Below are 72,089 nucleotides of genomic sequence, written 5' to 3'. Positions count from 1 at the left end.
GCTTATCCCAAAGACTGTAGTAAGAGATGAAGAGGGACACTATATCATACTTAAAGGACCTATCCAACAAGAGGACCTAACAACCATGAATATTTATGCTCCTAATGTGGGAGCTGCCAATATATCAATCAATTAATAACCAAAGTAAAGACATACTTAGATAATAATATACTAATAAGAGACTTCAAAATGGCACTTTCTGCAAATGACAAATCCTCTAAGCACAACATTTCCAAAGAAACAAGAGCTTTAAATGAAACACTGGACCAGATGGATTTCACAGATATTTACAGAACTTTACATCCAAACATAACTGAATACACATTCTTCTCAAGTGCATGTGGAACTTTCTCCAGAATAGACCACATACTGGGTCACAAATCAGGTCTCAACCGATACCAAAAGATTGGGATTTTCCCCTCCATATTTTCAGACCATAATGCTTTGAAACTTGAACTCAATCACAAGAAGAAATTTGGAAGAAACTCAAACATGTGGAGGTTAAAGACCATCCTACTAAAAGATGAAAGGGTCAACCAGGAAATTAGAGAAGAATTAAAAAGATTCATGGAAACTAATGAGAAAGAAGATACAACCATTCAAAATCTTTGAAATACAGCAAAAGCAGTCCTAAGAGGGAAATACATCTCAATACAAGCATCCCTCAAAAAATTGGAAAGAATTCAAATACACAAGCTAACCTTGCACCTAAAGGAACTGGAGAAAGAACTGGAGAAAGAATAAAACCTATACCAAGAAGAAGAAGAGAGTTAATAAAGATTCGAGCAGAACTCAATGAAATAGAGACCAGAAAAACTGTAGAACAGATCAACAAAACCAGGAGTTGGTTCTTTGAAGGAATTAATAAGACAGATAAACCATTAGTTAGCCTTATTAAAAACAAAAGAGAAAAGACTAAAATTAATAAAATCATGAATGAAAAAGGAGAGATCAGACCAATCCCAAGGAAATACAAACAATTTAAAAAACATTATGAGCAGCTATACACCAATAAATTAGGCAATCTAGAAGAAATGGACGCATTTCTGGAAAACCACAAACTACCAAAACTGTAACTGGAAGAAACAGAAAACCTGAACAGGCCAATAACCAGGGAGGAAATTGAAGCAGTTATCAAAAACCTCCCAAGACACAAAAGTACAGGGCCTGATGGCTTCCCAGGGGAATTCTATCAAACGTTTAAAGAAGAAACCATACCTATTCTACTAAAGCTGTTCAGAAAGATAGAAAGAGATGGAATACTTCCAAACTCGTTCTATGAGGCCAGCATCACCTTAATTCCAAAACCAAAGACCCCACCAAAAAGGAGAATTATAGACCAATATCCCTGATGAACACAGATGCAAAAATTCTCAACAAGATATTAGCCAATAGGATCCAACAGTACAGTAAGAAGATTATTCACCATGACCAAGTGGGATTTATCCCTGGGATGCAAGGGTGGTTCAGCACTCATAAAGCAATCAATGTGATAGATCATATCAACAAGAGAAAAAACAAGAACCATATGATCCTCTCAATAGATGCAGAGAAAGCATTTGACAAAATATAGCATCCATTCCTGATAAAAACTCTTGAGAGTGTAGGGATAGAGGGAAGATTCCTCAGCATCTTCAAAGCCATGTATGAAAAGCCCATAGCAAATATCATTCTCAATGGGGAAATACTGGGAGCCTTTCCCCTAAGAACAGGAACAAGACAGGGATGTCCACTCTCACCACTGCTATTCAGCATAGTACTAGAAGTCCTAGCCTCAGCAATCAGGCAACAAAAAGAAATAAAAGGCATTCAAATTGGCAAAGAAGAAGTCCTTCTTTGTAGATGACATGATACTGTACTTAGAAAACCCAAGACTCCACCCCAAGATTGCTAGAACTCATACAGCAATTCGGCAGCGTGGCAGGATACAAAATCAATGCCCAGAAATCAGTAGCATTTCTATACACTAACAATGAGACTGAAGAAAGAGAAGTTACGGAGTCAATCCCATTTACAATTGCACCCAAAAGCATAAGATACCTAGGAATAAACCTAACCAAAGAGGTAAAGGATCTATACCCTAAAAACTACAGAACACTTCTGAAAGAAATTGAGGAAGACACAAAGAGATGAAAAACATTCCATGCTCATGGATTGGAAGCATTAATATTGTGAAAATAACAATGCTACCCAGGACAATTTACACATTCAGTGGAATCCCTATAAAAATACCATGGACTTTCTTCAGAGAGTTGGAACAAATCATCTTAAGATTTGTGTGGAATCAGAAAAGACCCTGAACAGCGAGGGGAATATTGAAAAAGAAAAAGAGAGCCAGGGGCATCACAATGCTGGATTTCAGGTTGTACTACAAAGCTGTGGTCATCAAGACAGTGTGGTACTGGCACAAAAACAAACACAGAGATCAATGGAACAGAATAGAGAACCCAGAAATGGGCCCTCAACTCTATGTTAACTAATATTCGACAAAGCAGGAAGTACTATCTACTGGGAAAAGGACAGTTTCTTCAATAAACGGTGCTAGGAAAATTGGACAGCCACGTGCAGAAGAATGAAACTAGACCATTCTGTTACACCATACACAAAAATAAACTCAAAATGGATGAAAGATCTAAATGTGAGACAAGAATCCATCAAAATCCTAAAGAACACAGGCAACACCCTTTTTGAACTTGGCCACAGCAACTTCTTACAAAATACATCTATGAAGGCAAGGGAAACAAAAGCAAAAATGAATTATTGGGACTTAATCAAGTTAAAAAGCTTCTGCACAGCACAAGAAACAGTCAACAAAACTCAAAGACAACCTACAGATTGGGAGAAGATATTTGCAAATGACCTATCAGATAAAGGGCTAGTATCCAAGATCTATAAAGAACTTATTAAACTCAACAGCAAAGAAACAAACAATCCAATCATGAAATGGGCAAAAGACATGAACAGAAATCTCACAGAGGAAGACATAGACATGGCCAACAAGCACATGAGAAAATGCTCCGCATCACTGGCCATCAAGGAAATACAAATCAAAACCACAATGAGATACCACCTCACACCAGTGAGAATGGGGAAAATTAACAAGGCAGGAAACAACAAACGTTGGAGAGGATGTGGAGAAAGGGGAACCCTCTTGCACTGTTGGTGGGAGTGGGAACTGGTACAGCCACTCTGGAAAACTGTGTGGAGGTTTCTCAAATAGTTAAAAATAGATCTGCCCTACAACCCAGCAATTGCACTGCTGGGGATTTACCCCAAAGATACAGATGCAGTCAAAAGCCAATACATCTGCACCCCGATGTTTCTAGCAGCAATGTCCACAATAACCAAACCTTGCAAGGAGCCTCGGTGTCCATCAAAAGATGAATGGATAAAGAAGCTGTATCTATGTATACAGTGGAATATTACTCAGCCATTAGAAACTATGAATACCCACCATTTGCTTTGACGTGAATGGAACTGGAGAGTATTACGCTGAGTGAAGTAAGTCAATAGGAGAAGGACAAACATTATATGGTTTCACTCATATGGGGAATATAAAAAATAGTGAAACAATCAAGTCCCACGTCGGGCTCCCTGCATGGAGCCTGCTTCTCCCTCTGCCTGTGTCTCTGCCTCTCTCTCTCTCTCTCTCTCTCTCTCTCTCTCTCTCTCTGTGTGTGTGTCTCATGAATAAATAAATAAAATCTTTTTTAAAAAATAGTGAAAGGGATTATAGGGAAGGGAGAGAAAATGAGTGGGAAAAATCAGAGAGGGTGACAGACATGAGAGACTCCTAACTCTGGGAAACGAATGAAGGGTAGTGGAAGGGAGGTGGGTGGGGGGACAGTGTGACTGGGTGATGTGCACTGAGGTGGGCACTTGGCAGGATGAGCACAGGGTGTTATACTATATGTTGGCAAATCGAACTCCAATAAAAAATATACATATAAAAAGAAGAATTTTTGATGTTGTTTTGTTTTGTTTTGTTTTCATAGATTTCTTGGGATTTTCTGCATAGACAATCATGTCATCTGAAAATAAAATTGTTTTATTTCTTCCTTTCCAAACTGTTTACCTTCATTCCTTTTTTGTTGTTGTTTTGTATTGTTTTTTTGTCTTATCGCACTCGCTAGGATTTCTAGTACAGTTTTGAATAAGACTGGTCAGATAGGATATTCTTAGTTTGGTCCTGACCTTAGACAGAAAGCATCTAGCTTCTTACTATAAAATATGTTAGCAATAGGCTGAAATCTTCGAGATGAGGATGTTTCCCTTTATTTCCAGTTTACTACACATTTTTACCATGAATGAATATTAGATATTGCCAAATGCTTTTCCTGCATCAAATGAGAAAAATGCATGATTGCTCTTCTCTGTTGGTGTGGTAGCTTGCATTGATTTACTTTCAAATGGTAAACCAGTGTTGCATATCTGGAATAAATCCCAATTTATTTATTTCTTTGTATATGTTGCACAATTTTATTTGCTAATTTTTTTTGAGGATTTCTGTATCTCTGTTCAAGGGAGATACTAGTCTGTAATTTTACATTCTTTTTTTTTAAGATTTTTTATTTATTTACTCATGAGAGACACAGAGAGAAAGGCAAAGACACAGGCAGAGGGAGATGTAGGCTCCCTAAAGGGAACCTGATGCAGGACTCTATCCTGGGACCCCGGGACTCCAGGGTCATCCCTTGAGCTGAAGGCAGAAGCTCAACTACTGAGCCTCCCAGGCATCCCTATAATTTTGCATTCTTATAATGTTTTTGGTTTAGTTATTAGGGAAATGCTGGCCTCATCGAATGAGTTCATTTTCTGGAATAGATTGTAGAGATTTGGTATCATTTCTTCCTTCAATGTCTGGCAAAATTCATCAATAAAACCATTTAGGCCTGGAGCTCTCTTTTTTAGTAGGTTATGAATGTTCTAATCAATGTCTTTAATGAACATAGGCCTATTCATGTTATTTATTTTCCCTTAGTGCATTTTAGTACTTTGTGTCTTTCAAGGAATTAGTCCATTTTATCTAAATTTTCAATATGTAGGAATAGAGTTATTCATGGTATTTATTATTCTTTCAATCTCCATGGGATTAATAGTGATGACCTCTCATTTCTAAAAGTGGTTATTTGTGTGTTTTCTTATTTTTCTGGGTTAGCCTGAAGAGAGGTTTATCAATGCATTTATTGATCTTTTCAAAGAACCATTTTTTTGTCCTTCTGATGTCCTCTATTGTTTTCCGGTTTTCAGTTGCATTGATTTCTGCCCTAATTTTTATTATTGATTTTCTTCTGCCTGCTTTAGTCTAAAATTGTTCCTTTTCTTTCTAGTTTCCTGTGACTGATTTTATCTCTTTATTCTTGTCAAATATATACAAATGCTATAAATTTCCCTCTAAACACTGCTTTTACTACATCCCACAAACTATGATAAATTATGTTTTTATTTTCACTTATTCAAAATATTTTTAATTTTCTCTTGAAATTTCTCTTTGATCTGTCTGATATTTAGAATTGTGTTATCTAATCTCCAAATTTTGGGGTTTTTTTTTCCAGCTATCTACCTGTTACTGCTTTCTTGTTTAATTCCATTATGGTCTGAGAACATTCTTTGTATGACTTTTATTCTTTTAAATTTGTTAAAGTGTATGTTATAGCTCAGAGTCAATGTATGTTGATGAACATTCAACACAAGCTTATGAAGAATGAGAATTCTGTTGTTGGATGGAATATTCTACAAAATTTTAATTAAATCAAGCTAGTTGCTAGTACTGCTTAAGTCAAATATATCCGTAATGATTTTTCTGCTTGTTTGTTTTGTCATTTGCTGAAATGGTTATATTGATATTTATTGCTTTTTTTTATTCATAGCTTTTATTATTTGTTCTCCTCCCCTTTTTCTGCCTTCTCTAGTTTTAAATGAGCATTTTCTTTGATTCTATGTTTCTCCTTTCTCTGCATATCGATTGTACTTATTTTTTAATGTAGTAATTTCTATAGAGTTTTCAATATACATTTCAAAATAATCCAAATCTGCCTCACTGTGTAGGGCAGGTACTTTAAAACAAAATAGCCCCAATTACCCCCTCCTGTCCATTATGACATTTCTGTCATTTGTTTCACTTATCCATATATAATCATCCCCCGACACATTCTTATTCCTCTCATGTTTTATATAGTTAAGATTAGTATAATAAAAAAAGATTAGTATAAAACAATTAATGTTGGGGTACTTGGTTAGCTCAGTTGGTCAAGCCTCTGACTTCAGCTCAGGTCACAATCTTGGGGTCCTGGGATCAAGCCCTGCATCTGCCTACATGCTCAGCAGGTAGTCTGCTTCTCCCTCTTCCTCATCCCTCTCCCTGCTTGTGCTGACACATGCTCTCTCTCTCTCCCACTCCCTCTGTCAAAATAAATAAATAAAATATTTTTAAAATTAATGATATTTTATCTTCATTTATTTCTTCTCTTACACTCTTCCTTGTTTATAGAGATCCAAGTTTATGCTCTATATTTTTCCCTCTCACCAAAGAACTATTATCATTTCTTTTGGGGCAGGAGGGTTGACAATAAATTCCCTTAGGCTTTGTTTGTATGAAAAAAAATCCTCATTTCTTCACTTCTGAAGGATAATTTTGCTGGTTATAGAATTCTAGATTAGTGAAGGCTTTATTCCAAAGTCTTAGACAATTTACTCCACTCTCTTCTTCTTTTCATAATTTTGTAACAAAGTTTGCTTCTTGCTTATCCTTGTTTCTCTATATACATTTTTTTCATTCTTTGGCTTCTTTCAAGATTTCATCTTTGTTTTGGGTTTTCAGTAGTTTGAATATGATATTGCCCAGGTATAGATTTTTGAGTATTTATCCTTCTTGACATTCTCTAACCTTCTTAAATCTATTATTGAGTATCTGTCATCAATTTTGGAAAATTCTCAATATTACTTAAATATTTATATCTCTTCCATTATCTCTTCACTTCTCATATTCCAAATATACTTATGTGACACCTCTGAAAATTCTCTCAGATTTTTGGATGTTCTGTTGTTTGTATGGTTTTGGTAGAGCTGTTTTATTGTTTTTGTTTTTCTCTTTACATTTCAGTTTGCAAACTTTTTGTTTTCAAGCTCAGTAATTCTTACCTCAGCCTTATCCACTCTACTGATTGGCTCATTTAAGGCATTCTCCATTTCTGTTATAGAAATTTTTACTTCCAGCATTTCTTTTTGATTTGTCTTAAAGTTTCCATTTCTCTGCTTTATACTATTGACCTCTTAATTGTTGTTTACTTTTTCCACTACAGCCCTTAATATGCCCAAGAGTCACATTTATTTATTTGTTTGTTTAGTTTTTAGAGAGGGGGATAGAGAAAGAGAAGGGCAGAGGGGCAGAGAAAGAGGAGAAAGAGAGTATCTTAACAAGGTTCTATGCCCAGCACAGAGCCTGACACAGGGCTTGATCTCACTACCCTAAGATCATGACCCAAGCCGAAATCAAGAGTTGGACATATAACCAACTGAGCCACCCAGGCACCCCTCTAACAGTCACTTTAAATCCCCTTTCTGATAATTCTAATATATGTGTCATATCTGAGTCTCATTTTGATTCTTGCATTGTGCCTTCAAATTGTTTTTTCATGCTTTTAGCATATTTTGTAATTTTGTTCTTGTCATTAAAAGCCAAACATGACATATCAGTTAATAGAAATTGAAGCAAGCAGGCCTTTAATGTGAAGTTTGGTCTTGATCTGGTTAGGGTTTAGGCTGTGTTCAATGTTTGCTGTAACCATTAGTGCTAGAGACTTCCAATTCCTCTAGTGTCTTTCTTTTGGTTCCTTTATCTTCTATGAGCTTCCCTACAAACTCTTCCTTAGGTAAAGTCTTTTTAAGCTGTAATTCACTCTTATTATCTTGAAGGAATGTTGCTGTGGTGGAAAGGGATTGTAGAGAAGAAGAATTACTCCATAATTTTTGATTCTACACACATCACTCTTTTAGTGGAACTATGTCATAAGTGCTTCTTAGCTTTCTCCGCCCATACTTAAAACAGGCAGGCTAAAGGGTCTGGGGTTGGAGAAAGTCCTCCCCCTAGGTGGGATGTGGTTCCAGTAAAGTAATTTCCCTTGAAGAATAGGATGTTTGGAGAACAGTGTAGGCATATTTCACAGTGGTTATTTTTCCTCTCCCTGTGCCAGAGCCAAAAGGGGGGCCTTTCAAAGTTCTTTACCATGAGAAACAGCTGGGGTTACAGGAAGTAAAGCTCCCTAACAATGCAACCCCCATGAATTTCTCATTCTCTTAACAGTCCACAGCCTTCAGGATTCCCTTGTAACTACCATTTAAGTTTCCCCACTAATGTATGACTCTAGCGGCTTCTGCTCCAAGGAGGCAGATCTCAGCTGTGACTCTGGATTCTCTAACCCCCATTCAAAAAAAAAAAAAAAATGAAACTAAGACTTGAGAGAAAAGCAAAGGAAAGAAGAGGCATATTATAAAAGAGCCAAATTTTATAGTAATATAGTCTGGACCTGGATGGGGAAAAAAATCTCATGAGTAGAATCAACCACTCTGGAAAGATGCAGGTAGATGAAAATTTGTTTCTACAATGGATCCTTTTATCAAATCCAGAACTCAATGACTTAGGAGTATATTAAATAACAAAGAGATCAACTAATAAAGAGAAAATTTAAAAAAATAATTCCAATATATGCATACTAAAGGAAAGAAGATACTAAAATATCAGATTAGAGTATTACAAACTCAGATGGTCTTTCATGAAAGGGACATGAAACAGTAGCAAAATTAATGTCTCTTACAGAAAATAAGAAATATTATTACTCAAAATCAAGAATATTGAGATTCTAAGACATGATGGTTAATATTATGTGTCCATTTGCCTGGACTAAGGGATGCTGAGAAAGCTGGTAAAGCATATTTCTGGATGTGCCTATGAGGCTGTTTCTGGAAATGATTATCATTTGAATTGGGAAACTGAATAAAGGTCACTCTCACCAATGCAGGTGGCACTGTCCACACATTTGAGGGACTGAATAAAACAAAAAGGTAAAGGAAGGGCAAATTTGTTCCTTGCTTGGAACAACCATTTCCTCCTGCCCTTGGACATCAGTGCTTTTGGGTCTTAGGCCTTTAGATTGAAACTGGGACTTACACCATCACACCTCTTCCCCCCCATTCTTGAACCTTTAGATTTCTACTGGAACTTATAACATCAATTCTCCTTTCCTCAGACCTTTGGACTTAGACTGAATTATACTATGGGCTTTCCTAGTTCTCCAGCTTGCAGATGACATATTATGGGACTTTTTGGTCTCCATAATTGCCTGAGCCAATTCCTATGATAAATCTCATATATATCCTTTGGATATCCTTTTGCTTGTGTTTCTCTGGAGAATCCTAACCTAAGGAAAGACTGTCTTCGGAGCCTAAATCAAAGAAACAGGGCCACATTAGCTCTCTTGGAGCATAACCTTCGGTATTACATGAAAAAAATCTTCTATTCAAAAATGCACTGAAGGAAATTTCACAGATGAAACAAATGTGGGATGAAGGAGTCTAAGAAATCCATTACATATAGCTATGAAGTGTTTCTGCTAATAGTGAACTAGATTATTTCAACTAACCCTTTGCTTTAAAAAAGGTTAAGTATCTCTTTACCTCCTTAATATCACCAAAGTGACCAGTTAGTAAGGAAATGACAAGCCAAAATCTAAAGAGAAGTGTCTCACCAGAGCTATATGATAAACACCAATGCTGATTTGCCCTGAGGACATTTGTCACAGTGAACAAATGTGAACATTAGTTTGATGGCCTTGTGAGTCAAGAGGAACTGCAATCAAAGCTCAGACATGCCGTGGTGGGAAGTCCAAAAGGAAAGTCCTCCCAAATTAAACTAGGACTTCATAGGGGTATTTGCTCAGAGTCGATGTAAGAGAGAAAGGAAAAAAACAAAACAAAACAGAAGAGCAGAGGGGGAATGTCCTTAATAGGTTGTGACCATCAGCCTGGATGTTTGAAAAAACAAAAAAACAAAAAAACAAAACTCAAATCACTCTAGAAATGTCCCAGTGACTCTATAAACCTGATAGAATCAAAGACAAATTCTCTGTAACTAAGCACACCTTCTTCTTTAAACTTTAGGCTTTAAACTTGCCTACATGATGAGATGACCACAGGTGTTATACTATATGTTGGCAAACTGAATTTAAATAAAATAAGCAAATAAATAAATAAATAAATTTGCCTACAAATAATGTTTCAATGACAATGAGCAGCACACAATAAAAAAACAAATTAAGCACATTTCATGAATCTAACACTGAGGGAAAGAAAGCCAGACCCAAATAAGTATATATTGTGCCGTGTCATTTATATGAAGACAAAACATTACTGATCATTGTTGTTAGAAGTTAGTGACTAGAAAAAAGCTGACTTGTGGGGTGCTAGTAAAATTCAATGTCTTGATTTGGGTGCTAATTATGTGGTTGTTTTGAGTTTTATCAAGGTTTACCCTTATGTATATCATTTCTGTATGTATTATACTTTAATAAAAAGGGTTTTTTTTTAAGTATGAAAAAGAACCATCAGAAAATAGCAATACTAGAAAAAAGATCTATGGAAATTTCACATACCTAAATGAGCAAAGAGGCAAAATAATTATTTTTGCTATATTCCAATAAATTTTTAAATGTTTGAAAATATCTCAATATGGTAAGCAGCCTTTAAATTGATCTTTTTTTTTCTTTAAATTGATCTTCAATGATGCCCACCCACTTGTGTTCCTGCCCTTGTACAATCCCTCCCCTTGTGTATGGACTAGACCTAATGAATATAATATGGAAAAGTGATGAGATGTCATGATTTAGCTGTAAAAATATTTTGACTTATATCTAACCCTCTATTGGTCTGTCACTCTCTCTCAAAGTGCTTGCTCTAGAAAAAGTAAATTTCCATGTCATAAGTAACCCTAGGGAGAGGTGCACGTGGCAAGAAACTGATCTTTCTATATACTGGGCACCACCTTTCATTTGCAGTCACTCAAAGTTCTTCATTTGCTTTAAAAATCTGATCTCTAGCACACAGCCCTATACCTATGGCACATTTACCACACCAACCAGAAGCTCAAGATCAGTTTCACCCAGTTGTAACTGGGTGTTATAGCCTAGAGATCTTTTTCAGTCTAGATCAGGAGTCACCAAACTGACTGGCAGGCCAAATCTAGCCCACTACCTGTACGTGTAAATAAAATGTTACTGGGACATGGCTACTTTTATTCATTATGCATTATCTATGGCAATTTTCACACTACCACAGCAGGGTTGAATCATTGTGACAGAGACTCAAAGCCCACAAAGCATATTTATTATCTGGCCTTTCACAGAAAGTTTGCTCACTATTAGTTTAGACGAGATTGATTCCATATTCTCAGTGCTCTAAGTGATCAGTATAATTCTTTCTCTCATATGGTCATAGGCTGTATCTCTTACATTCGTGAACTTGTATCAAGTTGATGGCAATAATGATAGGTGGAACTCTACTTCCTCACCTTTTTTTTCAACTATTATTTATTTATGATAGTCACACAGAAAGAGAGAGAGAGGCAGAGACATAGGCAGAGGGAGAAGCAGGCTCCATGCACCGGGAGCCCGACGTGGGACTCGATCCTGGGTCTCCAGGATCGTGCCCTGGGCCAACGGCAGGCGCCAAACCACTGCGCCACCCAGGGATCCCTACTTCCTCAGTTCTAATCAAATGTCTTTCAATCAGATTCCTCAGCCAGCAATTCTATCAGTCTGCAACTACCAATATTCCAGTGACAGCATTTTTAAGGAATATATATAAATGCTTTCAGTTATTTATATTTAAAACTAAATTTAGAGTCAATGACTGATATTTTCTCATATACTAAAAAGTACCCAGGTAATTGAAATGAAAGACATGTTATGACTGAACTAATAATATGTAGTATTATTGATTACACAACATAAACTCTCTGGATAATGGCTAAATCCTCCATTTCAATCTAAACTACAGGACACCCAGCATGAGGCCACTAATAGTTGAGACATGGTTTACTAGTTTTCAAAAGCCTTCGCTGGATAATGTTCAAGAGGAGAGAAACTAACATTTGTTGATAACCTAATGTGCTTTTTACTAAGATAGGTACCTTATAGAGATTACCATATTTAATCATCACAATAGCCTATGAGGTATTATTACTGTCTCTGTACAGATTAACATACTCAATAGAGAGAGAGACAAATATGTCCCAAATGTCAGTCAGAATTTGCGACTTCCTTGTGAAGGACAATTCAACAACTCTCAAGGTGTCCCTGAAATAAATAAACTCAAAATTTGCAAGATACATTTTATCCAGATCGTTATTCTAAAAAGTACATCATCAACACCTGCCAAAACCAGACCCCGCTGTGCTGGTCATCACCTCTTTAGCTGCTGGCTTGTGAGGAATTTACTTCTGGGAAAAGAGTCTGGGATGATGGAAAGGGCAATCAGAGAACTCAAGAAAGCATACATTTACCAACTGGTATGAAAGCATTTCAATATTGTAACAACTGGTACAACTGTACCAGAGCCAATTTGCTGAAAAATAAATCTGTGGAATTCTTTACAACTCCAAATCTGCAATTCTGCAGAAGCATAACCAAGATGAATTACAGAAGCTATGCAATTGAGTAAGCAATCTGGGAGTGATATGCCCATTTTAGTTCTCAATGATTGGCTATGACTATTCGAATGTTAATTCAGTTCAACAGAAGATGGTAAATCAGTGCTTCTTAAATTTTTAACCCATTCTCCCGACAATGTGTTATCACGCTTCTCTATCACATACACACTGTCTGATGAACCATTTCATGCCAATAACTGGGATAGCTGTAGTCTCAGTGATCTAATTCTGAGTGTATTTGATAAGCAACAACTGAAAAATGCCCTGCTTTATTCAATGGATATATATTGAGCTACTCATCAGCACTGCAGAGTTCAGCATGTGGAAAGGGTACCATAAAAATCAGATTTTAATGACTGAATATGTTTAGTCCTTCTACTTAATAAATGATTTAAACAAAAGGTGCACCATAATTTTACAATCTAAAACTATACAAAATATAAAGAAAATATCTTTCATTTTAATGATAAAACTTCATGTTATGTAAGCAGGCTATTCTTGGAAAATATTTAAGAATTGCATAGAGAAAAAAATAAAATGCTAATTATTAAATATATGATAAAACACACATTTGAAGCAGCATCAGGGCACAGTTTTAACCACAATTATAATATTATGTGTACTTGATTAACTTCTCAACCTTAGATTTAAAAAGCCTCTTTTTACAAATACAGATTTTGCAAAAACAATCCAAGCATCTCTCATGGTATAATTTTCACTCCTTTTTTGATTTATAATGAAAAATTTATTTCATACATAATCACAAACTGATATTAGTAAAGTGGTATTATAATAAAAAGAAGCTATGAATAATTATATGTAGAGCAGAGCAATAAGAATATCTCGTCATATATACATATATAATTCCTTTAGGTACTCTGACACAATTGTGCTTTTCTAAATGGAAACATATTGATACACACCAAATAGTTTTAAAAACAGCAGATCATAGGCAGTAATTTTGTTTTCCCTTGACATTAATAAAAATGTATTTCATTCCTCCCTCAATAGGCTCCTTCCAATCTTAACAGGTTGAAAATATTTCCACTGTTTAAAAGGCCACATCTTGCTACCCAAAGGAAAACAAATTCTCAAAATGTCAATAGCCTTAGTTATTCCACAAACAACTAACATTTTAGTAACAGGAAATTATGTTAGAATAATCAGAAAATAAAATTTAGACTTGACATTTAATTGCAAGACTACTCACCACTCCTGGCTTACAGTTGTAATAGCGATGCTTGGAAGTGTCATCAAAGGCAGCGTAGTGGGTCTGGAAATGCCATCTCCCTCAGGAGTCCTTGCTCTCTCACTCTGTCTTTGGGCCAGTGGTGGTAGCTGTAAGTTTCCTGAGCAACACCTTCTCCCTCTCCAGAGGTCAATCCCAAGTGTGTTACTAGAAGAACTATAGGATTTACTCAAGCTACATTCCAAATAATCTTTAACATTCTGGAGGGACCACAGAGAAAGAAAAAAGAAGAAAAAGAAAATGAAATTCAAATGTTTAAAATGACGTACAGTGGAGTGAAATAAGAATCCAAATGATCAAGTCATCAGTCATAAAGTCCTTGATCTCACAATCAGAATCTAACACTGACAAAACCTTGAGAGAAAACAAGAAGTGGGCAGGGTGGCTAAGTCTCAACTTTTGGATTAAACATATCAGTTGCATATTCTTGGTTAGTTTTAGGATCCCAGTTATAGGCTACTAATGATAGCAAGTGAGTTAGAGAATTTTCTATCTTCTTTATCTTTCTTTCTTCTCTTCCTTTTTTTTTAACTTGCTAAAATGAAAGCTTATAATTGAACATATATTTTGGAAATCATTGTTACCATTCTGCAACATGGGGAAAAACTGTATTAGCTAAGGCATATACTCTCTTGTTCAGTGTTTTAAAACAAAAATATTTTCTATCTTAGGACAGAAAGATGTTGATAATTATGGGTAACTGACTATCTGTTCCCATAAAAGACCTCCTCAGAGTTGAAGAGTTGAAGTTTCTTTCCCTCTCTCTCTCTCTCTTTGTTGTTGGTAAAATTCTATAAGAGCTCAGAAAAAGAAGAGCACACTTTATCCAACCCTGAACTGAACTGCATGTGTTCAGTACATACCCTAATGCTGACATGAATGAACTACTTGTTAGAAGATAAAGACATTGTTTTATAACCACTGATAAGAGTTATTCATTCTTCCTGTATCTCTTAGTGACTGTGGTTACTGGAACTGCTGGGAGAGGGAGCCCCAAATGAGCCACTGCCTATGTACCATTCATACCAGCTCAAAGACAGAAAATGTCATAGCACAGCAAATACCCATGGATAGCAACTTGGAGTTAAAAAAATTTAACTGTCACCCTCTACTCTTATCTTAATATGGAATAATGGAAGTCCTGTCACCAGGCCAAGGTGCCTCACCTGTGGCCCTAAAAAGACAGGGCCTTCCTGCTAGCCTTTCAGAATAGATTTAGAAGAACCTGGGAATAGACCTCCAAAGGTTTAAACAACAGAAGTTCTCTATCGCCCACTCCACGCATTCCTATCCTAGTTTATACAAGAACAATTCAAGTTTCAAGGTCTACCTGGGTTCATGCAACAAATATTTGTTGCTCATCTATTATAGTTTTGCACTGTGCTATTTAAGAAGGATACAACAGCAAAAGAAAGCATAGTATCTATGCTCAAAGAAACCTCTATTCTAGTGATTATGCTTCTCTGATCCACACAAGACATTTTGATGAAGGAAATTTGGGTATGAATAGGCCTGACCATTTTCAGGGGCCCCACTCTTTTTACATGAAATGGGATACCATCACATTAATAAAACAGAATACACAAAGTCTTGCTGAAGAGATTCAAAAACAATTAGAAGCCAGAATTCATGACTATAAGTCAGACTGTTCTAAATATTCATATAAAGAAAGTACTGGTTATCTGGAAAGCAAGTCATGAGTATATACTTTACCTATGCAAGAGACTTTGTACCAGAGAACAGAAATAAGGATATCATTTAGCTAAACCACCAACCAGTATACTCCTTAATAAAGTTATTGGATATTTTTCTCTTTTAGAAAAATGAAGTATTATCAACTAGGTTTAATTGTCATAAATGAACTAAATGGGTACTTATTCGACATTTGCTGTTTGAAAAGTAACAAAGTCCCACCTACCACAAAATATCTCCCACACTAATTTGTCAACAGGCTTAAATTACAAATCCGAAGTCATTCTTTGAGTTAAAAGAACTTGTTTTAAAGATCCCAGTAGGGACGCCTGGGTAGCTAAGCCATTTGGTGCCTTCCTTTGGCCCCGGGGCGTGATCCTGGAGTCCCAGGATCCAGTCCCAGAATAGAGTCCCACACTCCCTGCATGGAGCCTACTTCTCCCTCTGCCTGTGTCTGTCTCTCTCTCTGTGTCTCTCATGAATAAATAAATTTTAAAAAAGATCCCAGTTAATGTGAAAGTGCATTGTCACAAAAGAACATAATGGTGTGGCTTTTTAGAAATTAAGTTAAATGCTGGAAACATTAATATTATATTACAAATACTCATTAACCCATGTGGAGCTTTTCATAATTATCTCAAACTCTCTCATACTCATATCTATACAGCATTCCCCCCAAATCACTAGCATCCTCAAGGGAACAACCTAATTCAGTCAATTCTCAATTACTGAATTTGAGATCTTAGACTTATAGTCCTATTTTAACTAGCCTGATTCTGGCTGACTACCCACTCATCAGATTAAAGATCTGGGGAAAATGAACATTAATTTGAATGTTACTTCTAGAAATTGCAAATTTTAAAATGTATTATACTGCCCCAAATTCACCCAACATCTCTATAATCCCAAGGGAAATAACCCAGTTCGGGATTATCCTCATGCTCCTGGATAGCTATTTAAAAAAACAATATTTTTGCCAATATAACTCCAAAAGGTTATCACAAAAGAGAAGCTAGTGTGAAACCCTGCACCTAAGTGGGAAAACTCTGCAGGGAGGAAGGGAAGGGGATACCAGGGGTACTCTGTCCTAGCTCCAAATTAAAACTAATCCAAGTAGAACCACTTAAATGCACAGTTGAGGCATAGCAGTGCCTATGTAGTTATGACTTTGTTGCCACTGCTGTTGTTTTATGTTGCCTTAGTTAAGTATATCCCAGCCCTTTTTCGAGCTTGCTCCAACTATTGAATTCTGACTAAACTCCTGGTAAGGAAATGTGTTTGGATATTTCCAAGGACATCTAGTGTGCTTGGGTACAATTCAATCTGGACCATAAACCAGAGCTTTTCAAGCCTTATAAAACTGGAAATGGAAATTATGGAAAGCATCAACTGACACTAGGGTTCCTAGGAAGACTAAATATGTCATGAGGTCCCATGAGACAATAATAAAAGTAATGTTGCCTTTGAAAAACATAGTTTTATCATAGGCAATCGACATCTATTATGAGCAGTTTGCCCAGAGGTGAGTAATATATTTTACATATAAAATCGGTCCCTCTCTGTGTGTGTGTGTCTCCCATACACATATTTCCTGGTTCTTCTTTCTGACTCTCTTTAGCCATTTTCCCCTTTTCAACTCCTCCCCAAACCAGCAAGTCCCGCCTCTTTAAGTTATCCTGTAATCCCTAGAGTTATGGGACACCTCGGTGGCTCAGTGGATGAGCATCTGCCTTTGGTTCAGGGTGTGATCCTGGAGTTCTGGGATGGAGTCCCACATCAGGCTCTCTGCATGGAGCCTGCTTCTTCCTCTGCCTATGTCTCTGCCTCTCTCTTTTTGTGTCTCTCATGAATGGATAAATAAAATTTTTAATAAACAAATAAATAATAAATCCCTAGAGTTATAATTAATTGCTGTGTTCAGTACCTGAATAGTATAATTTACTCCTGACTTCAGGGACTTAGCTCCCAGATGCAAAGCTTAATACATACTGTTCCAATGTCATTCATCATATTAATTCTCCCATTAAAGGTATTTGTGTACAACAAATAACTGTATATAAACACAGTAGTCACAGTTATTCATAAGTCACAGCTTATTCTGACAGAGCTGAACACAGTGTCTTACATGCAGTAAAAGTCTTTGCAGAAGTCCTTCCCCTACCAGAAATATTCTTCTAGAAAGAAAAAAGAAAGAAAGAAAGAAAGAAAGAAAGAAAGAAAGAAAGAAAGAAAGAAAGAAAGAAAGACTCTTTATTCTGATTTTCAGAGGGCTCACTTCCTCACTGCCCATACGTCCTGTCTATATGTCATTTCCTCACATTATCCCTCCATAAACACTCTATATTCTTACCATTCAAGCATTCTTTGTCCACTGACCAACTTCATCTTTCCGTATATATTTCATCATAGTTGTGGTTATTTTATAATTTTCTATTGATTTTTCCACCTCTTCTCTGAGGGACATGAACACTGTGCTATTGAATTTCTAGAACCTAACCAGCATTTGGAAGAACACAGGTGCTAAATTAATACTAAGTGAATATTTAAATCACTTAATAAATGCTGAATTAAAATAAAGGGATATATGATCAAATCTTCCTGACTTAAGGGTGAAATCTTACTTCAAGAGGGTAGCATATAAAATGTAAAATCTGCTAAATTGCTCTTGTTGTGAGGAAATAGGTATTGTGTGTAACAATAAGTATGAGCTTTCACACTGTACTCAAAGAGTGGAGGTGCATTGTGAAAAGTTCCAGGTCGCCACTGTCCACTAGAAATAAAGTGCAAGCCACAAATGGGAGCCATATGTATTAAATTAAATTTTAAATTTTCTAGTAGCCTCATTAAAAAAGTAAAAAAGAAATAGGTGAAATCACTTTTTTTTAGTATAGTTGATGTGTTATATTATTTTAAGGTATAGGGTAAAATTACTTTTAATAGTATATTGTAAACTAGCACATCCAAAATATTGTCATTTCAAAATGTAATCTATATCAAAAACTACTAATGGCACACTTTACATTCTTTTCTATTTGTACTATTATATATTCACAATCCAAGATCTATTTTTACATATCTCCATTCACACTGGTGCTTAAGAGTCACATGAAGCTAGTACTACCATGTTGAACAGTACAAATCTAGGTAACGATCACCCACTCTGATTGGCTTAATATTCTTTGAATGTGCTCTTCTTTCTTGGATTTTCTTTCTTGTATGCAAAACCCCCATCTTTTGTATTTTGACTGTGGCAACCAATTGCCTCAAGGGAGGATTCGGATTATTACGGTAAGGATGCAATGAAAAAGACAGAATGGTTGTCCATCTTTTATAGACAGAATGCATTGCTTAGTTTTATTCTCCCAAAAAAAATTTTTTGGAGCATGCACTCTACAGATAGTATTAAGAGACAATCCCAAGCTTCTTTTATCTTAAGAAAAATTATTTATAAATTCCAGAAGTTTTCCTTTAGATGTCTGGAGCATAGCATGGAAATCTGAACATCGCTTTTTATCGTGTGTACTAAGAACTTAGAATATGAGTTAAGGGAATTTCCCTTGTGGTCAGGTAACAGAGAAGGGGGAAATAAAGAAAGGAAATATTGTCATAGGTGATGATACTAGAACACTAATCTAGAGTAGAAATGACAAAGGGGTGCATTTTGCAGGGCAAGAGCCTCATAGCATAGCTAAGGCTTGTTCTGGACTTGTGGCTTCAAGATCTCACAAGCACTTACAGGGATACAGTAAGAAGCTGAGAATTAGCCTCAGCTTGTTTGCTAAAAGATTTGCTTCAGCATGAGGCAAAGTGAACAGAAGTCTGTGGGGTGAGCAGACTGAGGGTAAGGGCTAGGGAGAAAGCAAAGCTTTTAAACAACCAGAGCCCCCCTGAGAGGTTAGGTGGAGTCCATGTAGTGGAGAAGAAGGTCGAACTCACAGTATACTAAGAAGGTATGCTGCTCACGGGGAGAGCAATCATTACCTGGTGCTCCTGTCACATGCCTAAGCAACACGACCAAGGACAGAGACTTGACAATCAAAGACCTGGGGGAATGATCTGTTCCTCAACTCAGTAACAGGAGATGTGCATGGAAAAGAGGCAATACAGGATAAGGACAATACCACACATCTGTTACCACAATGTTAATAATTAGTGTTAAATCCCTTTGTCCAATGCCATGCAATTCAAGGGGAGGAGTTAGAACTGGGAGGAATCCCAAAAGACGGAGCATTTATTTACCCAAAAGACAGAATTTTATATAAACTGGCAAGTTCAAGTTCCTCCCAGCCCCTCCCCCATCTGTTGAACTAGGAGTTTAACAACAAGATAAGTTATTACAGAAATGAAAATTACTTCTTTTTCCGACCTCCCTCCTTCCTTCTGCACATCAGATTAGTGGCATATGATTTTTGGCTCAATTACAAACAGAAACAGTAAAAACTGGACAATTAAACACACACTAATAGGGGACTGGACAATTGAAAACAAAGGAGAGAATTAATCTCAGTTGCTCAAGATGCAAAGTTATGAGATGAGGAGTTTACAGACCTTCAGATGACCTGGCACAGGGTTTCTAAAAGAATACATATATCTAAACACCCTGGGATCTTGCTAAAATATAGTCTGATTTGTTGGTCTAAGACATAGCTTAAGATTCTGTGTTTCTAATAAACACTTAGGGAATGCTGCTGCTCTGAGGATCACACTTGAGTAGCCAAGACCTACAGGATGTGTACATCAACAAGCTTCTTAGGAGCAGTCGTCAAAGACCCCACCCTAAGACGTGACTCTCAAGGATTAGCTGTCCCTGGGTAAAGACAGGGAAGAGAGTCATCAGGGAACTGATAAGGCAAGTAATGCAGAAAGAGGAGCTTCTAAGAGCCAGAATGTAGGCATCCATCAGAGATTGGATGTTTTGTGAATGACACCATAAAACTCAACCTGAGACCATCTCCAAGCTGCAGAGAGGGCAGTGTTCCTGCTGTCTAAATTCCAGAATTCTGGATCCAGGTGCTGGTGATGCCTGGGTCACAGGAACAACTAGTGACAAAGTGATGGTGTTCAACAACCTTGCCTGCCCTTTGGATAAAATTATGGAGCAACTTCTTCACTGAGGAGACGAAACATGGGTGGAATCGAGCAACTCTGACTTTTGGAACTTACATCATCAGCTGTCACTGCCATCACACTCCTGCTTTTCTTCATTATAGAGGTGAAAGTATCCCCCTCTTAGGATGTCTGTTGTTCAGCACGTTTTGCTGACAATTTTTAAGACCTATGGGGGAGAAAAAAGAGACACATACACAAAAAAGAGTTCAGTTTCCTTAGTTGAATACAAACACATGGTTTATCTGTATTCTTCAGACTAATATTTGAATGGATACAATGTACATGTATAAGTAAATATGACAATTTCTCATGCCAATTTTTCAATCTTATATGTGAGAAAAGAGGTTCACAAAATACAAAAATCCCAAGACATCAGTGCAAAGCTTCTCAGGGGGAGAGAACAGAATAGAGGGCGACACTTAGGCTCCCAAGTAACGAATGATCATTAAGAATATTGAAATAATACATATTTGTGAAGAGCTTTATACTTTCTCATTCAATATTACATTTAATCCCCATAACAGTCTGTGAGATTATTTCAATTTTTTTCCTAATGAGGAAATAAATGATCAGAAAAATAATTGGACCAGGATAACACAGTTAAAATATGGCAGATTTAGAATCTTTTTCTTTTTAGTGGATTTAGAATTTAAGGAACTCATAGCTTTGATATTATGGTCAAAAAAGAAAACAAAGGAAAAACAAACCAATACAGAAAATATATATGGCCACAAAAATCTTAATTTCAATTTGCCATCAGTTTAAATCTCCTATACATATGTGCATACATATATATCTATATGTATGCACATATGAAATATTTATCACAGAAAATTTTAGTTAGAGAGAGCTAGAATTACCTGGTCTAAATCACAAACCTGGCCATTTTGAAAAAGAAGTGCTGCAATTCATGAAATTTGTTTTGTGTAGATCATTGGAAGCCACTTCAGAAATAAAGAACCTCAATAATGTTAATAACCTGGTCGTGCAACTCCAGAGAAAAACTAATCTCTTGTTTTTAAAACCCAGGGGTCCAAATTTAAAGTTTAGGCATCCAATAGTGTCTACAAGAGAATATAAAGAATTCTGTTTGCAGAATTGAACTGGAAAAGATATACTACCGAAATCACCGAATCCAAGAAGCATTAGTCCATATGGTGGTTTCTCACAATCTTGGTAAAAAAAAGGGTCCTGCATCATGGCTGAGCTCAAGAAGCTTCTATGTTTCCTCACTCTGCACATTTAAATTCTCAATACATGCCTGATTTGAAATGTCTGCTTCTCGAACATGAAGATATATATAGATTAAGAGCGTGATGGAATTGTAGCTATGTGACTAGGAATACTAAGTAGTGGCATTGTACCATCACCCAGGAAACCAGGGTTGAATTTCGAACACATAATTTGACTATATTATGCAAAAGTTGGCAGCAGAACTGACAGGGTGGATAAGAGAGTGGGGTAGGGAGAAACTTTGCCTTTGTAAGTGTTCTAGGGAAAGAATCCATCCCATAGGCTTTTCAGGGAGTTGATTTAATATACCAAGGAAAAGAATTTTTTCAGTATACACCAAGGAATGATTGAACTTTACTAAGGCTGACCAAACCGGAGTAGCCAGAATTTTAGAGCTTTTATTCAAAGGTTTCTTGACATCTAACAAAAGTAGGCAAATAACATTTTCTCACAAAGTGATCTCCAACCTTGAGTCCTTCCATAAGGTAGACTCTGAAAAAAAAGTTTATGCTCCTAAATTAAAAAAAAAAGATTCAAAATTTAAGTTTTACATTCAAGATAAAGGATTAGATATTTCCAGTGATTATAATTTTGTAAAAATAAAAGTATGGAAAAATACAAAAAAAGCTGTGTAAAATGGTAACAGTGAACATCATGTAAACGTTCTATGAGAGGCTTTTCTTTTTCTCTATGTTTTCTAAATTTTTTGTGATGTATTATTTAATGAACCAAAAGCTGATCTTATATATATCTTATTATATATTATAATTATTATATATATGTTAATTTATGTTTTAGTATACATTATTTTATACTATATTATGTATAATATATTAATGTGTATATATACATACAATAAGGACCCACAAAATGCATAAGAATATTAACTTATTTTAAAGTTATTTTAGGGGATCCCTGGGTGGCGCAGCGGTTTGGCGCCTGCCTTTGGCCCAGGGCACAATCCTGGAGACCGGGGATCGAATCCCACATCAGGCTCCCGGTGCATGGAGCCTGCTTCTCCCTCTGCCTGTGTCTCTGTCTCTCTCTCTCTCTCTCTGTGTGACTATCATAAATAAATAAAAATTAAAAAAATAAATAAAAATCTTTAAAAAAATAAATAAATAAAGTTATTTTATTTCTACAAAACTTAGTCTGCCATATATTTGGGGGACTATCTTTTTGTGAAGTAAATGATACCTACTTATCTTGGATGAAGAAACTAAGAACAGTGACAGGGTAGGATTTAAATCTTAGGCCACAGCTAGATGATAAATTATACGGTCTCTTAAATAACTTTTAGGAAAGTTCCAAATGAATTTGAACAGTTAATAAAATATATGCAGCATTATGTCATACAATGGTGCAAACACATGTAAGTGGTAAGTTCGGCATCAGTACTATCAAGATGTGGGGTGCCTGGTTGACTCAATCGGTAAAGCATCCAACTATTGATTTTGACTCAGATCATGGTCTCAGCATTGTGAGACTGAGCCCCTCATCAGGCTCCATGCTCAGCATGAGATTCTCTCTTCCCCCTCCCTCAGTCCTCACCACCCCCCTCTTTCTCTCAAAAATAAATAAATAAATAAATAAAGGATTATCAAGATGCAAATGTTATGTGCAGTCAATTAAAAAAAAACAATAATTAGTAGAGTGTGGGTCTGGAAAGAAAATAAGAACACCAAAGTGATCTCTAACAAATGGCTTCTATACTAAATTAGTGGGAAAAATCTATGAGGAAAAAGTTTACTTTTTATCTTACATTCATTTTGCTTGGTAAGAACTATACTTAAAAACAGGATAAAACACTGCAACTAGAGTAGAAATTTCTAAGCCATCTTCAGCAGGGAGGGACAACAATCAAGTTTTCCCAGCAGAAATAAAGACCTTAACAATACCTTCTCAGGCTTACACAAAGTATGATGGGATCCAGATGAAGCTCAATGTATACTTAGGTTGCTTTCATATCTTGGCTATTACACATAATGCTGCCATAAATATGGGGTCCACTCAAAGACAAATGGATAAGGAAGATGTGGTATGCATAGACAATAGAAAAAGGGTGGATCTCGCCATTTGTGACAACATGGGTAGACTTGGAGGGTATTATGCTAAGTGAGATAAGTCAGACTGAGAAAGACAAATGCCATATGATTTCACTCATATGTGAAATCTAAAAAACAAGACAAATGAATAAGAAAACAAGTGAAAAGCAAATTCAGATCTATAAACACTGAGAACAAACTAATGGTTGCCAGAGGGAAGGAGGGTACAGGAATGGACGACACGGGTGAATGGGAATGGGAGATATAAGATTTCAGTTATGGAATGAATAAGTTATGGGAATAAAAGGCACAGCATAGAGAAAATAGTCAATGATATTATAAAAGCATTATATGGTGACAGATGGTAGCTATACTTGTGATGAGACAGCATACATACACAGAAGCTGAATCACTATACTGTACACCTGAAAATAATATCACATTGTGTGTCAACTACATTCAAATACAAAAAAGTATTTTAAAAAATGCTCAAAGCAAATCTGGCCCCCAAGAACTTTAGGTCTAGTTTGGAAGGAAAAACTTACACATATTAAATATTTACTTGGTAGATTGTAGCTGCTCAAAAATATTTGTAAAATTAGTATATCAAAGAAAATAATTAAATGCTAACATCCTATGTGTAGGTTCAACACTTCTTTGAAATGAAGTTGTTGGTGCTGGGTTTCAGGGAAGGCTTTAAGAAGGAAATGAGGTTTCTTTTTTAGCCTTAAATAATAAGTAGGATTTGTTTAGTGGAGATTATGAAGAACAACACGGTGTGCAAAAATATGGAATGGAATTTGATATACCAAGAGTATGATACATACAGAAGGATGCTATGCTAAGGAAATTTATGACAGGCAGAAAGACAAAATGTTCCAGGGTAACATCAGTAGATCTTCTGGCAAGCAAGAGTACTTTTAAGAGGTCTAAGCCATGGAAATAAACTTATATTTTGTGACATTTTGAGTGTGAGAGCTTACGGGATAAATGTATGTGCCTTTAACAGAGAGCATGTCCTGGCTAGGAAAAGCGGGATCTCAAGTTATAAGACAGATTTCCAAATGTTATATATTAAAAATATTTTACTTTTATACTCAGAAATAAAACACAACATCTGTTATATAAAAGACAAAAAAAGGGATAGGAGAGATATTTTCTGTATAGTCCTCATTTTCCAATAGAGATCCACCCCTCCATCTTTTCCATCCTAGACACAGTCCACGGGCTTTCTAGCCCTCTGGCTCCTGTTCAACCAAGGAGAAACAGAGGCAGTAGACTAAAGGGCAAGAGGATAGAGAGGTCCCTCTCTGCCGGCCATGGTGTAGCAATGGTTAAAGTCTTCTACTCTAGGTCACAGCCAGGCACCAGTCTTTGAAGGTCCCTAGGTTCCATTAACTAATGTCTTCACTTGACACTTCAGATGTAGGCTAGCCCTGTGCTGTTTCATCGTACCTTTCTGTTTATCTTCAACCTTGCCCACATCTTTTGTAAATAGTGCCTCATTAAATGGTACCTTTCTGTCACCCCTTTGAGAGCACAAACTATTTCCTGCTGGGATCCTGACTTACAACAGATTTGCTCCAAAAACTTTACAAAGCCAGATGGCAATTTTGAAATATCCCTGCTCAGTGCCTAGTACAGTGACAGACACAAAGCAAGCTCTCAATAAATAATTGCTCAAAGAATGAATGAATAAATGCAGTTGGAGTTTTAAAATGGTTTTATGGCTTTTAGAAAAGAAGGTCAGGCATTATCTCAAGTTGCTATTGTAAGGCAGAAACAGTTTTATGTCTTCACTCTTTGATGGCAATAGTGATTTTATTTGGGAATTCTGAGAAAGGTTATAATGTGCTAATATATTACTTTACAATATTATATATAATATATGATATAATTGAATATATTATAATATATAATATGTCGTATATATGACTATATATATATACTGGGCTATATATATATATATATATATATATATATATAAGAATAGGAGTTTACAAATCATTTTATTGTTGATTGTTAGTGTCAGTTGCCTTTCATTCAGGCTAACAGAGATTGACAAGTTATGCCAGTTTAAGCACCATACATTTATGATTTGAAATACGCTTCATAAGAGCAGCCAACCAAAGGAGGTAGGCACATAATAGCGACAGGTGAGGAAATCATGTCTTGGAATAGCAATGAAATATGCTTAAAGTCACACCCTCTGCTGGTTCAGATCATAATGTTCTGGTTCTAAAGCAAAGCCTCTTAACCTATCCCTATGCAGCTGATTGGGCCTTATTCACATCTTTTCAGGGTAGTAGTAAATGAAGTGATTTGTACTTCATTTTCTGATGTTGGAAATACAAGTTAAGTTAATCAGCTTTCTGGAACCACGCTCCCTAATCTTTTTACCTTTTAAAAAATACCGAAGTCTTTAAGTGATTCAAATTTAAGGCAAATATAGGCAAGAGAAGAGATAAAGTTCTCTTCATTTGAGATTATTCTTCCATTAGCAAAATTTGCTTCTCAATACATAGAATACCATATGCTTCATTAAAACAAAATATTTCTAAGAATTTCTAAGGTGATGAGTAAGTATGATGACTACAAATTCCATTTCTGGCATATTTTAATAGTTTTCCTATGGTTTTACATTTCACCATCTAAAAGATGCTTTTAAACTTATGTTACTCATTCATAACATTCTCTTATGTTCGAAGACTACAGTATTCTTTAATAATTTCACCTATCCTTCTTCCTCTTCTTGCCACAGAGATTTAAAAGCTAAAACGAGGGAAAGGATCCTGTAGCACTAAGTATGAATTTCTCTTTTGACAGGTTATAGCTTTCAATACTAGTAATCCTTGGTTGATAAAAATTTCAACGACTAATGATAATCATTTTAAAATTCCACACCATGGACACATGCTATATCAAACCATGAAGAAATGAGAAAAATAAGGTAATATTTTTGAGTTTTTAAGAAAACTTTTTCCAATTTAAAGATTACCTTTATTCTGAGGTGATGTCCAAAAGTTTAATTTTTATTTGTGTAATTGATTTTCTAAACAATCTGAACTCAGTAGGGCACAGATATGTACTAGCTTTAATTATTCTCTAGTAACTGCTTTCCATCTGCAATGTTAAATCCATTTTCTCTTCTTTAACAACAGTTCAGACTGATTCCATTACTGCAGCTTATATGTGCTTTAAATCACATCTCTCTTTTCCAGCTCAATGGCCAGCCTCTGTTGGACCACTCAGTGGCAGTGTTTAGGACTTGAGTGGACCGAGGGAATGGTCTACTCTTTTATTTTAGGTTCTAGTTCTTTCCACATTGCAGCAGAGAGGAAGAATTAATGAAAAGGAGCAAAAGTCTTTTTACTTAACTGGGCATTTAATTGCAGCTCTATTGAGTGCCACTATTTTTCCAACAAAAAATCCCTCTCTATAGGGTGTCCAAATGCTCACTCTCTTCTTAGGGGTAAGTAGGAGTTTTCCTATTGGGAAAATAAACATTCTAGTCTCATCAGCTCCCATACTTATTGATACACATTGAAACTCTTGCTGGTAGGACTCCCTTGTGCAAAAGTCTACTATCTTGATTGAAGTACTGACAAGACGGCTCAGGCCACAATGCCTTTTTTTTTTTAAGATTTTATTTATTTATTCGTGAAAGAAAATTCTTTCACACAGAGAGGCAGAGACATAGGCAGAAGGAGAAGCAGGCTCGTTGCAAGGAGCCTGATGTGGAACTTGATCCAGAATCCCAGGATCATGCCCTGAGCCAAAGGCAGACACTTAACCACTGAGCCACCCAGGCATCTCTGCCACAATGTTCTTGATCCCAAATAAGCTCCAGCATCCTTGTCACATCAAGTGATGAGAGTATAGGATGCTTTGCTACTATCTCTTCCCTCTGCCCTGCTCTCTCTCTCCATTTCTCTTTCTCCATTGCTCAAGAAGTCATAAAGAGATTAGAAAGTATTCTGCATAAGTGATCAACGGAGAAATGAGATACTATGTCAGTTATTTATAAATATCTTGCAGCCCCAAGCCAATCATTCTAAATCCTGTTCTGTGATGCTGAGGCAGAGACTTTGCAAACTACATTTACAGATTCTTTTGCTAGCTGGCCTCCTTTAAGTGATGACTATGGGAATCAGTAGTAGGAAGCTGTATGAGAGCTGGGGAAAAGGTACTTTCTTCCTCCTTCCAAGAGTAGAGATAACTTTGCCACTCCATTCTGGCAGATTCAGAACCATCCACACAATATCCCCATCAAATGTCTGCTCACTAGTTTCAGAGTGACCCCTTGGTGGTACCAGCTTTTATGGTAGTGAATCCTCTTTTACATGCCTAGATCTCATAAAACCATTTCGCCCACTTCCCTAGGAATGGAAGTCTCTTCATTATTCTTTGGGTTACCTGGCAGACCTCTTTTCATTTTCATCATTCAATACTTGCATAATAAATCTCTTGTATTAAATCCCTAACTAGAATCTAAGGGATACAGAAGCTAACCTTCCTTTTGTGGAAGATACCCCTGATCTCTACAAATAGTTTTTCATCTCTAGTAGGCCAATAACTCGCTTCTCCAAAACCTCTCCACAACCATCCTCTCCCCACCCAGAGTGGTTATATGGGCATTGGGAGGTTGCTGGAGTAACCCAACTGCTACTTCTCACAAGGAGTTGCCTAACCACTTTTGTATACAGCTCTCTGTAGAGAATGTCATATATTTTGATGGTTTTAGTCCTCTCTTCTGGATTATAGTTGCTATTTGTAGCTTAACAGGAAAACTCCTACTCATCATTCTTTCAGATGTTAAAATTTCCTTCCATGAAATGATAATAATGTATGGGGCATGAGCATTTTTTTCTTTTGTTTCTCAGTGGCCTCAACTGAGAATATTTTTTTAAAGATTTTATTTATTCATTCCTGATAGACACACACAGAGAGAGAGGCAGAGACACAGGCAGAGGGAGAAGCAGGCTCTATGCCAGGAGCCCAACGCGGGACTCGATCCCGGGACTCCAAGATCGCGCTCTGGGCCAAAGGCAGGCGCCAAACCGCTGAGCCACCCAGGGGTCCCCTCAACTGAGAATATTAAACATTGGCAACTCTATCAGTCCTCTGATCCTTTGAAAATTTTACTGACTCATAAAGTACAAATACCTAAGATCCTGTGTACCATATCAGTTAATGTATTAACTTATTAAAATAAGTAGCATAAAGTCTAGCTCAAGAAAAGGAGGGTTTTCTGGTTTGGGCTAGCATCTTATATAGTATGCATTTGGGGAAGAAATGCTAGACAAAGAGGAGTCTAAATTTCTGTCTCCTTTCAGAGGCACATTACCACCTCACTATAGTTATCCACTGTGAAAATTAACAAAGGTGATATAAGAACGAGTTAAGGGCAGATGGGGCTAGGCAGGGAAAGATAAGGGAATGGCCCAAAGTCAGGCTCCCAGGAATCTGTGGGCACCCATAAACCCCAAGGACACTGAGAGGTCCCAGAGTCAGGATCCTACTCATCCCAAGAAAACAGAGATAAGACAGTTAAAACAGAATGAATAAATAAGTAAATAAATAAACCTGGCTCCCTAGCTCCAAAATGTTAGGGAATGTCTCCCTTTGATGGCTACTAATAAATCACAGAAACTCAGCAGACCACAAAGAAATAAGTCATCAAGTCCCTGCTCAAACCAAGACTGCACAAGAATCTCAAGCCTGTGGGCTCCCTGGCTAGGTTCTCAATAAAAGACTACCATGAAAAGCCCTCAGTGGCAATCCTATCTGGATTCCTCTCACTTCTCAGAGCTTTCTTTGTATCTCTGCTTAATAAACTTCTATTGCTTTGCTCATGCTCCATTGTCCATGAGATTCATTCTTTGACTACATGAGACCAGAACTTAGCTCTCCTGTATCAAAGGGAAACCTCACTAAAATGGAGTTGGGAGGCCAGATAGGGGAGCATAGAAAGAGGAAATAAGATGACCATCAATTACACTCAAATGTCAGATAAGAAGACCATCAATTACAGACTCCAACTGAAGAATTATCATCAGGAGAAAATCATTAATTACAGTTCTCAATAGGGAAAGATGTACATTACATCTCCTATAAAAAAATTGACTACCCCTGCAATTCTGTCAGTAAGAAACTGTCATCAGCCTAAACTCTTGCTTTTCTCCAATGGAATTCTATTCAAAACAACCCCCTCCAACTTCCTCTTTCCCTATAAAATAATATTCCTTTCCTTTGCTTGTTTGACTTGACTCTGGTTTTGCCATAGCTTGCATGTCCTGAATTGCAATTCTCTGCTACTCCCAAATTTTTGATGATAGAATAACTTTTAATTTTTAGGTTAACATCACCTAACTCTGGACATTTGTAGGGAAAAAAATGTGTATGTAATAAGACATTTTCTGTGTAAAACTTCTTAAGACTCTAAGCACCCAACACTTAGATATAAGCATTTCTGGAGAGAAAATCAGTTTGTTTAATTAGGCAAAAAGCATCAATGACTTTTGAGATAAAAATTGAAGAGTATTAAGAATTAATATGAACTTAAACCATGAGTTTTAGCCTGAGAGAATAATAAGTAACAAAGAGATAATCGAATTCTTTTAATAGTCATCAGACTGCAAAGTAGCTAGGCTAAATGCTGCTCTGAGTAAAATGTGTCCCCTGAACAACCATTTAAAATCAATTTCTACTATAAAATGTGTTCTCTGTAAATTACTAATAGGATACAAACTTGAAATCAGTACACATGTTGACAGAAAAGAAAAAATTCTTAGTATACAATTTGTTTGGATGAATGTTAATTTCCCACAATAACAGAACATGCAGAAAGTAACTAACAAACTATTCCCAGGTTTCTACTTGTATAAGTAATGCCTTACTGGTCGTCCACAAGATGGAGGCATAAGAAGATCCCGAACTCCTCCTCCCACAGACACATCAAACCAACAGCTACATATCGATGATCATTTGCTTCCAAAAAATATCTAAAAACTAGATGAACTGGGGGATCCCTGGGTGGCTCAGCAGTTTAGCACCTGCCTTTGACCCAGGGTGTAATCCTGGAGTCCCGGGATCGAGTCCCACATTGGGCTCCCTGCATGGAGCCTGCTTCTCTCTCAGCCCACACCGCCCCCCATCTCTCATGAATAAATAAATAAAATCTTAAAAAAAAAAACTAGGTGAACTGTTTCTCCATAGCAAGGGATAAAAAGACCATCCCCACTGCCTAAAGGTCTAACTTCCAATCAGCCCAAAACTAGGTGCTAAATGACTTCCTTGAATTTATTTTTTTAATTTATTTTATTTAAACTCAATTAATTAAAATATAGTGTATTATTAGTTTCAGAGGTAAAGTCTGGTGATTCATCGGTTGCTAATAACACCCAGTGCTCATTACATTACCTGTCGTCCTTAATGGCCATACCCAGTTACCCTATCCTCGCCACCTCCCTCCCCTCCAGCCACACACTCAATTTGTTTCCTATAGTTAAGAGTTTCTTATAAAAGTGCCCTTGACTTTAATGTGCCCACAGTCTTGTTTTCAGAGCAATGAATAAATGATTATTCATTCAACAATACCTAATGTGTCCTTGGCATGTGTCAGTATCACAGCACAGTGTCAAAAGTGCTATGACAGGAATAGACGTTGGGTTCATTAGGTGAACAAATGAGTGAAGGTCACCTCTACAAGCAAAAATTATAAAGAAAGCTTCATAGAGGAGGTTATAGTTCTTTTACAGGTACTGTAGCTAAGGAACAAAGAAAGGAGCCCTTCTACTCTCTTTCTATCTATTCTCCAAAGTGGCTTTTTTTTTTTAAGATTTTATTTATTTATGCATGAGAGACACACAGAGAGAGGCAGAGACATAGGCAGAGGGAGAAGCAGGCTCCTTTCAGGGAGCCCAATGTGAGACTCAATCCACGGAGGCAGGATCACGCTTTGAGCTGAAAGCAGACACTCAACCACCGAGCTACCCAGGTGTCCCTCCAAAGTGATTTTTTTAAGAGCAGAATTCCTTATATTATTTCCCTGCATTACATTCTTCATGGCTTCCTGTTACATTTAGGATAATCCAAACCCTAATATGTCATACAAGTCCATGCAGATATGGTCTCCCCTTGCCTTTGCAGTCTCACCTTCTTATGTTGGCTTCCACCTGCTTCCTCAACCTAATCTCACATCACTGTTCCCTTTATCTCATTTATCTTTAGCCAAATTGCATTTGGGGTTTACCCAACATGCCTTCCTTGCCTCAGGACTTTTCCTACACTGTAATACTTCCTCGATTTTGCCTGGCTCACTCATTCCTCAGCTTTCAGCTTAAATATCTTTCCTTCAGAAAAATCTTTACTGAATTACTCTGCTTATCACAAGGTTTTTACACCATTACTTTTTTCTTATTCACAGTATTTATCATAATTTTGTATTTATTTGTAAGAATGCATAGTTTTGTACCTTTCAGAAGCTCATAGTGAATATTGCTAGTCACTATATTCCTTGCCCCAAGCAAGAAATATTTACTCTAAAAAAAATTTGAATGAATAAAATACATATGTTCTATGCCTCTCCCTGAAACACTAAAAGTGTGATAATCCAAGAGCAGCAGATAGGAGGGGGCAGGAGACTGAATCAGAATGCCTGATAAACGACAAATATCACCTCACAAATAACCAATATTGACAGAATATATGTTCTTACTCCTGTGATGGGAATACTAATAGCTGTGTGGTAAGCACTATCTGATAGCCTCTAAATATATTCCTTCATATAATTCTCATAACTACTCTTGTCTCCATTGCACATGTAAGAATTCTGAAGCACTGGAAGGATAAATGACTTGTCTAAGCAAACTCATCTAGCAAAGTACAGAGACAGGATTCACACTGAGGCACTATGCCTCCAGAGTTCACACAATTAAGCTTTATCCCCCACTGCCTCTTGGAAGAGGCAAACAAGCATTATTATCAGAGAGCAAGAGCAAATGAAGATGGGTTAGGGCCATGATACAGAGGATACTTGAGAATAAAAGTGGAATTTCAGGACAAGAAAGGAACCAGATAATTCTTAAAATAATGAAACAAAAAAAGAGATTCTATTGTTTTCAGAACATACAGAGCCTATGAAAAGCTACTCTTTTATGTAATCTTATACAGATTTACATTAAGTTGGAGAACTTAGACTATGTGTATAAAACATAACTAAAAAGGCCTCTATTTTCTCTCATGCTTGAGCAAGAACTCACAAGTATTTTCTTTTTCTATCTTTGCTTCAATATCTAAAATTATTTTAAGTTAATACAGAAGACCCTTGATATTCATTCACAAGTGCTACATCCCCAGGCTTTTAAAAATTGTCCACCAGTATAATGCTTTTCAAACATGCTTCATGGGACATGTGGGAGATAGAAAGGCTTTTGATCAAGGTCTTTCTTTTAGGCCCAAAGACCCCAGACACCGATCATAAATTAATTCTTTTTCTTTCCTTAAGAAGACTGAAATCACAAAGTGCAGCAATTCATTATTATCTTGAGCAAGTAAGCATACAAAACCCCCATGTGCTCCCTTCTCGGAAATATAAATACTATATCATAGACTTCCTATGAGGGAAATCCAAAAACTGTGAGGAATCGTCCCAGGACCTCAAATGAATTAATGGTATGACACTTGCTGATTTAACTGAATTAACTGGGTATGATTATTGCTCATTTAGAAGCAGACACTCAATATAGGGCAAGTTGTCCCAGACCTCCTAAAAGATCAGGGATCCAAATCTAGGTGGATATATAAAAGAAAAAAAAACCTCACAAACAGAAGGCTGCAACTAAATTTGGTGACACCAGAATGCTATATTACATTGTTTTGATATGGCATAAAAGAACATAAGTAAACATTTGCTATTGGTGTTTAAGTATCTTTATATTCAGAAACTATGATTTCCTTATTTTTAAAGATGCAAAATTAGGCCTCACCCTAAGAATGGACTCACTCATGAATTTAGCAAACATTTGATACATCGGATACATAAGAGGTGAGAACAGAAGGAGCAGGTATTAGAGAATAAAGAGGCTTGGCAGCCACAAAATCTCAATTTTTATATATTTCACATTCTGAGTCTCTTTGTAAGATTTTATTTGACAAGAGGTTCTGCCCCTTAAAAAGAAAAATTTAAAAACCACTACAGTACTCCCTATAACACCACCATAAATACCCTTTAATACTATAATATTCCTATAATACCCCCCCATAAAATGCCTTCAAACAGTGTTTGCAAACTTTATTCAAGTACCATTTTTGTAACTTTTGCCATATATAATTCCCTCATCTTACAGATGAAACACAGAGCCCTTAAAAAGCTGATTTGGCATTCACCCAGTGAGTGGCATAAGTCGAACTAAAATTCCAATAATCTGGATCTAGTCCATTGTTTCTTCTTCCACTACAGTGCCTTCATGTGTTGCCTCTAAATTAAAGGCTTTTGTTTTATTTTGTGTTGTTTTCGGCAAAGGCTTATTCATATATTAGAGAGCATGCTAACTGACATACACAAGGCTTCAGCACCAAGCAATTTACTTATGAATTCATATATTCACGTACTCAGGCATCCATGAATGCGTTCATTTATACAACAACCATTCACTAAGCACAACTGAGAGCCATGTACTGTGTAGACACTGAGAAGACAAAGAGGAAAAGACATGACTTCGATCCTCAAGGACTGCAGAGCCTCAGTAGAGTAGAGTGGGAATAGAGAGTTCATACCACTAATTATATGACAGAGATACTTTCAAGGTGCTGCAGCAGCACACAGGAAGGTTCCAGAAGTCTGCCTAGGAAGACCAGAAAAGACTTCACAGAGAAGGTAAATCTAAATCATGCTCTGGTAAGATATGTACAATTTTATTAGAAAGGTGAAGGAAAGTATAATTCCAAATGAAACGAGATGTCCTCTCACTGATCTTTAGCCACCCACAAGAGGCACATTAGTAACTATGGGATCTTTAATAAGTCATTTGATCCCTCTAATCTTGTGCTTCTATTGATGAAAAATGATTATTTGCTGTATATATTCCTGACATTGCTGTAATCATATATGACCAATATTTTAAAATATTAAAATACTTTTGAATGATGGAAGCAACATATTTTTGGTATTAGTGACAGGAATTTGCAGATTCTCTGGTATAAACTGTATCCAGTGCAACCCAGTTGTTGTATAAAGGAAAGCTCTCTGAAAGTAAATTCAAAAAACTCTAGGTGGAGATTCCAACTCTGTGGTACATATAGCAATTTACTTGACCTCCCTGAGACTGTGTTCTTATTTATAAAAAGAGGCACAATGTCTCCTGCTTCACAGGGCTATTGTAAGGACTAAATGAAATAGTGAGTGGTGCCTGGAAAGGTCTTGTACCTAGTAGGTCCTCATTAAATTATTTGCTAAATCACAATCTCATCAAAATACTTCCTTTAAATCTTATCTCTTCATCTTACCACAAAGATGCCCAGTTTTAACCTCCCTCCTTTTAGAAAGCATAACTGAAATAACAAGACCTTATATAACTCTGCTTTAGAGCTATTTATGTCTGAATTTTCTTATTACCAAGAGAACATAACAACTGCTTCACAGAGGAAGAAGTCTCCAGGGATCTAAGCATGGGGGTCAAAATGAATCTTACAAGATAACATTACAATCATCACAAAAGGATGATCGTAAGATGAGAAAATAATACAATGTCTGAAATGACATTAATCCCAAATCCACTAGAGTCTATTTATATATAAGAAATAACAAATACTGATAAGTTACTCTCTAGCCATGACTATAATATAGAACATTTCCCCTCAGTAATTAATGAAAACCAAGCAAAATCTCTTTTTCTCTTTTATTATAAAGCTATGTAACAACATCTGCATCACAAAAAGTCTTTTGGCCTTATCTATACTTTATAGATTGTGACTGTTAACAGATCATTGTCCTAACAATAGCCAGTCCAGATTAAAAAGTTCAATAGTTGTTCTACCAGCTGTGTTGTAGAAATAATACATTTATACTATATACTCATATACACATATAATGAGAATGTAGATCAGATTTTTGTAGAAATGTGAACAGATTTCAAACACAAAATGCAAAGTTTACACAGGTCTTCCATTCACTTCTTAGGGAAATATTATTGATGATTTGAGGTAGTATTGCTATTTTTTATCTTTGCTTAGATGGCAATAAAACAACAATTATAATTTGTTAAGCATGTATTAAATCTAAAACTATACTAAGACTGAACATACAGAAAACTATGTCTTGATCCATAACTTGTATCTATGAGTTATCCTGTTCCATTATCTATCTGGTCATGTTTTTAAGTGCCTGACAGGAAATGAGGTGATGGTCTCAAGCCTAAATCTTATGAGATAATAATTCTTTTTTTTTTTAAAGAAAAATTGTTAAGGAGAGTTACAGATCTAGTATTTGACAGGCACTGTTAACAAAGGACACCAGTTTGGCTGCCAAAGAGATCACGTTCTAGGATGCAGTGTTGAGTGGGCAGTAATGAGTGTTTTGTATTATGTACAGAAGAAATGCCTGGAAAGGGTTATTAATTAGCACAAATAAGAGGATCTTAGATTTATACAAGCTCATAGTTTTGAAGACTGAATAGATTTCCTCAAAGAAAAATAATTGGAAAATTAATCCAGCTAGAAGAAACATCACAGAGACATTTGGCATTTTGGTATGTTTGGTGAATTATATCTAGTCTGTATGGCTCCAAAGAATAGAATCTGTAGGATGAAGAGCAGTGGAAAACACAACTGGGAAGATGTGTAAGAGACAGAACATGTTGATATTTTAATATAATGCTAAATGGTATGGACTTTATTCCATTTAGCATGGGAGTAGGAAATGTTTTTGAAGAATTGTGGGTGGACAGTTAAAATATTCAACTCTGCACTCTAGAAAATATATTCTTGTGGCAATAAGAAAGTAATTTTAAGTAGGATCTTGAAAAAAGGACTGTAACAAGACCAAAAGGATTTCTCAAAATATTAGGAAAAAAATAAGGAAATAATAGAGACAGAAACCAAGGTTGTCCGAAGTTTTAAAGATGAGGCACAGGGATGCCTGGGTGGTTCAGCAGTTGAGTGTCTCCCTTTGGCCCAGGGTGTGATCCTGGAGTCCCAGAATCGAGTCCCACATCAGGCTCCCTGCATGAAGCCTGTTTCTCTCTCTCTGCCTGTGTCTCTGCCTCTCTCTGTGCCTCTCATGAATAAATAAATAAAATATTTAAAAAAAAAGATGAGGCACAAAATAGCCATGGTCTTCTGACACAGAAAGATCAGGCAAGATAAGGACTGAGCAGTGATTATTAAACAGAGAAATCAAGTGGTCATTACCTCTGAAAAGAAATGTCTCCAAAAAGATATAGAAGTACAAGCTTGGTTTGAAGAGACTGCAAGATGAAATTAATATCTGTAGAATCCCTAAGTACTGAAAAGATTAGAGTATATTTCCGTGTACAATTCAAAATAAAAACAACAGGTGGACTGTGGGCCACCAGGGTCGTTGAAGGATCTCAAGATGGCTGGGTGAAAACTTGCTCTAAAAGCAATTGACTGGGTAGCTTTTGGGGAGATCATACCCCAAAACCAGAAAGCCATTGCCAACCCCTGAAATCCTGGAATGAGAAGTTTACCCTACAGGTTGGCTATTCTCCCTAAGAAACCACCCACTATCAGCTGCACTTACTACAAGGCCAATGTGGCAAAGGCTGGCTTGGTAGATGCCTTTGAAAAGAAGTTTAATGCCCTGAAGGTTCCTGTGCCAGAGGATAAATATACTGTCCAGGTGGATGCTGAGGAAAAAGATGTGAAAATTGTGCTGCATTTTTGTCTCTTTCAAAGGCCAGGATTGAGGAATATGAAAAAGAGCTGGAGAAGATGAAGAACATAATTCCATTTGATCAGATAACAATGGAAGACCTGAATAAAGTCTTCCCGAAAACCAAATTAGACAAGAAGTATCCCTATTGGTCTCACAAGCCAATTGAAAATTTATAAACATGGGCAGCCCGGGTGGCTCAGTGGTTTAGCGCCGCCTTGGGTCCAGGGCCTGATCCTGGAGACCCAGGATCGAGTCCCACATCAGGCTCCCTGCACGGAGCCTGCTTCTCCCTCTGCCTGTGTCTGTGCCTTCTCTCTCTCTCTCTCTCTGTCTCATGAATAAATAAATAAAATCTTTAAAAAAAAAGAAGAAAATTTATAAACATGTGTTCGGGAGAAAGCTCTGGCCCTCATATTATAAACGCTGGACATTAAAAATAATGATATGGAAAAAAACAAAAAAACAAACTAAAAACAACATTGCAGAGTCAATCTAGGTTGGCTGAATAAGTCAAGAAATAAAGAAATAAAGTCTAAATCATTCATATATCCAACCTCATGACAAAAAGAGAATTTCTATTATTTCTAAAACAAAATCCTGACTCTACCCTCATACAAACCTCCAATAAGTAACTCACCAAGAAGAACTCACTTCACTCAAAGATGAATGTGAATCAAAAGAGGGGGATCCCTGAGTGGCTCAGTGGTTTAGCGCCTCCCTTTGGCCCAGGGCATGATCCTGGAGACCTGGAATCGAGTCCACCTTGGGCTCCCTGCATGGGGCTTGCTTCTCCCTCTGCCTGTGTCTCTGCCTCTCTCTCTCTGTCTCTCTGTCTCTCTCTCTCTCTGTCTCTCCCACCCCCGTGTCTCTCGTGAATAAATAAATAAAATCTTAAAAAAAAAAAAGAACACAAAATCTATGCAAATAAGGAAGGGCAGAAGGAAAGGGGGAGGGAACAAGGGACAGCCGGAAAGAAGGAAGTCAGTTCAAATAACAGCACTAGAAAAATACTATCATAAAAATTTTAATCAAGCACATTGCTATTAAATTGTTCGTGTGTGTATGTGTGTGTATATATATATATACATATATACATATATATGTATATATATATGTATATATGTATATATATATATATATATATTTAGAGAAAATGTGAGAGTGAAAGAGGATTTCTATAAAATAATGTCACATAGAAAACACATAGTTGAGGGGCACCTGGGGGCTCAGTTGGTTAAGCATCTGCCTTCGGGTCAGGTCATGATCCCAGGGTCCTGGGATGGAGCCCTACATTAGGCTCCCCACTCAGCAGAAAGCCTGCTTCTTCTGTCTGCCACTCCCCCTGCTTGTGTGCTCTCCCTGTCTCACTTTCTCTATCTCTGTCAAATAAATAAATAAAATCTTAAAAAAAAAAGACATAGTTGAGAGAATAGTACTTAACACATGGTAGTAAAGACTCAATAAATACCTGTCAAATGAATAATTATTGTAAAACAAAAGAAGATAAAGCATGGATGTGTGAGTTGACAGAGCTTAGTAAAGAAATGGAAGCACACAGTAAAATCAACAGAGAAATAAAGGCCAAATTGCAAGCAGCAAAAGGGAGAACTGATGAGGCTAGAAACATATTAGGGTACAGACTTACATAAAAGCAAGTGTTCGGAAATGAGCAGAGTTTAAAGGGATTAGAAAAATAATGATAAATAAGGAAAACAGGCTATACATAATTAGTACCTTTGAAAAAGAAATGAAGAATGGAAAAGCAATAATATGAGGCAAATATCTAAAGGTATAATTTAAGATAATTTTCCAGAAATAAAAGAACATTGAAGAAGAGTGAAAAGCCAAAGTGTGGTCCAGGAAAAAGTGACCCATGATGATCATACCTTAGTGAAGTCAACAGATTCAAAAATGAAAAAAAGAATCTATTCAGATTCCAATAAAGAAATTAAGCCACTAATAAAATTTTTAAAGAATTTCTACCACAACGGGCGCTTGGGTGGATTAATTGGTTTAGCATCTGCCTTGGGCTCAGGTCATGGTCCCAGGGTCCTGGGATTGAGCCCCACGTTGGGCTCCCTGCTCAGCCAGAAGTCTACTTCTCCCTATTCCTCTGCACAGCTCCCTAACTCACTCTCTCTCTCTCTCAAATAAATAAATAAAATCTTTTTTAAAAAGAATTTTTACCACAATATGCATTTATGAACTTCATCTATGTGCAACTATATAGTATGTTCTCTTGTGCCTAGTTTCTTTTGTTCAGCTTAACATCACTGAGTTCCATCTGTTTCATCACATCTATCAGCAGTTTATTTTCTCTTTTTATTGCTAAAACGTATTTCATTTATAAATATATCAAAATTTGTTTAGCCTTTCTCTGACTGATAGACAACTGAGTTCTTAACATTTCTGATAGACAACTGAGTTGCTAACATTTGGGGGCATTATAAATATCATTGCTAGAAGTATTTTGTACGAGTTTTTGTGTGTTCATATATGTTTATTTCTCTTAGAAATTACTTAAAAGTGAAATTTCTGAATATAATCACAGAGTATATTTAAATTTAGAATAAACTGCCAAACAGTTTTCCACAGTGATTTTACTATGTTATATGCCAACCAACAATATACGAGAATTCCGGTAGTTGCAAATTCTCACCAGCATTTGGTATTGTCAGTTTCAGGGTTTTTTGTTTGTTTGTTTGTTTTTTTAACTTTTAACATCTTACAAGGTATGAAATGGTATCAAATTGCGGTTTCAAAGTACATTTCCCTGATAATTGTAATGTTGAAATTTTATCATGTGTTATTTTGCCTTTGGTATATCATTTTTTATTAAGTGTCTGATCAAGTATATTGGACATTTTTAATCAAGTTGTTTGTATTTTCATTATTAATTTTTGTAGGCATTCCTGAATATTGATACAGGTTCTTTGTTAGATATAATTCCTCCAGTTTATTATTTGCTTATTTGGTTTATTAAAAGTGGGGTTTTTGTGAGAAGTTTTTAAGATTGGTGAAAGTCAATTTATCAGTTTTTTTCATTTACATTGATTTTATAGTCTAAGATATTTGTTTACCTAAAAAGCACAAAGAGCTTTTCCTAGTCTATTATCCTATTTTCCTGTTCTTCTAGAAGTTTTATAATCTTATCCTTTATGTTACTTACTCTGTCTATATGCAATTAATGTTTGTGTTCAAGTGCCATTGTAAAAATCAGCATACTTGAAGTAAAAATAGCATCTTAAAAGTCACAAACTTTAAGTTGACTAGTGCACAGTATTATAACACCACCACAATCAAGATATAGGATATTTCCATCACCCCAAAGAGTTCTCTCCTGCCCATTTGCAATAAATCTGTTCTCCCACAACTAGTTCCTGGCCACCACTGATCTACTTCTTGTCACTATAATTTTGCCTTTTCTAAAATTTAATATAAATAAAATAGTATATATAGCATGCAGTCTTTCACATATGGAATCTTTCATTTAGCATAATACTTTTTTTAAATGTATTTTTAAATTTTTTTTAATTTTTATTTATTTATGATAGTCACAGAGAGAGAAAGAGAGAGAGGCAGAGACATAGGCAGAGGGAGAAGCAGGCTCCATGCACCAGGAGCCCGACGTGGGATTCGATCCCGGGTCTCCAGGATCGCGCCCTGGGCCAAAGGCAGGTGCCAAACCGCTGCGCCACCCAGGGATCCCCCCATTTGCAATAAATCTGTTCTCCCACAACTAGTTCCTGGCCACCACTGATCTACTTCTTGTCACTATAATTTTGCCTTTTCTAAAATTTAATATAAATAAAATAGTATATATAGCATGCAGACTTTCACATATGGAATCTTTCATTTAGCATAATACTTTTGAGATTAATTCATGTTACCGTGTGTTTGAACAGTATTATTGTTATTTCTGAGTGGTATTCCATGGAATGAACATACCACAATTTATCCATTAACCAGTTAATAAACATTTGGGTTGTTCAGGAGTTTAGTGATTATGATAAAAACTGAAGTGAACAATCAAGTATAAAAAAATACTTGTAAGAGCACATGTTTTCATTTCTCTTGGGTAAATACCTAGGACTGGGACAGCTGAGTCATTTGTTAAGTGTATAACTTCAGAAGAACTTACAAAGTTGTTTACCAAAATGGCTAAACTATTTTGCATTCTCTATAGCAGTGTAGTTCCAGATGCTCTGCATCCTTGCCAAAATTTGCTATTGTCGGGATTTTGGTTTTTGTTTTCTTATTTTAGCCATTCTAGGGGGAGTGTAGTGGTGTCTTATTATGGCTTTGATTTACATTTCCCTAATAACTCATAATGTTGAGCATCTTTTCATGTGTTTATTCTCCATTCAGATAACTTTTTTGTGATTTGTTCAAATCTTATATCTGTAACTTTATCTGGTTGTTTTCTCCTTACTGATTTGTAGGAGTTATTTGTGTATTCTAAATACGAATTCTATACACAATATATGCTTTGCAAATATTTCCTCCAAAGCTGAGCCATGTGGTCTTATTTTTCTGAATTTTAAAGATCAAATTAAGAAAGGAACTAGTATATTCTATGTCTTGTCATAATGATATTAAGTAGCTTATTTACAAGATGGATCCCCTGTAAGAGTCTACTTTAAACACAATATTTAATTATGTGTGATACTTAACTCCTAGTCTCTGTTACTAATTTGATTTATTTATTGGGGGAGTTATTTTTATTCATTGTTATTTATTACAGGAAATAGTTAACTTTTCAACACTATATTGGGTACAATTTGACTCCTTATTACTGACTGAGGGGTACATTTGAACTACTGAAATGGAGGTAGTATCTGTAGGCAATGTCTTCATGAACTTTATATGGAAAAAGAGGCAAGAGTCTATCTACAGAAGAAAAAGCAACAGATGGAGAATAAAAGATTTCTATTGTTTTGGGTAGGAGTGGATTGAATAAGCTTGTTTGTGAAGAGGAAAGAGCTGATACAAAGGGAGAGGTTGAAGGCAAAAGGATAATGATGAAGTAGAAGGGGACTGAGATCTACAGCACAGAAAGACAGTTAGCCATAGACAGAAGTGTGGGCCAGGATTAGGATGGGTACAGATGCAGACACTTTCTGTACTGGTGACATAGGTTAAGTGAAGAGGGTCTTATATCTAATATCGACAATTTTCTTTTAAAAATTACTGCCTGCTATCAGGAAGTTAGAGTCATCATGACTTGCCAGACTTAGTAATTCAATCAAAGGCATAAAGAGGTTTTGAGGCATGTTCTGCTTGCAGTAAAACAAGATCCTGACCTATTTAAATAAGGTCATTCAACATAAAATAGTTACCCGTTTGTGGTGGCTCAAGATGTTTAAGTCATGATGTTTAAGTCAAGATGTTTTAAGTCAAGATGTTTAAGTCATGTACTCTAAAATTACATGTATACTGGGTGGCTCAGTGGTTGAGTGGCTGTCTTTGGCTCAGGTCACGATCCTGGGCTTCTGGGGTCAAGTCCTGCAATGGGCTTCCTGCAGGGAACCTGCTTCTTCCTCTGCCTATGTCTCTGCTTCTCTCTCTGTGTCTCTCATGAATAAATAAAATCTTTAAAAAAATTACATGCATACTATCAACATATGAGCATCTCTGATTTGTAGAAAGTTGAAACAGAAGACCTGAGTTCCAGTCTGTTCTAATTACCATGGACTTAACAAGTAAGATACTTTCACAGGCCTTGGTTTCCTCACAATCAAAATAAAGGGATAATGGAAGACAATTGCTACCCTTCCAGCTCTAGAATTCTATGATTCTCTGGCTTTGCTAGGTTTAAAAAGGGGAATTACTGTTATAAGAGTTTCCTTTATATCAAAGCACAACTGAATGAATGGATATTAAATATAAGACACCTGCAGACAAGATTTAACTATGCACCTTTACTTCTGCAAAGGAGAGTTATAAAGAAGATAATCTGATCTCAGAGGCCACCATGGGCCACCTGAGGCTGCATTCAATCTCTTAATGACTCCTAGAACAACTATTTGACCTCCATAATACACTTATTTCATTTTCTATAGTGAGAAGTAAAAATAATATGTTCTTTTTAATATTTATCACGCAGTCCCTCAAAACAATTTGCACAGATGCCAACTATTAGTCCATTCCACCCTGGAAATTGTGCCATGACCTTCACTAAATGAAAAATCATTTCAGTCTTAAATCCATGAAAACACTGAAATATCAAACAAATGAAATAAGTAAGATTAATTGCAGTGATGTAAAATCTATTCCACATTTCTTATGTAATTCACACTTCTGTTACTGAAACAAGAAAGGCATGTTTTGTAACAATGAGCTCACCCATATGCTTGGCCAGTTCCTGTATGGGACACTCAGAAGATGATACACCAAGGAGTGTAATTATACTCTATCCTTATAAAAGCTATAATAAGTATAACTACCAAAGAAGGAGAAGCGACTAATCTGTACAACAGGATATATTTCCATCACCTGATAATTATTTACTTTAATAAATGAATGAATGAAGGCATGATAAAGGTTCTGGTCCCAGGGAGCCTTTGGCAATGCATCAACAGTACAAACTTATGAATATCTTCCACAAAAAACATTTACTGAGGTCTTACTGCATGCTAGATACTATTCTAAGTACTTACTTAATCTCCTTCAATTTACTTCCAAAACAGGTGCAAATATTCCTTGCTATGTCCCCTCAAGACATATTTCTTTCTTTTGCTCATTCATTCTCTTCCATATATCCAAATTCTCTAAAATCAGTTTAAACTCTATCTCTCTCATAGGACTCTATGCCTTTCCCAACTCTTGAGTATAGCAGATTTCAATTATCCCTTAATTGGTCAACACTACTTTGTCTCCCATGCCTAGAGTGAAAAAAGTACATGGAGACTGAAAATATTTTATTTCTATCTGTCACAATGTCTAGTTTGTTAACTGATTAAGTCAGTTCGGATGCTTAGGTGACCACAGGAAGAAAAGTAATACTGAGAGAAGCAGGCTCCATGCAGGGAGCCTGATGTGGGACTCGATCCCCGGATTCCAGGATCACACCCTGGGCAGAAGGGAGGCACTCAACCCTGAGCCACCCAGGCATCCCTGGTTTTTAACTGTATTAAATGTGATCTTCATATATGAACAGACATACAAATGGTCTTTCCATGCATATGCAAAGCAACATAAGGCAAATGAATTATCTTTATGTTTTTTAGTTTCATGTAAATAGGGAAATTGAACCTAAATTTGAAAAATAAGCAAAAGTGATATTGAATTTTCCCAGTCTGGGGAAAACAAATTCAGGAAGATTTAAATTACAGAATTCCCCCAAGTCATTTTAAGATTTACAGTTCTGGCAATTCTAAATCCCTCATATTCTTTATAGTACAAATAGGATTTTTTTTAATTTATGGATTAGCTGTTTAAAGTTGGAGAAAGCTGAACTTTAAAACTGTGGAGTCCGCCAAATTAATAACTATTCAACCTTGGTATGATTCCAGTTTGGGAATAAGTTTGAATTTTGATAGGATTATAAATCCAGTGGAAGCTCTGGGATAGGAAGGAATAGGCACTATTGTTCACTATAATAGTTACATACTCTGTGGCACAGAATTGTAACTTTTCATGAAGGTGTCTACTAAACACAATGACTCCAAATGAAATGGAACTTCTGAGTAAAGGCACATTGCAGCCCATATGCTAATGAAATGTGTCTGTTCCCAAATGCCCCCACTAAATCAGCAGCTACACAATAGGAGGCTGCTGGAGTGTTCTAGGAAGACTGTCCCTGTCCTCTTCCCAGCCAACTCAGTCTGATGCTGAGTTATCTGCCACTTTAAGAGGACAAATATTCTCCAGCAGCAGCATGTGCCTTCCTTGGCTTCAGTTATAAACATTCTTGATGTTATGGAGCACTTTCTTTTTCAAAAAAAAATATTATTTTATTTCATTTCATATTTTTAGCACTTGGCTTTGAGTAACCCACAGTATAGATACTGAATGTGAAAAGCAGGGAATTAATACCAGAGTCTGCCTAACACTTTACAGTTTAAAAGGCACTTTCACAAAGGAGTCTCAGCTAATTATCTTAACCCCGTAAAGTAGATAATCTCTAGCCCCATTTTACAGATGAGCAGATGAGGCTCAGAAAGGGCAAATAGTTTGTCCAGGGTCAGAAAACCAATAAAGTGATACAAATTAAGGACTCTAATTAAGATCTTAATTCCAATTTCAATGTTCTTTCCACTCTTAAGGCCTAAATTAGTTCATTTGTATCTTAGAGGCATTTTGATCCTCAATATTCTCTTTTAAAATTCAAACACTCCTATAATCTATTGCATTATTAGATTAGCTTTCTTGTACAGTCTTTTTGAAAAACATTGCATATATGTGTGTATAAACCATATGAGCCTATATAAACATTAAAAGTGTCATCATTCATCCATGAGCCCATCCTTTCACCTATATATCATTTTTTTTCAGTTACCAATCAACAACACAAAAAAAGCAATTTAAAATCCCTCATCTAAAAATAAATGAATGAATGAATAAATAAATAAATAAATAAATAAATAAATAAATAAATAAATAAAATCCCTCTTCTACTCTTATGTTATAAACCTTTCATTATGTGGCTATTCAAAATTAATAGTGGTTATTGATAGCATAACATTCCATTATATCTTCAACAACATTTACATATTATTAGGCATTGAGATTATATCCAGATGTCTTAAAGATTATGTTATTGAGAGAAAAAAAAATTCCTACACTTCTAGGGAAAGACTGATTATTCAGTAGCTATGGTGATAAGCCATTACCCAGCCAAGTTTATAGTTATTTAATTGGTCAATGACAACTCACTTCAATAACCAAGTTTCTGAAAGTTAGCCAATTAAAGGCACCTCAGGATTCTGAAAGTCAGCCAAATGGAAGCAGCTTCACTTCAGTGATCACGCTTTTGAAAGTCAACCCATCAGCTGACTGACTGGTAACCACACTTCTACAACCAAGGGTCAACCATCATTAAACAATCCCATGTTGTTTTAGGCACTCAAATCTTAAACTGCATGCTTCCCCAAATCTTATAAAATCAGATTCATGCCTTGCTCAGAAAGGCCTAAAAAGCAAGACTCTCCCGTGTTTAAAAAAGTAAGAAATTCAGTATTTTGTTTCAGATATTGAGTGATAGTCTCTTCTGTCAACAAAGAAGATATTTGTGCATATAGCTTTGTTCTTCCATTTAATTGTGTAAGAATACATTCCCAGGAAAATGATTGTTAGGCCAAGCAGCATAATGCTGTATAATGTAATGCTATTTTTCTGAAGAGTTATTTTTATTAACAATGCCGTCAGCAGTGTATAAATATATCTGTGCCAAAACAACTTCAACAATGCTGGATGATATTATATTTTTAAATGTTTGCTGACTTAGGTAGGCATAAATTGGTAGTTTAGGTAGCTTTAATTAGTATTTTTAGATCTTTTTTTTTTCAAGAATACACATTAACCTAAGAGTATGAGAATATCATAACAGGACTCAGAAAATGAACTGGAAAGGTACAAAAACAAAGCTATGTCCATTGTGGGTCCCATTGGCAACTACAGGCAAGGGAAGTCAATTAATCTTTAACAAGAATTGGCAGCACACATTCTCTTTAAGAACAAGTGTTGTAAATTGGGCTGTGACATGGATGCTGAAGGTGAGATCAGCCTTCCAGATAACTATTATGGAGCACTCTCAGCATCCGTATTTGTGCAAGTGAGAACAAAGAAATGGGTCTGGCAGGGGGAGAAGCTGAGCTTCAGTGCAGTCCCAGAAGAGGTCTCAAACAATTCTATGGCTGTCCCCTGCTGGGTCCAAAGGAGAAAACCCTTCATTTCCCACACATGGATCAGTCACTGGATGCACGCTGCCCCAGGAAGGAGACAGGACCTTGGTGAGGGCGACTGACTGAGGGTGATTCCTAAGAAAGCAGAAAGCCATTCATCACTCCTGAAGGAGGGATGTGCGGGGGGTAGCCCAGCAACCAGAGCACAGATGGAGAACACACTCCACGGATTTAATTTAAGAGCATTAAAGGAAGGGACATTTTACAGAGCTATAGACAAGGTTAAGAAAACTGGTAAGGGGGCACCTGAGTGACTCAATGGTTGAATGTCTGCCTTCTGCTCAGGTAGTAACCCCAGGATCCTGGGATCGAGTCCCATATTGGGTTCCCTGCAGGGAGCCTGCTTCTACCTCTTCCTATGTCTCTGCCGCTCTCCGTGTCTCTCATGAATAAATAAATTAAATATTTTTAAAAAAGAAAGAAAGAAAGAAAGAAAGAAAGAAAGAAAGAAAGAAAGAAAGAAAGAAAGAAAGAAAGAAAAACTGGTAAAGAATGGTGAAGCACCCAAGGACGAGAAACAGTGGGCGTCACTATACTTCTAGGCATGGGAAGGGTACAGTGCTATTGAAACCTAAAAAGAGCTGGAATCAAGGCTGAGTCAAAGGAATATAATTTCTGCCAGACTATGGTCTGAAAGGAAGAGGGGTAACAAATACCTCAACCCCAACCACTTTTCTTCAAATTCCCTCTCCTCTTTTACTACTGCCTCTCACAGACCAAAATCAATGGGAATCCAAACAGCAAGGAAGCACCAACAATGGAGTCTTCAAGGGCAGCCTTTGAGAGCACAGAGAAAAGCAGAGAATAAATCTGGAGAAGCAGAGAACCAAAAGAGGCAAAGAAATTGTTTGCTCTTCAAAAGATTTACATTGTATTGATGGCCATCGAGTCAGGCCTGACCTGATTGACTTTGGTCTAAAATTCTGAGTCCTCACTAGTCACAAGTTAGCAGAGGTATTCACAGCAGCTGACATCACTGGAGACTCCTGTCCAGGAATTAAAGGAAAGCTGAAGCAGCATAGCTTGAATGATCGTCCAAGTTATTTCTTCCCTGGCCACACCTAAAATCTAGCTAGCAAAGGTACAAAGAGTAAAGAGTCATACATGTCTGAATCACCTTCTCCTGTCTTGTAGTGATCATGACGCATATGAATATCTGGAGAAGCAGCAAATATGAATGTTTTGGGAGAGCAAACCAACTGCATTTTTTCCTTCTGTAATTCCGTTTCAAAGTCCTTATATGGGAGAAGGGAGACACTCAGATTAGGAAAAGCAGTAACCCTTTGCTGTTGTGTATAAGCAATGAGAAGGGGAAGAAGATGGATACAACTCATCTTCAATAACCTAGAGAGTAAACAGTCCTTAATTCTGGTTAAAGTTGATATTCTTCAAATACATAAGTGACCTCGGGCTAAAGGGCAACTGACCATTCCTCTAGCATTTTCTTTCATATCCCTTGTACCCTAGCTATAAGGCCTAGTCACTGTATCTGATAAACAACTCCCCTTAAATCTTGCAGTGCTTTTATTCATGCTTTCCCTGTTTCTGAATGCCTGAGTACCAGACAATCTCCTTCTTTTGAAACCCAGCTCAAATCACATTCTTTATAGCTTTTCACTTCTCCTTCCTCTGGTCCCAATTAAATCTTTTCTCATCTGTTCTTCTGTAATACTTACTTTATATTATTTATGTTTTGCATATGTTATTTATTTGTGAATTTGTCTCTTCCTTTACTAAGCTTTTGATTTTATATATCTTTGAATTGCATTTATCTAGCAGATACTTAACATTTGTTAAACCAATGAATGACCAAGTAAAACTTCATATGATACTCTGGAAATGTCAGAAGGGAAAAAGCAGGATACAGCTGTGCCTGCTACACAGAATTACATATTAGTTCTGGCCCTGTTTGTCATGGGATCTACTCCTTGCCCTTTTCCTGGTTTGATCTGTGTTCCGGGGGTACGGATGTAAAGAAATGTTTATGTTTAAAGTGGTTTTTGGTTATTTATTCATGAGAGACACAGAGAGAGAGAGAGGCAGAAACATACGCAGAGGGAGAAGCAGGCTCCCTGCAGGGAACCCAATGCAGTACTCCATCCCAGGACCCTGGGATCACGACCTGAGCCAAAAGCAGATGCTCAACCCCTGGGCCACCAAGGTGCCCCCAAGAAATGTTTATGTTTTTAAAAAACCGTGCTGTGTATATTCTGGTTAATGGTGGATAAATCTGAAAAAAAAACCCAATAATGAAATAATTATTATGTGATTTAAGTTAAAGGAGGAGGTTTAGGGTATATAACAAAAATTTTATCTGCATTGTTCTTTAAAACCTAAGACATTCATCTTGCCTGTCCCCTTTATACCAATTTTTGAACCACTTTGACTATATATGAAAATAAATAAACTGCAATAGGATGAAGATCAAAAATATAAATAAAAAATAATTTATGTAGAATATCCTTGAATAAAATACAGAGAAGAAAGAGAATCAGAATTTGACAAAAATCTCTAGCTCTATTTATGGAGTATCATGCCATGCCCCAGGACACATATACAGAACTCAATACTTATATAAAATACAGATCTTGAACATTAGTCTGAAAAAAAACCTGATAACAAAAGATATTTATCCATTTTCATATATTCAATTAAAAGAGTTCTTTTATAAGAACTCTTTTTATTAAATTCCTAATTGATTCCCAAAATATTTTTAATGTCTTTTGTATTTTTCCAAAGAACAATTTAGGAAAGTTTTGTGATGACCTTTATACTAATGGTTTCATATAACATGGCTAATTTTAGAAATTTTTACTATTTTTTAATTTATATTTAATTAATTAACATAATTATTAGTTTCAGAGGTAGAGTTCAGTGATCCATCAGTCTTATATAATACCCAGGGCTCATTATATCACTTGTCCTCCTTAATGTGCATCACCCAGTTACCCTGTCCTCCCCTCCGCCCACCCCTCCAGCAACCCTCAGTTTGTTTCCTATGATTAAGAGTCTTATGATTTGTCTTCCTCTCTGATTTCATGTTGTTTTATTTTCTCCTCTCTTCCTCTATGATCTTCTATTTTGTTTTTTAAATTCCACATATGAGTGAGATCATATGATAATTATCTTTGATTGGGTTATTTCGCTTAGCACAATATCCTCTAGTTCCATCCATGTCATTGCAAATGGCAAGATTTCTTTTTTTTTTTTTTGATGGTTGAGGAAGATATATATATACATCACATCTTCTTTATCTAGTCATCTGTCGATAGAGATGAGCTCTTTCCATAGTTTAGCTATGGTGGACATTGCTGCTATCAACATTGGGGTGCAGGTCCCCCTTCCAATCACTAAATTTATATCTTTGAGGTAAATGCTTAGTAGTGCAATTGCTGTGTCATAGGGTACGTCTATTTTCAACTTTTTGAGGAACCTCCATACAGTTTTCCAGAGTGGCTATACCAGCTTGCATTCCCACCAATGGTGTATGAGGGTTCCCAGAAACTTTTAGAAGAGATGCTTTAAATTGATCATTAAGAAACTGGTTTCTCACCTCTCATCTCTCATCTCACATCTTATAATACACATATCACACTCTACCACACTAATTTTTTTTTCATCCTAATGCTTAAAAACCCTCAATGATCCCTCACCTCATAAAGCTTAAACCTTGTGTCTGGCTATCTGGACGTAATTCCCAACTTTTCCAGTCATCTGATCTATCAGCTTCTAGCTGGGTGATCTGCCCATCTTATAATCCTGGGTTCTATCCTGATGCCCCTGCTATTTCCCCTTCCCTTTGAAGGGGAGCACCCTGCACACACACACCCCGCCTCCCCTCCCACAGACAACTTCAAAACCCAGCAGAAACTTTCCGTGCATTTTCACTTGCAGCTGCACCATCTATCCAGAGCCCAGTATTTTCTACTTGGAATTATTTTTCCTTTTCCCCTTACAAAATGTGAGTTCCAGGAAAGCACGGGCTTTTTATCATAGCACCAATACTTAGCACCTAGTAGGCCCTCAATAAATATTTTTGAGTGAATGTATATTTGTACATGAAGATGTGAATCCAGATGCCAGGTCTGCAGATGATTGAGCAAAACTTGTAATTTCAAAAAGCCTCAAGATGTCTTATCTTTAAGCAGTAACAACATCTGTATTCCCTTCTTTACAGGGATGGTGTCAAGATCAGATGAGCTGTTACATGTGAAAGATTTTCTTTACTTGAAATATAATACAAATGCTTATATTGTACTTTCTTATATCCCTCCAAAATGCTTAATATACAGGACTTTGCCCTGCCCACAGTGCTTTGTATACAGTAAGTATTCAATGAAGCATGAAGACTGATAGAAGGTGGGAAAAAAATCCATGTCCATTAACAATGCCATTCTGTCCTTCCTCCTTTGAAAATTCTGATAGCTAAATAGCTGCTTTTTCCCCTTCCCTAGACACTAAGTGAACTGAGGTTTACCTTGGCAATCTATTCATGGAGTGCAGAGGATTAAAAAGCTGCTATGGTTCAGAATTGTTAATAACTCTTTGATCTAAGTACTAAATAAGGTAGCATTAAACCACCACTGTTCTTTGTTTACTTCCCATTCTTACAGTGAACCCAGCCTCAGCTGAGACACTGAACTTACTGAGAGGTATCTGCTCATGACTGCATTTTCAGGACTGTACATTATTTGAGGCCAGGATCTCTTTACTGTGTTTCATTATTTGTCATTAATTATTAACAATTATTTAATAAATCACACATGCAATTTCATTACTCATAAATGTAACCATTCATTATTTCATTACTCAGAAACATAACCATTTTTCTGAAAATAATTTCAGACAAAGTCCTAAATAATTTGGTGTGTTGGCAGCAATTTTTAAAAATTTACACTTACTGAAATATGGCTAAATTTGGCACTTATAAATTTGAAAAAAAATGAGTTAGATAAACAATAAGGAAGGAACTGGATAAAAACTTACAAATTACATATATAGGTTTTTTTCCCATAAAATTATGAAGCCAAAACAGTAACCATTAAGAGAACAATTTTTATTTCATGTATTCTTTTTTAAAAAGCATATTTGCATCTTATTCTTAGTAAAATTCTCAAGTTTGCACAAAATAATTATATCCACAGGGGTGCCTGGATGGCTCAGACCATTAAGCCACCATCTCTTGATTTCAGCTCAAGTCATGATCTCAAGGTTCTGAGATCAAGCTTGGGGCCTGGCCACACTGAGCATAAAGCTTGTTTAAGATTCTCTCTCTGCCCCTCTCCTCCTCCCCTCTCCCCCAACTTGTATACACGCCTACTAACTCTAAAAAAAAAGAAAAGAAAAGAAAAGAAAAGAAAAAAGAAAGAAAAAGAATTATATCCACAAAATACCTTTCCATATTAAATTGTATTCAAGAATGGAAAGTCATATTCAGAGTTTAGGCAAAATTAACATATTAAACAGATCTATAGGGCAGCCCGGGTGGCCCAGCGGTTTAGCCCCGCTTTCAGCCCAGGGCGTGATCCTGGAGACCCGGGATCGAGTCCCGCGTCGGGCTCCCTGCATGGACCCTGCTTCTCCCTCTGCCTGTGTCCCTGCCTCTCTCTCTCCCTCTCTCTCTCTCTCTCTTTCTCTATGTCTCTCATGAATAAATAAATAAAATATTTTTTAAAAAAGAAATAAACAGATCTATAGAGATAAGATTTCCGATGTTCTATTTCTTGGTAAGTATTATTACAGGGTTTTTATTGATATTTATTATGAAACTGTCACACAGTTCAGCCAGGCAGAGGCACAATGAAAGAGGCAAAAGGGTAGCCAACCTACAGAGTGTCTGGTCAGATGACAGAAGACTGTCAACTGTTGCCTGAGTGTCAACCTTTCAGCCCAACTTAAAGTCCTCTTTTTATACCTGGTAACTAGTTAGAATTAAAAATAAAGTGCAAATACTGCTGAGCTATGTGCCAGGAATTATGCCTACTACATTACATCAATCCTAATGAGGCTCTGAGATAATTTTCTTATTTTCATTTTATAGGTTAAATAACCGGATGTGGATCCCACAGCTAGTAAAGGGATCTAATACTATAACTGCTGTTTAATCACTATGTTATACCTTAGTTAGCAGTTAACTAACAGACCAGTTCATATGAAAGCAAAGAGGAACTGTGTTTCACCAAGGGATGAATCATCAACGAGAAAGCTTTATATCTTAACTCTTACCTGCAGGCTATAGACCAGGCCATCCAGAATGAGGCCAAGTCTAATCATCGTTATGGGGAGATTTAAAGCATACTCAAAAGAGATTATAATAGCATGTTATGTGAAGGATACTGACTCTCCATCTACTCTAATTGCCAAGCTTCTATTTTCTCCTTCACAGTAAATCTTGACCTTGAGCCCCAATTGTGGTGGCTGGGTTCCCTGCTATTGCCCCCTGTTCCTGGGTTGAAATGTTCTACCCAGTACCTCAACGTTGAGCACATTCCAGGGCTTCAGTGCTGTGTTTGCACATTAGGCTCATAGTATGGTCCTTCCTCTTATATGGAATCTCCTGACCCACATATTCTCTTTCTTACCTATCTGGCTTTTAGAGCACTAAAACTGTCTACGTGGGGACCCACTTAGCTCATAACATATCGCTACCTATCACTATACTCTGATAATCTTTCATGCCTCGAAATTAATGAAATATAAGCTTAGCATGCTTATACAGTGACAATAAGATACTCATCATACTACTGATAATTTGCTTAAATAGTCTGATCTACATGAGAAAAATGAAAATATAGTCGCTCTCCTCACTAAAGACTAATCAATAAATTATTGATGATTTGATAGATGAATTATTAGTAGTGTATTATTAGTAATTTTTTTTACTGATTTACTTTTTTTAGTCTCAAAGATTTTTACAAAGGGATGCCATCAATGCACCCAGATGAAAATTTATTGATTCTTTCCAAATTAAATCCAAATATCCTCTGGATGAGTTTGCTGTGTTCTAAGTAGAAAGTAATTTTTTTTCACCTGTCTGTTCTTTTAATGGTAAGGGAGGCAAAGGGCTTAGTAGAGGACTATTGAGAAATTATATCCTTTGATAAAATAACTTTGTGCTCCATAAACAGTAGAATGTGCTATTATGAGCATTCCAGGACATGATTTGAAGAAAAAAACATCTAAGGACATGAACATTTTCGTTCTGGAGACGTGGCTAGGATATGTAAACCATATCTCTGGGTCTACCTCTGAAATTTATTCAGCTTGGAGAAGAATATTAATGAATAATGAATCAATCCTCTTGGGAAATAATTCTATCTCTGTGGTCAAAAATTTTTTGGATATTTTAAAACTTAGCATAATACTCTGTAAAAGGAGAAAGTGAACACTGAATAAAAAAATATCTAGTCTAAAATTAATCTTATGACATATGTGAGCTGTCTTAGTTCTCAAATTCTTCCCACAACCATATTCACATTTTTACCATCTCTAATAAAAGCAGTCAAATTTATGGAGATAAGGCCTAAAGGTTCTAAATGCCTTTATGGGAGCATTTCCCCAAGATGATGTAAAAATCACTAATTACAGGCAAGTTAAAGTAAACTGGAATTCTGTCTTTCATACTAAGAGATGCAGAAAAATACATTTTTAAAAATGCAATAAAGGCGGGTAATTGGTGGAGCTCTGTTCCAGCATTCTAGTACTAAAACTTAAAACAAATAAATAAAAATATCATCTCATAAATTATTAGGAGTAAATTTCAGTCAGCTATTGACAAGTGTGCAGATACCATGCAGACTCCCTCTTAGAGAAAAGAGTGGAGTTCCAACATTCTTGGATGTACATCCTGTTGTTGGAAACTGACAACTGATTCTTCATGATAATGATTTGTTACTACCAGTAGTTCATAAATTAATTCTATGACATTCTGTAAGCTCTTAAACTGTTTGTACTTACAATGCATGCACACACATGTGTACACACACTCACACACACATACGTACAACCTTGTTTCATCTTTTCAGAAATACTGCCAACTAACATTAATTCAAAATCCCAAACTTTAAACAGTTACATTTATTGAGCACCCTCCCTGTGACAAAAGTTCTTAAGTTACATAAGTTCTATTTACTACTCCCAAGAATCTATAGGTTGGATACCTTTATCTTCACTTTACAAATATGAAAACAAAGACACAGAAAGGATAGCTCCGCACAAATAATACATTTGGGATGAGAACCCATGTAGATGGTGCATATTGTACCTAAAATGTAAAGTGATTTAATTGCATTATCTACCTATACCTCCAAAACCATATAATTATCCCCCTACCCCAAACTCATGAGGACAGGGCATCTGCCAAGATCAGACTGGGTTTCCCATTCCCCCATTTGGACTCGATCCACTCTTCATCTCTGATCCATATTATCTGTATTCACCATGTTGTCTCTGTTGGACTGATACCTGTTCACCTGCTGAACCCCTGACACATAATATGTGCTTAATAAATATCTGCTCAATGATTGAATAAATAAATGAGTGTCGCATTGCTAATCCCAGTTACCTGCAGAAGGGAGAGTCACTGAAAGAAAAATGGTAACTCAACCCCGTATGCCATCCTTTGAAACTCAGCCTAATTTTCACATTCTGTGAAGACCTCTCTTGCAGTATTGTCCAAAACTCCCTCTGTTCCTTGTGCAGTCTTGTACTAACACAGTGTTTATCCACCTCCCACTGGACAGCAAGATTCCCAGAACCTGAAACAAAGCAGGATGCTCAACTATTGGTAAATTAATGCAGGATAATAATGTTAAAAATGCCTATGTTTCATCACAGGCATCAGCAATTGGTGAATTATATGAGAGATGGAATAAGCTGGGGCTAGAGGGAGTCTAAGGAGCCATCTGGAACCTTAATAATTATGAAGTTTCCATAAAGCAGAGGTCATAGATGTCAAATTCAGTGCTGATGGCAATTCAGTCTGTTACTGAATACTAAGAAAAGAACAGGGGAGTAAGAACCATGTTTCACATATTTGCCTCTGTACCTCCAGGACCCACTCCTGATTCAGACATTGGTTAGCCACTCTTTAAATGTTTATTAAATGACCACTGAGTGAGTTCACTGGTGACTTTTGTAATACCAGTGTCAGTGGAACTTGCAATTTAATAGTCAGTGGAGAAATAAAGCAATTTTTTTATTTTTATAAAGAACAGATGGTGAGGCAAAGTATGTATTCTCCTACACTTCTATGCTTAGGAAATCAATAAGTATATGTTGGTTGACAGACTGGCATCTGCTCCTTTCTGAAATGTGTAATCCTGTTTGAAAACAACAACAACCAAAAAAAAAAAAAAAAACACTGACCACTCTGAACTGTGCTGTAAGACCCCAGGAAACAGTTTGCAAGTAGAGAGAATAAGAAGTCAGATTTGTGCTTTAGTTTAGTGCTTTCCAAGAATCTTTAGGGTATGACACATGTAAGAAATTATAATACCTGTGTAATATATTAAGACAAAAAGATAAGGCTGCTTACAACTAAAGCTGAAAGTCCTAGTCCATGAGATTAAATGGCCCAGCCACTACAAAAGCTTAAGCAAGCCTGTAATCCATTCTCACCTCCCATGCTGGGAAGCTCCAGTTTGGTAAGATGTCAAGGGAGTTGCCAATCTGTCAGACAGACTTTTTTAAGTTCAAGACACAAATATATTACAAAGTTAAAAAAAAAAAAAAGGACTTTGAATTACCTGCTATTGGCAAGTGCTAGGGAGCTATAATATTAAAACAAAGCTAGAATGATTTTTACTAGATAACCAAGATTTGATTTTATTTTAATTTTTTAGTGCTTGCTTTGGCAGCACATATAATTAATTTTTTATTTTATTTTTTAGATTTAATTTATTTGAGAGAGAGAGAGAGAGAAAGAGAGAGTGAGAGAGGACATGAGTAGGGGAGAAGCGGGAGAGGGAGAAGCAGACTCCCTTACAAGCAGGGAGCCCGATGCAGAACTTGGCCCCAGCATCCTGGGATCACGACCTGAGCCCAAGGCAGATGCTTAACCTACTGAGCCAAGATATCCAAGATTTTAAAACCTGTTTTGGCCTTCCTTCACTTTGTACTATAAAAAACACTTTCTCTAGAGTTTATAGCCCATCCTCTGGTCCTTATAGGCTCATTTCAACATCTTTTTGTTCTCTCAGTGGATTTAAAAAAAAACGTTTATTACAGGAAATTTCAGTATTCCACAGCAGAGAGGGAATGCTATAATGCTATAATAACCTCAATCATCCAGCTGCAAATATTATTAACTCATGAACAATCTTGTTCTATCTTTACCTCATTTTATTTCCTCACCCCAGACGTCATATTATCTGCAAATACTCCATTCTGCATCTCCAAAAGTTAGGAATTCTTTTAAAAAAGGCCACAATACACTTATTACATCTAAAAATGTGTAATTAATAATTCCCTAATATAACCAAATACTCAGGTATGTTCATATTTCTAAATTTTCTTTTAATTTTTATAGTTTGTTTGTTTGAATGAAGATCCTAATATAATCTATATATTATAATCAGCTAAAATGTTAACATGTCTCTGATGTGTCTTTAATCTATTCTTTTTTATTTTTATTTCTATTTTTTTTTAAAGATTCTATTTGTTTATTCATGAGAGACACAGAGAGAGAGTCAGAGACATAGGCAGAGGGAGAAGCAGGCTCCCTGTGGGGATCCCGAGGCAGGACTCAAACCCAGGACCCTGGGATCGCAGACTGAGTCACAGGCAGATGCTCAAACACTGAGCCACCCAGATGCCACATAATCTATTCTTTTTTATTCTGTTATTTGTTAAAGGTATCATTTCTTCAGTAGGATTTCTCCCCACAGTCCAGAATATGCTGATTATATTCCTGTAGTGGTGTTTAACATGTCCCTGTGTCATACATTTAGAGGTTGTTATGATGTGGGTCTTATTGCTATTGGTGGGTTTTACCTGACTTGACCATATTTGGTGATTCATACTTGTCAGCTAATTTTGTTACAGAAAATGTCTATAGGTTTGAGACCTGCTATCCCCATTGCTTTTTTTTATGGTGAATTCAGGAAAATTTTAAAACTGTCATCACTATCATATTCTAAAACTACTTCATCAAATTGACTTTACTTTTTAGTTAAAATTTCAAGAGAAATTGCTTTAGTCTTTTTTTATTTTCGAGTTTGAGTATACTAGTGATGATTCTCTTAGATCTTCTGTAACTTACATGATATACGAATGCACAGTATCGGAAGAGTATGCTCAAGGATTCTTGGTATCGGCTTAACTTATTTTCATTGTAATTTTACTTTTATTTGTGTAACATTAAAAAGGAATGAAATCCTTTGCATATTACTCCCAGAAAACCATAAAAATTAAGCAAATTTACAAATTAAATGAATGAAAAAAAACCTGTTGGGGTTTGACTGGCTCAAAATGATTGATTCCTCTCCCTCACAAGATGGGAACTAATCAAGAAAAAAGATAGATGGAGATCAAAATATCATCTTTCATACTGATAAGGCTATTAAAGAACTTGGATTAGTATTAGGATAAGCATTCCCTGCCTTGACCCTTCAAGTCCAATACTTGTCCAGTCTTTCCAACTGATACATAGAAAGTCTGGCTCTACAGAACAGCCACAATTTACAATGGATCAATGGTTATCATTGTCCAACCAGGTAATTCCCTTTTCCTCCATGGGCAAGATTGAGGGGTGTAGCAAGATGTCAGGAGTGTTTCTCTAATGGATATCTATCTACACAGAAATAAGAAGAGTGGAGAAATTTCCTCTAACCAAAATTACAAAACAATTATCAATTTAACTACATTAATTTCATGATGTGATATATAATGTTTTTCCAAAACTGAGTTGCCAACATTGAGTAAACTAATGGAAAGCTGTATCTATCTACAGTATTTATATGTTTTATGTCAATTACTACTCACTTGATAATTATTGTTGTGAGCATATTTTGACCACTGATTAATTTTTATTTTATTCCTTTTTTAATAGCAAACTCATCTTTAACAACCAGTTGGTCATTTTATGCCACAAACATATTAGTATATCAAAATGCAATACGAGCGTTGCTAAAATATTGCTTCTGAACATAACTTCATTGAAATGCAAAATGAAAAGAAATAAGCACTGCAATTTGTACAAAGATAGAATCTACCCAATCACCCAGTACATTCATATGCAAGATAAACATAGTATGTTACATATTCTTTGTATTTGAGATCCCTATACCAGCAACCTCTGATGATTAAACCCTTCCAACTCTTCTCTCAATTCAGACTATAGCAAAACTTTTGCATTAATTATCATGATGTCAATTGACTCACTTTGTTCCCATGTAAATGTAAACTCAACAGGAAACGGGCATGGGGTACCTGGATGGCTCAGTGGTGAAGTATCAGGCCATTGGTTTAGACTCAGGTCATGATCTCAGGGTCCTGGGATCGAGCCCCTCTGCACGCAGTACCAAGTGGGCTTGTCCCTCTCCCTCCTTGTCTGCTCCTCCCCCTGACACGTGTGCACGTACACTCTCCCCTCCCTTACTCTCTCTCTCAAATAAATAAATAAAATCTTAAAAGATAAAAAGGAAGAATATGGGCATCCAGATAATCTAGAAGTTTTTTTTTTTTTAATCTAGAACTTTTTATGTCAATTACCTTGTATCACCGAATGGAAAATCTAAACATTCTCCTTTTACTTATGGATAGCCAAAAATAAATTCTAAAAGATTTAGGTATTTATAGATGTCAGTTTGAGAAACATGAGACAAAGAAGGGCAATAGACAAATATTTGAGGTAGAATACATGAATGCCAAAATGTGGCCATATAATAAATTATAAAATTCCAACAGCTTCACAGAAAACTAAGAATTCACACTACCAAAGACAAATATCTCTAAAATAGGAGCAAAATCTTCCCTCTCCCTATCTCTTGATAATTGTCAACTACAGAATGTGGATTGTTGAATTATGGGAGGAAGGTTGAAGAGAACAAAGACAGGCACATCATGCACAAATCCTTTGTAAAATTCCTGAATCCCCCTTGGAAAGTCACATGTCTAATAGCATATTGTTCATAACCATCATGAGATCTAGAATTCTATTTACTTTTCTAGAGGATGAACTGGTTTCTTTTTCCTAGAGGTCACTCTGTGACTCTACAGGACTATAATTACAACATGATAATAAGAACGTAGATTATCTTTGCAAATGTTCCAGGCCAGAATTTAAAGTTTAGCTGCATCTCTTATCTTTCATTCACCAAGTTAAGAGGTTGCCCAGCAAACAAAATCAGGGCCACAAGAATAGCCTTTTGTCATTCTGTGATACATTCTCTGTCCTTCCATTAACCAAACTGCTAAGCTTTTAAATGTTAAAACAGCCAATGGTACTATCTGATTTGCTAACCAGGTGACTTAGGCTCAAAACAAGAGAATGCTGTATATGAGCTGGGGGAAAAAAAGTAAAGGCAAAAAACTATGAAATAAAGCCTGTCATAACTTAATGCTTTTAAAATCCTAATTTCTGTATACAACATTCAATCAACACTAACTGTCATATTTTACCCAATATAATGAAATATTTTTAAGTAATATAATCCCCAACATGTCATCAAGTTATATTTCAAAAATGTTTGCAAATCAATTACTTGGAACTTTCAGCCAGATAGCCTCACAACTGCTTTGAACTTGAATTCATTTTCTCATACGAAAAAGTTTATAAATCATGTAGGTACAATGATATTATTAGAATTACTGTTCAGCTTCATGTGAATAAAATAGGCTTCTGTGGGTTAGCCAGTACACCTAACCAACATTTATTACAAGGAGGTGGCAAGGAATAAACACTGATTATATGAATTCAAATGCTCACAGCTGAACCGAACTCATTCTTAGCACGTTTAAAAAGGTTATCAGTGACTACAATGAGTTGCCCTGGAACTTAAATTAATGTTGCCAGCTGAGATTGAAACCTTTGGAAAGAAATCACAACAAAATTAGTTCTCAATAAAAGCAACCCGGTGCAAAAGATATATACCTCAGTCTATCTGGGGACCTCTAAGTCCAAGGAAAATAACCTAGTGCAAAACCAGGAAAATATGTTTCAATACAAAAGAAAGCTCTGTGCTAGTCATAAGTTATTATGTAACCTGCCTGCAAAAAAAGAGAATATGGCAACAGGGTGGTCTGTGTGAAGTCTGAAAAAAAAAAAAAAGGTGTGGGAGAGGTTCATAGATGAAGAACCTGCCAGTTTTTGTACAGCACCGTCAAGAGCAAAGAAATGCTGACTCTGGAAAGCACAAGTATCTGGTCACTAAGATAACTGACTTCAAATATTCATTTATTTCACAAATATCTCTTGAGTGTTTAATGTTATCAATGATACTTAGGCAACAGAGATATTCTAGTTGTTTAAAACAGACAAAAACAAGATTCTAGGTGGGACAGAAAAAATAAACAAAATAAATTGATAAAATATGTACCTATGTTGTATGATAACCAATCATAACCAAAAAAATAAAAATAAAAACAAGGAGAGTAATGAGGAGGGAAAGGTGTATAATTTTAAATAGATTGACCAGAGAAGACCTAATAGAGAAGGTAGTTGCTGGTGGCTAGAGAAGCAATGTAAATAGTTGATGCAAAAAAAAAAAAAAAAAAAAAAAAAAAAAAAAAAAAAAAAAAAACAAAGAGAACAGAAATGATAAGGCCCTGAGATGGAAACATGTGTGATGTGTTTAAGAAATAGCACCACTATGTCTGGAATATGTTGCAGGATGGGAAAAGATAAGCAAGTGAGGCTAGTCTATGTAGGGCCTTGCAGAATATTCTAAGGAAATTGGTTTTTACTCTGGATAAGACGGGAAATCATTACATTAGGTACTATGACAACATTAAAACATTAAACTGCAGGAAGGGGTGTGTACAGGTTTCATGGACCAAGTAAAGAAAACAAGCAGGGAACTACAATATTCCAGGCACAAAATAATGGTGACAAGCATCCTCTGATGACAAGCATGGCAGCAGTGAAATGGTGACAAGCTATTTTTAAGCCATTTTGAGAGTAGAGTTGAAAGAATTTCCTGAAAGACTGGGTGGTATGTAAGAAAGGATGAGATGTACAGAATGACATCCATCACAAGGCAGGGTTGCATTTAATGAAGTAGGACAACATAGGGGAAGTACATCTGTGTTACTGAGAGTGTTTTCAAAACTTTTCTGTAGCTGAGACAAACAAACCCTTAAGAAACCTCCATGTACCCCAGGAGAGCTCTCAATCATTAATACAACCTACTCAACAGTTTTAGGGAAAGATTACCCAGGATAACAAATAGGAGTATTTTAGTCATAAGAGGGTTTATCTTCTATCACTTAAAAGTCTTGTTTTTCTCTGGCGCTTTAAGTATTTATCCCCATCACTAGCCTTTGGCAATTTAATTATGAAACAGGTGATTATTCCTGTGTTTACCCTTGGGTATATCCTTTGACTAAATTGAATTCACTATTAATATCTTAACGAAAATTCCAAACCCAGATGGCATCACTGAGGAATTTTATCAAATATTTAAGTAAAATACTACACTAAAGCTACCTAAACTCCTTTAGATATTTGAAGATGAAGAAACTCTTCCCTTATAGGTCTTCCCTCATACCTTAGCCAAAGTATAAACAAGAAAACTACTGATCAATATCCTTCATGACTATAGATACAAAAAAAAAAAAAAAAAAACCTCACAAAATTTTTGGAAGCAGAGTCCAGCATTATACAAAAAGGGATACTATACCATAAGCAGATTTATCTTAGGAATATAAGGTTGGTTTCACATTCAAAAATCCATCAATGTGATTCATGACAATAACATAATAAAATACATATTCTCAATAGATTCCAAAAAAGATTTCCTAATTTAAAAAGGTCTAAAACTCTCAGAAAACTAACAATAGAGGACATGTCTATCAAAAACGCTTTCTAATATTGTAATGATGAAAGAATGAATATGTTCCCCCTAATGGGTAAAAAAGGTGAGGATTCCAATCTCACCAGTTATATTCAACACTATAGTAGCCATTGAAGCAAGGCAAGAAAAGGAAATTAAAGGAAGAAAGAAAGAAGAAAGAAGAAAGAAGAAAGAAAGAAAGAAAAGAAAGAAAGAAAAGAAAGAAAGAAAGAAAGAAAAGAAAGAAAGAAAGAAAGAAAGAAAGAAAGCTTCCTAAATAATTTAGAAAAACAACTTCTAGAATAAGTAAGTTACTTTAACAAGGTACTAATACCAATGCAAAAAATCAAGTTTATTTCTATACACTACCAAAAATACTTCCTGGAAAATAAATGTTTAAATACCATTTAAAAGAACATCTAAAATCATGAATCATGTATGAATAAATTTAACAATTTGTGTATAGACTTGTACAATGAAAACTACAAAGCATTGTAGAAATAAAGACCTAAGTATCTGAAGGCAAATACTATTTTAATGGTATTTGTTCAGATAGAAGTTCTTTCCAAATTGGTCTATAGATTCAACCCAATCCCAACTGAAGTCTCATTAAATTCCTTTGTAGACTCTGACAACATAATTTTTTTAATAATAAAATTTTTATTGGTGTTCAATTTGCCAACATACAAAATAACACCCAGCGCTCCTCCCGTCAAGTGCCCCCCTCAGTGCCTGACACCCATTCACCCCCAACCCACCCTCCTCCCCTTCCACCACCCCTAGTTCGTTTCCCAGAATTAGGAGTCTTTATGTTCTGTCTCCCTTTCTGATATTTCCCACACATTTCTTCTCCCTTCCCTTATATTCCCTTTCATATTATTTATATTCCCCAAATGAATGAGAACATACACTGTTTGTCCTTCTCCGATTGACTTACTTCACTCAGCATAATACCCTCCAGTTCCATCCACGTTGAAGCAAATGGTGGGTATTTGTCATTTCTAATGGCGGAGTAATATTCCATTATATACATACACCACATCTTCTTTATCCATTCATCTGTCGATGGACACCGAGGCTCCTTCCACAGTTTGGCTATTGTGGACATTGCTGCTAGAAACATCGGGGTGCAGGTGTCCCGGTGTTTCATTGCATCTGTATCTTTGGGTTAAATCCCCAGCAGTGCAATTGCTGGGTCATAGGGCAGATCTATTTTTAACTCTTTGAGGAACCTCCACACAGTTTTCCAGAGTGGCTGCACTATTTCACATTCCTACCAACAGTGTAAGAGGGTTCCCTTTTCTCCGCATCCTCTCCAACATTCGTGGTTTCCTGCCTTGTTAATTTTCCCCATTCTCACTGGTGTGAGGTGGTATCTCATTGTGGTTTTGATTTGTATTTCCCTGATGGCAAGTGATGCAGAGCATTTTCTCATGTGCGTGTTGACCATGTCTATGTCTCCTCTGTGAGATTTCTGTTCATGTCTTTTGCCCATTTCATGATTGGATTGTTTGTTTCTTTGGTGTTGAATTTAATAAGTTCTTTATAGATCTTGGAAACTAGCCCTTTATCTGATACGTCATTTGCAAATATCTTCTCCCAATCTGTAGGTTGTCTTTGAGTTTTGTTGACTGTATCCTTTGCTGTGCAAAAGCTTCTTATCTTGATGAAGTCCCAATAGTTCATTTTTGCTTTTGTTTCTTTTGCCTTCGTGGATGTATCTTGCAAGAAGTTACTGTGGCCGAGTTCAAAAAGGGTATTGCCTGTGTTCTCCTCTAGGATTTTGATGGAATTTTGTCTCACGTTTAGATCTTTCATCCATTTTGAGTTTATCTTTGTGTATGGTGAAAGAGAGTGGTCTAGTTTCATTCTTCTGCATGTGGATGTCCAATTTTCCCAGCACCATTTATTGAAGAGACTGTCTTTCTTCCAGTGGATAGTCTTTCCTCCTTTATCGAATATTAGTTGACCATAAAGTTCAGGGTCCACTTCTGGATTCTCTATTCTGTTCCATTGATCTATGTGTCTGTTTTTGTGCCAGTATCACACTGTCTTGATGACTACAGCTTTGTAGTACAACCTGAAATCTGGCATTGTGATGCCCCCAGATATGGTTTTCTTTTTTAAAATTCCCCTGGCTATTCGGGGTCTTTTCTAATTCCACACAAATCTTAAAATAATTTGTTCTAAGTCTCTGAAGAAAGTCCATGGTATTTTGATAGGGATTGCATTAAACGTGTAAATTGCCCTGGGTAACATTGACATTTTCACAATATTAATTCTGCCAATCCATGGGCATGGAATATTTTTCCATCTCTTTGTGTCTTCCTCAATTTCTTTCAGAAGTGTTCTATAGTTTTTAGGGTATAGATCCTTTACCTCTTTGGTTAGGTTTATTCCTAGGTATCTTAGGGTGGAGGCTTTTGGGTTTTCTATGTAGAGTATCATGTCATCGGCGAAGAGGGAGAGTTTGACTTCTTCTTTGCCAATTTGAATGCCTTTAATATCTTTTTGTTCACAACATAATTTTAAAACAAGTATAGGAATGCAAAAAAAAAAGGAAAAAAGCTAGAATAGAAAAAATAATTTTAAAAAACTTGTGGAAGGCTTATATTGCTGGATTACAAATTTTAACATAAAGCTACTATAATCAAGACCCAAAGAAAAAACACATATCAATGGGGATCCCTGGGTGGCGCAGCGGTTTGGGACCTGCCTTTGGCCCAGGGCGCGATCCTGGAGACCCGGGATCGAATCCCACATCGGGCTCCTGGTGCATGCAGCCTGCTTCTCCCTCTGCCTGTGTCTCTGCCTCTCTCTCTCTGTGACTATCATAAATAAATAAATAAATAAATAAATAAATAAATATCTTTAAAAAAAAACACACATATCAATGGAACAGATCAGACAATCTAGAAAAAACAGACCAGCATATGTGATCTGTTGATTTTTGACAAAGTGCCCAAGGTATTTCAATGGAAGAAAGTCTTTTCAACTAATGGTGCTAGAACAATGGAGTATTCATACGAGGATTCATATTCATACCCATATAAACTTATCCCATACAGAAAAATTAATGTGAAATGGATCACATAATTAAATGTAAAAACTAACTCTCTAAAACTTATAGAATAAAACAAAGGAGAAAACATTTGCTACTTAGAGAAAGATTTAGTATATAGGACAGAAAATTACTAACTGCTAAAGAAAAATTGTTAAATTAGACTTCACCAAATTTTAAAAGTTCTGCTCTTTGAAACATATCATTATCAAAATGCCAAGGCAAGACACATACTGGGATAAAATATTCATAACATATATATCTGACAATGGATAATCCAGAATATATGTATTTACATACATACACATTTTTATACCTTGTGTGTGTGTATGTGTATATACAGAGAGACATAAACACATGCTTAGAACTTGGTTATAAAAAGACAGTCTAATTTTTTTAATGAACAATATATTTTAACAGACGCTTATCAAAAAAAGATATTCAAATAGCCAGTAAGAAAATAAAAAAATTATCAACATCAATCATAAAGTGTTAATTAAAATCAAAAAATATGCCATACCAAATTCAGGATACTAGCTAAAGAAAAAGACTAATAATACCAAGTGTTAGTGATGGTGTGTGACAACTGAAAAACTCTTAGATTACTGACCAGTGGGAATGTAAATGGTACAACCATTCTGGAAAAGAGTTAGCAGTTAAATATACAGTAGTAACATATGATTCCATAAGTCCACACATACATATTTACCAAGTGTGCTAGTTTTCAGGTTTTTAATGCCTAGTTCTATATCCACCTTTCATTGCCTGCTGTGTGATAATAGAGATGAATGCTATAAATATCTCTCCTTTGCCAAATGGTATAATGGCAAACTTTACAGTAGAGGGTTCTGGAAACAAGGAAGAAAGAAGGAAGAAAGAAAGGGTTTCTCTTTCTGGTTCTGGTGTACTTCTTATACCAGGTAGACAGTTTTTTCTTGCATGGCCAAAGCATATGGCACCGTCCCATGGCACACTGGCTTTGTGTGGAATTAGATGGACTTAGCATTCCATCTGGAGGCTTTGTAATAGAATGCCACTGTCAGGGCACCTCACTGTGAATAGCTTCCCCCAGGACCAATAGCAACTTTCCCACCAGTGCCACCTACTAGGCACCTTCTCTTGAACTGCTTTCCCTGACACCCACAGAGAAGCATCACTGGCAAAACAACTCCACTTGACTGGCTTTTCTCAGCACTCCCTTAAGATCCTTCCCTATTGAGTGCCACTGTGTGCCCCCTTTGGGTAAACAAGGTCTTCCCTTGGTACACCAGACAGTATTTTCCAGTGAGTGTGCCCAACTAGGCACCAGTCCTTGGACAACTTCCTGGTCCCACTCCATGTATCTTTGCAGTGAGTTCCAGAGTATAGTGCCTCCCTGTGGACACTTCTCTCCCTCTCCAGCACTCTTGAAGGCAGATATCCAGTGAGTTCTGTTGGTTCAGGACCTCATGGAAATTCTCCACCATCCACTGAGTCATGGCATACCCTTTCAACTGAGCCCTGGACCTCAGCTCAGGACTCCTCCTTCTCCTTGGGTATTCTATCTCAGTTCTAGGGGCAGTGGCTGCTCCATATTCTTTTTTTTTTTTTTTTTTTGGCTGTTCCATATTCTGCTAGTCTTGTATTCTTTATGAATTCTCTCTACCTCTTAATAGCCAATTCCCCATTACTCCATTAATTCTATAATAATACTCTCCTATTAACAATTACATGCTATTTAATTATTTTATTAAAGTTTTCAATTACACTTACTCTGTTCAAATTACTATGTGGTTTCTCTCTCTCGACTGAGCCCTGACTAATATACTAAGAGAAATGAAGATTTATATCCACAAAAAGACTTGTACATAAATATTCAGAGTAACTTCATTCATACCAGCTAAAAGCTGGAAACAAATATTCATCAACAGGTAAGTGGCTGAATAATTTGTAGTATATCAATAAAATCTTGTCAACAATAAAAGTGAATGAACTCCTGATATGTGAAATATATAAAGGCATCTCAGAGACATTTTGTTGAACAAGAGAAGCCATCTACAAAAGAGTATATATTATGATTACTTTTATATGAAACTTTGAAAGAAAATGTAGCCTATAGTAAGAGAAAGCATATCAGTGGTTGCCTGAGGCTGACAGTAAGGCATGAGAAGTGACTACAACTTGGCATAAAGGACCTTTTGGGAGAATAAAAGCTTTACATGTGGCTGATGTTTGACACTTGTATTCATTTTTCAAAATTCATCACATTGTACATTTCAAATGAGTCCATTTTACTGCTTAAAAGCTAGATCTCATAGTTGATTTAAAAATTAATGAATTCACAAAATTGATCAATACATTAGTCCCTGCTCATTAAATTCTGGTGAAGTTGTCCCCCTGAACTTACTCAACTCTCATTATACTGACAAAATTGAGTTTCCAGGTGTTCAAAGCCAAGGACTTGGAGATTCCACCTTTTAGATTTTCCCTTGATAGTACCTCTTTCTGAGTTCTCAGTGTGCTCTAATTACATGAAGATGGGAATGATACAGAAGGGGCAGTGAATGCAGTTGTGTCACACACAGACTACTGAGAACTACAGAAGAGCATGGCAACTCACCACATCCCCACACTTTCAAAATGCCCATTCTACTACAGTCAGACAGAGAGATTCAGGAAGAAAGGAGGCTAAGAGAAGGACCCATGGTTGACCAAATACAATATTTTAGACAAAATCATAAGTTTATTCCTCTCCTGGTTAAAAACATTCAATAGCATCATAACTCTTCCTAAAATAATTAGCTTGGATCTCTTCAACCTAGTATTCAAGACTCTCCACAAATGTCCCAAATGTTTCTCCTTTCTGCAACTTGGCCATTACCTCCCCATGCCACAACCAAACTGGACTATTTCTTTGTGTCAAACATGTCCTTTTCACCTCTATGTTCATTTCAACCTTCTAAAATCCCACAATCTGTCCCTCTGTCTGTTGAAATGTAATTTGTCAAATATTTACGTGTTCAATCAAGTCTACTAAAGCCTGCCACCTGTTCCTACAAGCTTCAGGGAGTACAGAGTTCATGGAAAGAATCCAGTCCCTCCTCTTCCTGTGCTTTTCTCTTGCTACAACTACATGAGAGAGGCTCCAAGAGATGCATTCATAGAGATTGGGAAGTCCTGACATCCACTGTGGCTGGACGCTTCCCAGGGAGAAAGAATCTGCAGGCCTGCCCTAGTCCTGTTGTGGAGATGAGCAAAATGAGGAGAATATACTCCCTAAAGTTACAGGCATATATGACCACAGAGCCTGAGGTCCTTTACTGGAAAAGAGATTCTTGAAGACGGAAAGCCTACCAAAGTGGCCAAACCAGCAAGGTTTAAAGAGTCTGTGGTATAGGGCACATTGAAGAACAAAGTGCTTATTGTTCTTTCTTATCCCCTAAGCCCCTCAAAAGGGACTGAACAGGACTGGTCTTTGTGGTTCCTGCAATGAGACACCCATCCAAAGGAGGGAAATACAGAACTCAAGAAAGACTGGACTGCCCCAGTCTGACAGGGTCCTTGGGGATAAAGGGAGCAGAAGTAAACGGGACCACAATGCCCCAAAAACATGCATAGTACCTATGTGGATATTCCTTCACAGTGACTAACGGAGGCCACCAAGATCAGCCTGGGCCAGTATGGACTACAAATAACAGCAGGGGCACTTTCCCACGTCGCCAATACAAAACCAGTTACACTACAAAATTTCTGTTTCCTTATTCCTTCATTGTGCCCACCTTCCCCCCACACCCAAAGAGCCTAACCTCAAAGAATACAGTGGAAATGGTATCTCTGAGGCAGTCCATGTCTTACCCCTGTAATAAAGTCAGGGCTACAACTCTAACCCATACTACACACAGAGGAAGTTTCGATTCACCAATGAGAATGAAGTTTTAAACTAAACCAAATCTAGTTTTAATAACTGAAAATGACTAGAAAGCTACAGAATCTATCCAAGGGATAGATTAGTATCCGAAGGGATACTAACAGGGGAGTCACATGGTAAGGTTAAAAATTTGGACTTGAAAAAAATAAAAGTATTTCATATCTATACTGCAATGAATGTATATTCCTCAACAAGTCATTCCAGCAAGCTTTCTTTACAATGAGGAAATAACTATGTCATATTAGCTAACTTCCAAAAACTGCCAAAGATGTTTTGTTGAATGTTATGTCAGATGCTGATATATTATCCAGAGGAGAAATTAAAATTAAATACCAATTAAAAACAATTTGTTGCATCATAGAAACCCAGAACACAGAAATGCTAGGTAGAGAGGCCCGTAAGACAGATGGGGGTGGGCCGACTCTTCACTGCAGCTTCTAACACAACAGCTGGGCACTATCTAGGCTGATCGTTATCATTTCATGTGTCAAACTACAGCCCACTGAAATGATCCAAACTTCAATAAAAATACTCCTAATCAGAGCTGTTTTACAAGTCACTTTCACTCCAGAATTCCTTAATAATTCTGTAATAATAACAACTGGTCCATTCATCTGCTTATGATTTCTGGAAAGCTGTCCAACTGGTCATAGTATCTTACTCTTGAACCAAAAAGCAGAATAGAAGGCCTGAGTCTTCTTCCTGCTTCTCTTCACCTCCTTCTTCTAGTTGCAATTCTTTCAACTAATGTGGTTGGAGGGGGAAAAAAACTATGAATTAAACTACGAATTGTTTTGTTTTGGGTCACTAAACAATCTTGGGACAATACTCTTGTCATAAAAGAGATTACAAGAGACTCAAATTAGTTTTTGTTTTCTTTTGTCTCAATTTTTTTTTTGAATTTCAAATCCAACATAAAATAAGTTCCTAAACCATTTTAGGCTGCCACATTAATAGTAATGAGAAAACTAGTTTAACTGGAAACCTTCCATTTGTCAAAGAGGACACAATAGTATCAAAGATTCCAGCTCTGAGGACAATATTTCTTCTGTAATATTAAACCTATCATCAAGGCAATGCCAAACACTCCCATGTGTACTACCTTTATTCATCTTCAAAAATGTATTTATATTTGGACCACTTGGCTATATTGTAGGCTACCTGAAAGCAGAGAAAATATTTTCTTTCTCAATTTTGTTATCTCCTACAGCACCCCCACACAGCACCAGCACCATCATTAGTATGCAATAAATACTCTTATACTATTGACTGCTTTTGCTGCTTTGCCCACAGGCCTAA

The sequence above is a fragment of the Nyctereutes procyonoides genome, unplaced genomic scaffold (genome assembly GCF_905146905.1).
Source record: "Nyctereutes procyonoides isolate TBG_1078 unplaced genomic scaffold, NYPRO_anot_genome, whole genome shotgun sequence".
Classification (NCBI taxonomy): domain Eukaryota; kingdom Metazoa; phylum Chordata; class Mammalia; order Carnivora; family Canidae; genus Nyctereutes; species Nyctereutes procyonoides.
This window is presented reverse-complemented; position numbering follows the sequence as displayed.